Source organism: Onychomys torridus, unplaced genomic scaffold, assembly GCF_903995425.1.
Source record: "Onychomys torridus unplaced genomic scaffold, mOncTor1.1, whole genome shotgun sequence".
NCBI classification, from domain to species: Eukaryota; Metazoa; Chordata; class Mammalia; order Rodentia; family Cricetidae; genus Onychomys; species Onychomys torridus.
In genome coordinates, this window is record NW_023411189.1 from 45,930 (window position 1) to 118,018 (window position 72,089).

Below are 72,089 nucleotides of genomic sequence, written 5' to 3' on the forward strand. Positions count from 1 at the left end.
TAATATCCTGGTATTGAATAAAATGGGGACAATGTTGACACTTGAGAAAAATTGGTAAAATTACTGGCAATTATGGAGTTTACTCTGTAGATTCCTAGGACTATCAGCAATGGTTGTTTACATTAACATAACCATGTTTGAATGGAGTTAAAAAATAAGAAGCTAAATATCTGTGAATCTCTCCCACCTTGATATCATAAGGCACTAAAAGAACACCACAATATTTTTTAAAGTGGGTTTTATTTAGTGGAATGTTGTTTCAGAAGTACATAAATAACCTTATACCTGAGATGCTAATTAGATATGTTGAAAGTGAAGGCTAGTATAGCAGCTGACACTGTTATCCACCTGCCAAATCTAGCTCAGTGATTTTCCTGCTCAGGAACATAACTCACCCACTTAGAACTCCTTTTCTCTCTCTCTCTCTTTTTTATTCTGCATCAAAGTTTAAGAATTTGATTTTGTGTCCAAGTAGATACTTCACCCCTACTAGATTTCATGTTGCCAGAAAACACTCTACATGCAACTAAAGGATAGAAGTCTTCATTAGTAATAATCTTGATCATGTTCTGTAATTATTTAAATACTGAATTAATAACTTATTATGAAAGTTGATGGAGGATATTTATCCATGTCTTTTTTCCAAAACCATAGATTTTAAATTGCCTTCACTAATATGGATACATGTGGGGGCATTGGGTTTTGAAAGGATTGCAGAAGACATTCTTTGCTGCTCAGATGGATGAACAAAAGACTAATTAATTAAAAACTGTGAAACAAAGACCCCAGCAGACAGCAGGTTCCTATCTGTTCACACAATATTGATGAGTTGACATCTGACCATGGGGCTGGACCAGGGTCCTGGCCCACTGTTCCAGCAGCCGCAGGCCTGAGCTGGCTCTGCAGAGAGTGCTTCAGAGCTGAAAGCTGTATTGAGTGGAGTTTTTGTAGATGTATCCGGCTTGTTAAATAAGAAACACAGAACCAATTGCAGAGTTAAAAATCACGAGGTCAGAGCAAGAGCAGAAAACCTTACCCTTCACTGCTTCTGCTGTTCTTCCTCTCTGCAAGAGACCTACTTCTGTGTGTCCTGTCTATTTAAAAACTTTCTGTTCTCCTCTCTCATTGGTTGTAAACCCAGCCACATGATCTCCTCGTCACTGCCTGTTTGTACAGACCTCCAGGTCTTCTATGGTTGGTATTGAGATTAAAGGCGTGTGTCTGCCATGCTGGCTGTGTCCTTGAACACACAGAGATCCACCTAGCTTTGCCTCCCAAGTGCTGGGATTAAAGGCCTGCCCCACTACTGCTCAGCTTCTGCTCTGGCTTGCTCTGACCTCAAGGCAACTTTATTGACATACAAATAAAATCACATTTCAATACAAATAAAATATCACTATACCTCTCCTCTCTCTCAACAATTGGATTCCTGGAGCTCAGCCTGGTGCCTGGCCGTGGATCTCTGCATCTGCCTCTGCCTCCATCAGTTACTGGACAAAGGCTCTATGATGACAGCTAGGTTATTTGCTGGACTGGTCACCAGAGTAGACTGGTCCAGGCACCCTCTGGAACACTGCCAGCAGACCAAGGTGGGGTCATCCTTGTGGATTCTTGAGAGCCTCAACAGCACCCTGCGTCTTCCTGTTCCCATAATGTCCTCATCTGTCATGGTATCTTTCTTCCTCCCCTCCCACTCTGTCCCTGTTTCACCTTGACCCTCGCATTCACCTATGTTCTCATCCCCCACACTTTGCCCTCTGCCACCCCCTCACACACCCAGTTCACTCATGTAGATCTCATCCACTTCTCCTTCACAGGATCATCCATGTGTCCCTCCTGGAGCTGTGGGTTGCAGTCTGGCCATGCCTCCCCTCACATCCAGTATACGCTTATGAGTGAGTACAAACTATGTTTGCCCTTCTGAGTCTGGGTTACCTCACTCAAAGTGATATTTTCTAGTTCCATCCATTTTCATGCAAATTTCATGATGGCATTGTTTTTTTACTGCTGAGTAGTACTCCATTGTGTATATGTGCCACATTTTCTTTATCCATTCTTCAGTGGAGGGGCATCTAGGTTGTTTCTAGGTTCTGGCTGTTATGAATAATGCTGATATGAACATTGTTGAGCATGTGTCCTTGTGGTAAGATTGAGCATTCCTTGGGTATATGCCCAAGAGTGGTATAACTGGGTCTTCAGGAAGACTTATTCCAAATTTTTCTGAGAAACCACCATAGTGATTTCCAGAGTGGTTGTACAAGTTTGCATTCCCACTAACAGTGGAGGAGTGTTCTCCTTGCTCCACATCCTTTCCAACATAAGCTGTCTTCAGTGTTTTTGATCTTAGCCATTCTAACAGTTGTAAGATGGTGTCTTAGAGTTGTTTTGATTTGCATTTCCCTGATGACTAAGGATGTTGAGCAATTCCTTAAATATCTTTCAGATATTTGAGATTCTTCTGTTCAGAATTTTTTTGTTTTGTTTTGTTTTTTTGAGACAGGGTTTCTCTGTAGCTTTGGAGCCTGTCTTGGACTATCTCTCTATAGACCAGGCTGGCCTCAAACTCACAGAGATCCACCTGCCTCTGCCTTCTGAATGCTGCAATTACAGGTGTGCAGCACCACCGCCCAGCTCAGAATTCTTTGCTAAGCTCTGTAGCCCCCTTTTTAATTGGATTGTTCAGTATTCTTATATCTAGTTTTTTAAGGTCTTTATTTTGGAGATCAGCCCTTTGTCTGATGTGGGGATGGTGAAGATCTTTTCCCATTCTCTAGGCTGTCATTTGGTCTTATTGATCGTGTCCTTTGCTCTATAAAAGTTTCTCAGTTTCAGGAGGTCCCATTTATTAATTGTCACTCTAGTGTCTGTGCTACTGGTATTGCATTTAGGAAGTGTTCTGCTATGCCAACTCGTTCCAGACCACTTCCTACTTTCTCTTCTATCAACTTCATTGTAACTGGATTTATGTTGAGGTCCTAGATCCACTTGGACTTGAGTTTTATGCATAGTGACAGATATGGATCTATTTGTAATCTTCTGCATGTTGACATCGAGTTATGCAAGCACCATTTGTTGAAGATGTTTTCTTTTTTCCATGGTACAGTTTTGGTTTCTTTGTCAAAAATCATACGTTCATAGGTGTGTGGATTAATGTCAGGGTCTTCAATTCAATTCCATTGGTCCACATGTTGGTTTTTATGCCAGTACCAAGCTGTTTTTACTACTATAGCTCTATAGTAGAGCTTGAGGTCAGGGGTCATGATGCCTCCAGAGGTTGCTTTATTATTCAGGATTCTTTGAGCTATCCTAGGTTTTATTGTTTTTCCATATAAAGTTAAGTATTGTTCTTTCCAAATCTATGAAGAATTGTGTTAGGATTTTGATGGGGATTGCATTGAATCTGTAGATTACTTTTGGTAAAATTGCCATTTTTACTATGTTGAGTCTACCTATTTATGAGAATGGGAGGTCTTTCCAATTTCTGATATCTTCTTCAATTTCTTTCTTCAGAGACTTAAAGTTCTTATCATACAGGTCTTTCATTTGCTTAGTTAGAGTTACCCAAAGTACATTTCTTAATGTACTTGTATGAGTAGACCATTTTATTCCTCATTGTCTGTCCTTTTAAAGAGTAGTTCTCTTACAGGTGGGTCATTTTATCATTAGATTATCATGTGCTCCTTGTAGGGCTTCTGTTCTATTCACTATCCCACTGTTTCCATTTTCTAGGATTCATGGCAGGGAAGGAACAAGAGGTCAGGACTGTTTGATCAACTGAAAAAAAAGGTACTCCAAAATAAACAATACTGGAAGTATTTTTCTCTTAAAATCTTAGAGCAAGGAGAGAATCTCACTTAACTGGTAATGCACAATTAGGATGAAAGAGCATACCTAGACAATTATATTTACATGGTGGGATGCCAAAGCCTTACTAGTGTCCACAGCTTTCTTAGACATTTTTCCTTTCTGTGTGGTTTTGGTGGTAGCATAAAAGTATTCAGTTGGTCATACTGTAACTAAGAGTTATTTGATGGGTATTTATGCACAGACCCAAGGAGGTATGGACCAAGAGGCTCATTCTGCAACTCAAGGGTGGTATTTGATTTTCTTTAAAGGCTGGGCACTAAAGACTAGTTGCAAAGAATGGATAATTTCATGGACCATGATGAGGAAGATTGAAGAGGCAGAGGAATGACATCACTTGTGAGTATGCTACTATCATTTCACAATAAAGGGTGAGTTTTTATGCAAATATCTTTGGGAACAACACAAAATTGTGATGATTGGTGATAATGTAATTATAATTGTAACAATGCATTATTAACTGAATATATATCCAGAAAGTATTAGTTAATTTGTGTTATATTATTGATATTTCACTGGTTCATGTGTAATCAATGTAGAGTAGAATGTAATATCCCCAGTTCTATTCCTTTACCCATGAAATATGCACTCATGGACAGATGCATACATATGTTCATAAGATAAAAGGATTGACAGTTATGTCAATGACACATTTTGACAGTATAGTCATCTCCCCCAAATAACTGAGTTTTTGGTTTGTATACAACTAAATTAGGTTTGTAGGATCTGTACATGCTTATGTTATTGAGTCCTAAGAACATATCAGCACACCTTCACTGCCTTGTCTCTTGCTAAATCTGAGCTAAGATCCTGTAGGAAAGAGAAAAAAGCAAAAACTAGAAACCATTGATTCTCTTAAGTCTTTTGTAGCTTCTTACCTCTGAGCTTCTTCTAACCTATGAAGAATATTTCTTTTTATAGTCATCTCCTCTGGAATGAGACGTTCACATCTGTAAGAAGGAGGAAAGCTCTTAGCATTCAGATATCATTTTGAATGATATCCTTCAACAGGCACATAAAGTTAGGACTTATTTCTACTTTCTTCTAAGATCAATGAGTATATCCGTAGTTAAGTACTCTATTAGGTTGTCTGTATTTTTTCGTATGTAATATTTATATTTTTGTGTGCAATGTTAAATTTATAATATAAACACTACTTCCCTCTACTCTGATATGTTACTTCACACACTCCTACTTCATTCGCTCACTCTTTAATCTCCTCCTAATGACTGAACCTTCCTCAAAAGCAAGCCTTTCCTACGATCCACTTCACTGTGCTGTTATGTGTGTTAATGCAGTTATTTTGATTTGTCTGTGCTGTCCTTTGGAATAAAAAACTGTATTCTTTTATTTTCACCATCTTGTTGCTCTCATGCCTCTCTAGTTATTTTTTCCAACCAAATTTCTCTTCTTGTGTTGAATCTGAAAGGAAAGTAAAGGGTCAGAAGTGATGGTCAATTCACATAAAGAAGAGCCAATGCAACAGAGCATTTTACGCAAATAGAAACTTTTCTTTTTGGTATTTTGAGACAGGGTTTCTCTGCATAGCTTTGTGCCTTTCTTGGAACTCACTGGGTAGCCCAGGCTGGACTCAAACAAACAGAAATCCACCTGGTTCTGCTTCCTGAGTGCTGGGATTAAAGGCATGCACCACCACCAACCAGATCAAAATAGAAACTTTTGAGTGAGACACTCATTACAGGATTTTCTCTCACGTTTGCTCAGGAGCTCTAGCATAGCTAAGGTTTTCCTGTGGTCCAGCCTGTTTCCTGTGTCCACAGGGCAACTTGGACCCAAGTAAACACACAGAGGCTTATGGTAATTAAAACTGCTCGGCCATTAGCTAAGGCCTCCCACTAACTAATTCTTACACTTAAATTAACCCATAATTCTTATTTATGTTTATTCATGTGGTTTGTTACCTTTTCTCAGTTTTGCCTTCACATCTTGCTTCCTCTGTGTCTGGCTGGCAACTCCTGACTCAGCCTTCTTGTTCCCAGCATTCTCCTCTCTGCTTGTCCTATCTATACTGTACTTCCTGCCTGGCTACTGACCAGCATTTTATTTATCAACCAAATCAGAGCAACACGCATTTACAGCATACAGAAGGACATTCCCATTACTCTAGGCTGAAATTTTCATAGATTTCTTCAGCACTGCTTTTGATGTTTTGGTAATACAGGTATGTTTATTGATGGTTCTGTAAGTAATCCCACTAAACCCAGTGGTTCACCAGCCTAGGCATGATGGTTTCTTGTTAAATTCCTGTCCTGGCATGCATGTCCTACCTGGACCTACAGATTGTTCCTTATGTCTCTTCAGGAAAAGAGAAACAGCAGGAAAATATACCTAGATTTAACTTGTCTCATAACCATCTGTAATGAGATTTGGTGTCAACTTCTGGTGTGCTAGCATACATGCAGGCTGAAATATATATAACAAATAAATCAATCTTAAAAAAGAATATTTCCTTACAAATGACAAATGCATTTTAAATTGTTATCAAATAATCTTTACATTTAGATGCTACTTGTTCTCATTGGTGCTCTCTTTGCTACTCAATTAGGTTTACAACTCATATATACTTGTGATCCTTCTGATTCAGGCTCTAGTGAGCTTTGATTATAGGAACAATACCAAGCTCAGCAGATATTACTGTAATATATTTAATTTATTATACCGAGTTTCAGTGTGCTTCCCAGTATGACTTGAATCTCATCACTTAGGCCATGCTTGCTCCTCTGGATCTTAAGGAGCTTACAGTATAGATATAGGATACCAAATTCACTCATTATAGTATTAAACCAATTGCCTTTCACCATTTAGTTTTGAGTATTGATTGCTTGCATATAAAACCCAATTTAATTGTTTATTTTTGTTTGCATTACTACTTTACTGAAGTTATTTTTTACACTAAGAATATCAATATTTTTCTACATACAAGGTTACATTCATCACAAAGTTTTAGATTATTTTTGTTGCTTTAAGATTTAGATATTTAAGAATAAAATGCTCAGTGTTCATTTTTTCCAGTTTCTGCCATGAATATGTGGTATAGGACTATGTCTCATGCAAAGTGCCAAGAGTGGATATCATTGACAAGAAAAAGTAATAGAAGTACATAAACAAAGAAAGATATATGCACATATAGGAACCCATAAGTGCACAAATTTGGAAACTATAATATATAAGCCATATTCCAATAATGTTAAAAAAGTATTACTAGGGAAAAACAAAAACTCCATCAATACAATTGAGTTAACTTTTTGTTGACTGACTGCTCCTTGACAAGGGTATACTTTTTAATGCTGTTTGCATCCCAAGTGAGACTTCACTTGGAAAACATCCATTTTTTTTTTCTTTGTGAATATTGGTAAACTGGAGACAGCTCCTTGGTTAGGGATAGGAAATCATGACTTCCCTTTTCCAGTGCTGGGTCCCCAACTGTATTATTCTTGTGTAGGTTCTGTGATTACTGCCATTATTTCTGTGAGTTCATGTGTTTTTCAGTCCTGTTCCTTCTAGAAACCTTGCTTCATTTTGTCTTCCAACCCTACTGGCTCTTTAATTATTTTAGCTTCCTCTTCAGCAAATATTTTTAAAAACATACAATTTTTTAAAATTAAGAAATAGTAGTTTTATTTCTGCCAAACCCTTGCATATATATATATATATATATATATATATATATATATATATATTTGCTTAACACCTAAAAATATCAATTGTATAGGTATACACACACACACACACACACACACACAGAGACAGAGAGACAGAGAGAGAGAGAGAGAGAGAGAGAGAGAGAGAGAGAGGAGAGAATGGTCTAATCCAGTGTAATAATTCATGAATATAATCATATCACATGAAGCAACTGACAGGGAGGTTGCAAGGTGTCAACAGCCTGTTGTATTTGGATATCCAGAGTCACAGTCAGAAGGTCCCATACAGAAATGGCAACTTACTTGTAGATAACTATGGTAAAGCCCCAAGTAGCAGATAGAAGTTCAGCCCACAAGCACTACTGGCTGTTTTATCTGCTGTCAATTCCAGCCAGAGCTGTCTCATTTCCTGTTATGACTGCTGTTTACCCATTCTTTATTTCTATAAACACAGCAGACATTAGAGGCAACCAGCACTAATATGAATCCATGCACTATATCAGGATCAGGAGAAATGGTCAAGTGAAAAAGAATAGAGACAAGTCAGGAAAGCACATGTGAGAATGGGTGTATTTCACCACATAGAGATTTCAGAAGAAGAAGTTTCCATTCTTCAAATTTGATGGGATAATGTATTGATAATGAGATCTGGAAAAGAATAGGGAAGGATGAGATTAAGAAACATGTAGAGATAATAGATAAATACAGGCACATGGAGAAATAATACAAAGGAGGGAAAAGTCCATTCCATTTTTTGCTCACACAAGGAGCAATATAGAAGGGAAGCAATTAAAGTGTCTCAGAGGAGGGTCCATTAAAGATGTCACAGCAAAACTTAGGAGAAGCCAAATGTCTAGAACACAAGAGAGGTATTTGCTGATAGTAATTTCAAGCATGCTATGTGAAGGTGAAACTGTTAATACTATGAAAGGATTACCAAGTATATAATCAATAAAATAATTTGGGATATTATCTCCTCATTGGAGGAAGAGCTAAGGAGACTTTCTAAAGAATCTTTACATGTTTTGTTGTAAGTATTGAAAAGATTGTTGATTTATGTCATTGTTGTTAATCACATAATGCTAGGCCTTTAGAGTTTTGGCTTTTTTCACTGACCACCATAATTTCAGAATCATCTATTGTATCTCCACTATTACCTTATTGTATGGAATTTTAAGATTTTAACATAATAATTATTTTAAGTTTTGCCTAGTAAGATGAAATGCAATTGTACAGCTGGCTGGACCATGTGCCTGAATTCTGTAGAATTATAATGCAACTGTTAATAGATATTTGTTATCATTAGACTCCTGTATAAGGAAGAAATGCCCATAACTTTTGTAAGTCAGTTATATTTAGCATGTGAATGAAAATTCAGAAAAGTAAAAGGAATCCTATTGAGTCATTTTTGTAAGAGTGTTCCACAATATTTGACAGATATGGCTTGGATATTCTAAGTAATCACGCAAAGCTGTGAGTTTCAGAACAGAGTATCATCTAGCCTTCCTTAATGAGGGAACATTAGTGGTTACAGTATAAACCATGTAATAAGCTTTTTGCTAAGAGGAAATAGTGAAAGGTAGGGTGAAGGTCATGGCCAATTGAACTACTATGCAGGTCCCACACCAGTTGTGTGGTATGGGCTTTGGTAGGCTTCCTGGTTCACAGAATCCTGATACAATATTATGGGAAACATTGAAAGCCGAGTAATTGACATTTGCTTCTACTTAGGTAGACATTTAGAATGTGAGTGTAAACTCTAAAAGCTTCCATTGGGCAAGATATGTGAGGTATGTGAGGAATGTTGAGTAAATCATCTTCCATGTAGATAAGGTGGAGTTTTTCCTGATCTGGCCAACATAGCTGGAACTGGTCAGGCCTACACAGCTGTAGACAGGAGCAGTAGAATTCTGACATCATATGCAGAAGACTATATAATGGGTGGTATAAATTGGTCACTCCCTATTTCTGTAAACAATTACATTTGTTCTTAGCATGGCTACAATCATAGTTCTATGTACATCAAATAATTTGGTTATTTATGTGGTCACTGGCTATTTAATTTTTATGTCTTAATTATCTTAGGTGTAACTTGTTTCAATAATATTTAAATTCTCATGAGATTGATTTTATAATTTTATCCTTATTACAATTTTGAACTTCACAAAGTATTGTGTTTGCACTGAGCTCTTTTAGTAACAACATTAACTTTAAAATATAAATACGGTCTCTTGAGAGCCAGGTAACCTAATTTTACTGTTCTCTTGTTGCATACTTTTATAAAATAACAGTTCTCTATGTGACTAAGTTTCTTCAAACTTTTGTTTTGTTTTTTTGTTTTTGTTTTTCTTTCATTTTTATTTATTAAGAATTTTTATACTCACTGTACATTACCACCCACAGATCCCACCCCCAGCCCTTCCTCCCAAGCCAACTCACATCCCCACATCCCCCAAATTAAGGTCTCCCATGGGGAGTCAGCACAACCTGGCAAACTGAGCCTAGGCAGATCCAAGCCCCTTCCCACTGCACCAAGGCTGCACAAGGCATCATACCACAGGTACTGGATTCCCAAAGCCTATCCATGCTCGGGAGACAGGTCCCAATCCCCCTGCCTGGGTGCCCCCTAAACAGTTCAAGCCAAACAATGGTCTTCCATATCCAGAGGACCTAGACCAATCCCATGGGAGCTTCACAAGCCACTAGTCTACATTTCATGGGCTTCCACTAGTGTGGACTGTCATCTCTGCATATTTTGCCATCATGATCTTGATGTCCCCCACCTGCATAATCCTTCCTCTTGTTCATCAATTGGATTTCCTAGATCCATGGCCAGGCATCAGGCTCTGGGAATCTTCAAACTTTTGAAGCTTAATAAAGTTACCAAAGAGAAATATTAGTTAATCTATATAAATTAATTCAGTTTTTGGTACCATGGAAGTCTTTTATAACCTTAATCATTCATAAATATCAATAATCAAACATATCACCCTTAAATCCTATTTTCCATAAATATTGTGTAACTAAATCAGACCATCTGTAACTTGACTCTAATCTTCATGTCTTGGTTCTCATTGGTTATGTTATCATTCATAGGACAAAAATCATCAGATAAGAATCAATTCTTATACAAAATACTTGACACTTTATAAATTATAAATTTATCTTTTATTTTATATCTGTTTAAATACTTTCTAATAAATAATGCATAAACATTCATATCTACTTATTTTTTCTTCTTATTTCCCTAATCAAGAGTTGGACACAGCCCCAATGCAGTGGTGCACACCTTTAATCCCAACACTCAGGAAGCCAGGATTATCTCTGTGAGTTCAAGGCCAGCCTGGACTACAGAGTGAGATCCAGGACAGGCACCAAAACAATACAGAGAAACCCTATCTCCAAAAACCAAAAAGAGTTGGATCCAAGTTACAACCTAGTATGGTGTATTAAATTAAGATTACCTGTACATAGACTTTTGAGTATTAACCCTTCTTGTTATAAGTTTTAAGCAAATACTCTTTATTTGGAATTTTACAGTTGTTTCAATACAAGACCACAATGATCTTATGGATCCTACAAGAAAGAAAGCTAACAATTTAGAAATCATGCCAAAGATATCCATGGGGAAACATATTTTAAACAAAACCTAGATAAAGGCAAAGAATTTAGAGGGCTAAACACTTATAATTATATCTAGCCATTTTTTATCTATATAAATTTTCTTGATCAAAAAATTTAAATACCATGATACATAATGGTGACAATAAATTTACTATTTTTTTTGTAAGAAATTTTCCCTAAGTGAAGTGTTAGTCTGTATCTGGCCTAGTGGCAACAAGATTAGAGACACTATGCCTGGTTTAAGCATTTGAAACACAAAGCACAGCCCCAGTTTACTGCCTCCAACAGTTTCTCCAACAAGGCCACACCTCCTAATAAGTGGTACTAGTTAGAGCCCAAGTCTTCAAATCTATGAGTCTATGGGGGACAATCTTATTCAAACCAAGATAGTATCTTAGAACAGTATATTTCCACGTGCTTGTAATTGTTTCTTTGAAATACAAAGTCACAGGAACTATCTAATAATACTGAGAACAGTATAATTTTCATTGGAGGAGATTGAAAAGTCGCCTTAACACAGTGTATATTTAATTATCCTTGTGTACTCACACATGTGCATGCTTAAAAGACTCCTAGAAATACACCATATGGATCATAGTTTGCCAATATCCTATCAAAGCTTAGAATGGCAATTAATTTAAAGTTCACATTGGACATTTTTATTTTATTTATTCTTTGGATATATATACATATATATTTTTTATCATATGTACCCCTTAACCCATCCATGATGCCCATATGAAATCTCAATTCCAGCTTTGTGTCCTCTTTCTATAATAATTTGCTTATTTATCTTTCAAAACCAATGATCAATTTGTGCTTCACATATACATGATGAGTACCCAGAAAAAACAATCATCATTTTCAGCAAGGTGGGGGAAAGAGAAGGAAACAGAGGTAGTGTAGAGATAAAACACCAAAGTGAGGAACAAATTATTAATTGGAATCTAGAACAGTTCTCAAAGACAGCCTTATATGATGGATTTGGAGTAAGTAACATAGATCAAAGGTGGTCACTCTTATCCTGTAACTGAGTGGTAGTTCACATGCATTTCTACATAGACTGTGAGGCTGTGAAATGAGAGAGGCTCAGTCATGATACTTATTTTTTTTTTATCTCTCTTTCTCTGAGAATCTGGCCAGGAGGAAGATTTGCTCCATGTGCATATGTAGATGGATCACATTGATGTTGTGAGAATTGGCAGTCAACTAGAAACCTGAAGGGTGAGTGCTTTGAATTTTTAATGACAACTTGAATTTATAGTCACATGAGTATATAGCATAAAATTGTATGTAGTCAAATTTCTATGTGTCTTATTAAATAAAAAACACAAAGCCAAATATTGTGGTGAAAGTCTTAGAGATCAGGGAAATGGTAATAATTACCAGCTATCCTTACCTCACCATACCACAGCTTCAAAAAGTACCATAACTTCCTGTCTATCAAGGCTTTTATTGCCTTGCTGTTCTGCCCACTAATTGGCTCTTAGCCCATCAACCTCACTTCCTTGTCACTGCCTGTCTGTACAGACTTCCAGGTCTCTGTGGTTGTTACTGGGATTATAGGAATGTGTCACCACACTTGGCTCTGTTCCCTAGTATTGCCTTGAACACATAGAGACCCTGCCTACTAAGTGGTAGGATTAAGGGCATGTGCTATCATGTGTTTACATAAAATGGCTTGCTATTTCCTCTGACCTCCAGGCAAACTTTATTTATTAACATACAAATAAAATATCACGACATTTCACCACAAATAAAATATCACCATATATGTATAAATATATGTATATGTATGTATATATATATATATATATATATATATATATATATATATATATATATATAAAACTTGCTATGTACAAATTTGAAAAACTTTATACATTAACAAACCTTTATGTGATGATATTGAATAGCTCATTTTAACATTAGATCAAAGTGAAATATTGTCACCTGTTTCACACAATTTGTTTTGAAAACATTTTCAATATTATTACATATGCCATTGTTTGTTCAGCTGACACAAAGGTGATAGAACAGTGTTGCTTACTGGCTTGTTCCACCTGAGATGCATAGCCAAATTTCTTAATCTAGGAAGACAAGAAAGGGGGTGGCACCATACATATTAGGCTGGGCACTCCCTATTATTCAATAATGAAGAAAATGCCCCATGGGACTTCCTACAGCAAGATTATATGGTGACATTTTCAATTAAGGTTCCAATTTTCCTGACTCCAGCCTTTGTCAAGTTGAAAATAAACTAGGCAGCACATACATGGTAAGGTTGGGCCAGTGACAGGGACTCTAACTCTGCTACACAATGATAAATTCAAGTCACTCTCTATGACCCTCCCATGCCTTCAATATCAGAACTACTGAGTGACAAGTCTATTTCCAAATTTAGCTGCTAGCATGAGTTGCAGCCTTGGCAGGAAACAGCTTGTGTGTACTAATGGTCAGGATACACTTGCTGGAAGACATCACCTCTATGATGCTGGTCTCTTCTTAATCAAGTCTGATTCTGCAGCCCCATCTGACCAGCATCCATTGTACCAGCAACGCAAAGAATTTGTTCAAGGCAAGGTTTCTCCATGTAGCCCTTGGTTGCTGTGGATATTGCTCTGTGTAAATAAAGTTCTGATTGGCCAGTGGCCAGGCAGAAAGTATAGGCGGGACAAGAGAGAAGAGAATTCTGGGAAGTAGAAGGTTGGAGAGAGACACCGCCAGCCGCCGCCATGAGAAGCAACATGTAAAGACATTGGTAAGTCACGAGCCATGTGGCAAAGTATAGACTAACAGAAATGGGTTAATTTAAGATAGAAGAAGTAGATAACAAGCAGCCTGCCACGGCCATACAGTTTATAAGCAATATAAGTTTCTGTGTGCTTTCTTGGTTGGGTCTGAGAGACTGTGGGACTGGTGGGTGAGAGAGATTTGTCCTGACTGGGCCAGGCAGAAAAACTCTAACTACAAATGGCGCCCAACGTGTTTGCAAGAGTTTCCACCTAAAACCTGAGAAAAAAGATTCTAAAACAGAGCTAAAAACAGCTTCCTAATTGTTTCTCTCAAGTTAGCGGCAGCCTGCCGGTTTGAGCTACTATGGCGGGTTCCGGGCGTGTGAGTCTGACCTGCAGTGCGGCGGGAATGAGGAATCTACAAGGGTCACTTTACTCTGCTGCATGGTGGATTTAGCCTTTGCTAGTTAAAAAAAAAGTTTCTGGGCTATGCACTACTTTGATAGAACTGCTTCTAGACCCAGAGCTGGTGGTAAACTGTACCACCGCCATGTTGGGAAGCTGAGGTGGGCGGAGTCAGCAGCCACAGTGGCATTTCAGTCTTACAAAGATGGATATTACACAGAGAATCTGGTTTGTCTTGTCTTTGGGATTTTTAACAGAAAAAGATTTCATCGTAAAAACTGTTGAGTTAAACAAATATGTAAATTTTAAAGGTACCTTGACTTCAAAATTTGGATATAAGGATATGTTGCTTTGGAAAAGAGTCTCTGCTTTTGTTTCCACAGAAAGCCAGAGGCTATGGATTTGTTCCAGATTAAGATACATCAGGTTTGATCAGCCAAGACCACCTGAAAGGTCTCCGAAGACACCATGGCCCAGATGATCCAACATCCAGAAAGCTTTCAAGGCAACTGGCTCAGAGGTTCACCCTAACGGACTACTCCATAATCCTAAAATTTTCTTTGTGTCCCCATAAGATACAGCGCCCCCCTCCAGCAGAAAGTAGTAAGAGAAACTACGCCCACATTCCCAAAATTATCAAGCTGGCTTTGGAGATGGAATTGGCTCACTCCTTCTCTAAACCGAGACATATTGCTAAAAGAAAAGGTTAAGAGATTCTTGTGTCCCAAATCAGAAGAGCCCTCTGGTGTGGGACAGAGAAAAACCAATATTTTTATTTAAAGCAGTTTGATTATAAATGAGATCTCTTTCTAAAGAAGAAAAGGGGATATGATATAGATATAATAGGATGAAAGGGTAGATTAAGGAACTTACTTCTAAAGAGCAACAACTTGTTTAAAATGTTTTACATTGGTATAGACTTTAGTCTATTGATACAAACTTAAAGTTAATTTTGTTATACTGTGTGCATATTTCTACTCATGTTTAAGGTATTATGTTTGTATAGCTCATTTAAAATTGTAATGGATAATTAAAAATAGATTGATAATTAGTCATCTATGATAATCATACTCATAGCCATGTTAGTTAAGTCTTCTAGGTATACACAGAGATATTTCAGATAGATAGGTAATCTTCAAATACTTCAAAGACCTACAGAATATGGCATTTAAAATATTTTTAAAATTTAGACTTTCTGGACAGTGAGACATGTCTGCTCCTGGCAGCACCGATTTGCTTCAGAGAGGAAGATGGGCATTGAAAACACTTCATATCTTATCTTCACCTTGGCAAAAATAGCCATTTGGGCTAGAAACTGTTCTTGCCTGGACTGCTTGATCAACTGGACATGCAGGACCCATAGAAAGGTGACCACTAAACTTTGCTTGACAAAATGGTCCTTCAGGTTCCTGCTTCACAGAGGAAACGGCCAGACATTCTACAGGACACTGAGAGAAGTGACCAAGAGACTCTAGCCCTGTGGGCTGAAGACAGATGCCCCAACTTTACAAAGGAACATTAGGTGACTGTCCAGGCTGCCAGCTGTCTCTGTCTACTCTTGCAAGACTCCTGAAAAATGCTTACATCCTTCTCCCAGTTCTCAGGTAATATTATATCCTTCTGAGGTCTTTGATGTGGTTGAAGACTAGATAGTTACAATTTCCTCAGTTATGATACAAGATAAGTTAGATATAAAACAGACTCACAAATATAAGATAGATAGGATATCTTCTTTAATATTGTAACTGTAATTCTTGCTAGATAATTGTTTTGTTATATGTAATTGTACTATGTAAAAGTTAAAACCTTCCTTTAAAAAAAAGAAAAGGGGAAGTGCTGTGGATATTGCTCTGTGTAAATAAAGTTCTGATTGGCCAGTGGCCAGGCAGAAAGTATAGGCGGGACAAGAGAGAAGAGAATTCTGGGAAGTAGAAGGTTGGAGAGAGACACCGCCAGCCGCCGCCATGAGAAGCAACATGTAAAGACATTGGTAAGTCACGAGCCATGTGGCAAAGTATAGACTAACAGAAATGGGTTAATTTAAGATAGAAGAAGTAGATAACAAGCAGCCTGCCACGGCCATACAGTTTATAAGCAATATAAGTTTCTGTGTGCTTTCTTGGTTGGGTCTGAGAGACTGTGGGACTGGTGGGTGAGAGAGATTTGTCCTGACTGGGCCAGGCAGAAAAACTCTAACTACACTTGGTATACTGGAATTCAGTTTGTAGAACAAGCTAACCTCAAATCCAGAGACCCCTCTGCATCTGTTTCCCAAGTACCAGGATTTAAAGGATTCACCACCATTGCCAAGCTTGAATATGTATCCTAGGCTGGCCTTGAACACATGATCTGCCTTCCTCCACTTCCTTCAGCAAATCCAACAGGTGTTTGACCAACTCAACTGGTGCAATTCTAGGTTTTAACTTTATTTTTGGTTGGTTCTGGTCTGTAGTTAGCCATAGGTGATTTTTCAGCTCCAGTTGACCAGAGACCACTGATTCTTCAGACAAATGACCTTATAGAATTTTTGCTTCCATATGAATTTGCACAAGTCATAGCTCCAGTATCTCCACTCCTTTCAAGATACTTATCTTCCAAGCTAGATGACAGTTCACTGAGCTCTCAACACTCCATCACTTTTCTAGTCTAGAAGTGATTCATGGATTAATTTTAAGATATATGGTCTTGATTACTTTTCAAATTATCAACATATTTTGATATATAATCTGCTGTTTTATTTTATTTTTAGATTTTTGAGATTATAAAATAGGTGCATCATTTCTGCTTTTCATTTCTTCTCTCAAATTTTTATCATATAACCACTTTGTTCACTCCTTTTCTCAATTTATTCTCCTCTCATACAATGCATCCTGACTATGGCCTTCCCTCCCTCTTCTCCCAATTCCCCATATCTCCCCTCTCCCCCAGATCCACTGATCCTCTATTTTTTTTTCCAGAAAAAGATGCCTCTCTATGATATTAACCCTACTCAACATATTATGATACGTTATGCTTAGATGTATACCCTCATATCGAGGCTTGACAAGGCAACCCAATAGGAGAAAATAGGTCCCATGAGCAGGCAAAAGAGTCAGAAACACCCCCACTCCCACTGTTTGGAGTCCAACAAAATACCTAAGCTAAAGAACTACAACATGTATGCAGAAGCCCTGGTGCAGACCCAGACAGGCTCCATTGTTGCTGCTTTATTGTCTGAGAGCCCCTATGACCCCTAATTATGATTCTGTGGTTCATATTCTCCTGGTGTGCTCGAAATTTCTGGTTCCCACAATCTTTCTTTCTCTTCTGCAGAATTCTTTGATCTCTACCTAATGTTTGACTCTGAATTTCTGTATTAGCTCCCATCAGCTGCAGGAGGAAGCCTCTCTGTTGATGATTTGTCTGGGCACTGATTCTTAGGTTATACAAGTCATTAGTCAGCCACTCCTAGAAGGTCTGAGCCTCCTTTCCCCTAACACATTTGTCATATGTTTTGTGGCTGGGTTGGTGTACTATCCGACCAGTAGAAGCCTAGCCTGGTTAAAGAAGGTGATTGTCTCAGGCTCCATATCTTCCATTACTAGGAGTCTTTGCTAGGGTCAATGTGGATGGGAAAGGAGTGATCAATTGGGGGAGAGAGGGATGGAGGAAGAGAGTACAAGGGGAGACAACTAAATTAGGTGAGCATTTAGGGGGAAGTATAGAAACCTAGTACAGTGGAAACTTCCTGGAACCTATAAAGTTGTTCATATTCAAATTCATGCCTTCTTTTTTACTAGTTGTTCTAACACACACACACACACACACACACACACACACACACACACACACTCCTAAATACATAAATACAAAAATCAATTATGTTTGTCATTTGAGTTAAGAATCAAAATTTCCTGTGATATTGTTGTCTTAGAACTTTTGAGAAACATTTTATCAATTTCGACAATTTGTAAGATGAGTTAAGTTACAATTCATATATATTTTTGAGGCCTAAACTTATCTCAAAAATTTTGTATTTTTTATGTGTGTCTGTGTGTTTGGTGTCACACTGTCATGTGTTTTGAAACAAGTTTAGTGCCTTATCCATTGGCATCAGAGAGTCTGTGTCAGCAGATGGGCGTGGGTGAAAAGACCCACATCCAGATATTATACAGAGAAAGAGTATAAATTGGGACTTCTATTGGCTCCTTCCCCTCAGAGCTTTAGGAACCCCACAAAAGAGGAAGAGGAGCCCACTGAATCAGTAAGAAGATCTGATATGGGCTTCCAGAGATTGAAGTGGCAAACACAGGGTCTTCAAGGGTCTGTACTTGGACGTCTGAGTGTGTTATAGCTATTAGCTGGTATTTTTATGGACTTCTAACAGTGAGAGTGGGTGTGTCTCTGACCCTCTTGCTTGCTCTTCCAACTCTTTTCCTCCTATTAGGTTGCCTTGTTCAACTTCAATATGAGGGGATTTTACTTTGTCTGGTCATATATGTTTGTCCTGTGTGGTTGTTGTCTCTTGGATCCCTGCTCTTTTCTGAAGGAAAACACAGGGTGATTGGATCTAGGGGACATGGGAGATTGAGGGGTGTTCTGGAAAGAGCGGGAACTCTGGTAGGGATGTATGGTATGAGAGAAGAATCTATTTTCAATATAAAAAGTAGATATGAATGTAGTTTTCTGATTTTATTTCTACTTTCAGAATAATTTCATTGATACTGTATTACTTATCTTTCTGTATAAATTTTATAATTATTTTGATCATTAGCATAAAATAATAACATGTATGGGAACCTGGATAGACACTGCACCCAATCTCTACCTTTCTTGTGAGTACTACATTGATAATAATGTTAAAATTTCTTGACTAGGAATTTGGGACATTCTAAACCTTATGATGTTCCTACTAATCATATGAAAAGGATTTACTGTAAGTAAGTATACATATTTTAATGTTACTCACCTTTTATTTCTAAATATTTGTTTTACTTTTATACTTTTAATGCAGGATCTAAGTTGCTTCTCACTTGTCTCCTATGGAGCTTTCACTGAAGACACAGACCCCATACCTAACTGGTGGTATTGTAAATCGAGGGGTTTTCAGCCTTTCTTTTTCTATTATTAGTTTTTGTGTGTAAACTGAGTTGAAATTTATATTTTCTTGTAATTTCAAATTTGCTGGTTATATTTTAAAATTTGGATATTTTTGTGCATTTCATCTGATTTCTTTCCAACTAGAAGTAGTTTTTCTTTCTTGTCATAATTATAAGATAACATATAGATCTACTGTTCTTTTTCTCCAATAATTTGACCAAGATCAATATCAAATAAATATTCAGTGAAGTGGCATCCACCTGTATCTTTTGCTTTCTAATGTTGTGACACTGAGCCTTTTTAGAATTCTAGGTATTTCCTTCCATTTGAATCCATGAAATATCAGTTCTATACATGACCTGATTTGGATGTTTTTCCTTTTATTTAGCATTCCTAATAAATATATTTTCATGCATTTACATAATGATTTTCAGTCATTTTCATCTCAATTCTTTCTCATTCTACTCTTTTTTTTCTGTTGAATAACTACATTGTATGTATCCTCACTATTTTTGTCATTAAAAAAAAGAGAATTTCATACAAGAGTAATTACCTAATTTTGGCATCTCTGTCTGTCCAATTCATTCTGTGTACTTACCTCTTCATTCTCAAAATCATGACATTATTATCAGCAATTCTCAAGTTGTGGGTCACGGCGCCTTTGATGATCAAATGACTCTCACTGGGGTCTCCTAAGACCATTGGACAATGCAGAATTCTTTTTTTCTTTATTATTATGTGTTTTAAATTTTATACATCAGCCATGGGTTCCTCTGTCTTCCCCCTCCCGCCCCCACCCCCACCTTCCCCAAGCCCCTCCTCTCCATTCCCATGTCCTCCAGAATCAAGGCACTCCTGGGGATTCATTTAAACCTGATGGATTCAGTACAGGCAGGTCCTGTCCCCTCCTTCCAGACTGAGCAAAGTGTGTAAGCCCAAGGTTTCAAACAGCCAGCTCATGTACTAGCACAGATCCTGGTCCCACATACTGGGTGTCTCCCAAGCAGATCAAGCTATTCAATTGTCTCACTTATCCACAGGGCCTGATCCAGCTGGGGGGCTCCACAGCCTTTGGTTCATAATTCATGTGCTTCCATTCATTTGGTTATTTGTCCCTGTGCTTTTTGCAATCTTGGTTTCAACAATTCATGTTCTTGCAGACCCTCCTCTTTCTCAACAGTTGGACATCTGGAGCTCCACCTGGGGCCTGGCTGAGGATCTCTGCAACCACTTCCATCAGTTATTGGACGAGAGTTCCAGCAGGACACTTAAGGTGTTTAGCCATCTGATCACCAGACTAGGTCAGATCAGGGTTTCTCTCGACCATTGCCAGCAGTCTATGGAGGACGTATCATTGTGGATTTTTGGGGACCTCTCGAGCACTCTGCCTATTCCTGTTCTCATGTGGTCTTCATTTATCATGGTCCGTTATTCCTCATTCTTCCTTTCTGTTCTTGATCCAGCTGGGATCTCCTGCTCCCCTAAGCTTTCTTTCCCTCAAATCTTGCCCTTCATTACTACCACTGTCATCCAGTTTGTTCATGTACTTCTCATCCATTACTCTGTCATTGGGTGATCCTTGGGTCTTTCCTAGGGTCCCGTTTTCTAGGTAGTCTCCCTGGAGTTGTGTAGCAGTCTAGTCATCTTTGTTTTACATCTAGTATCCCCCTATGAGTGAGTACATACCATGGTTGTCCTTCTGAGATGGGGTTACCTCACTCAGGATGATTTTTTTCTAGATCCATCCATTTGCCTGCAAACCTCATGATGTCATTGTTTTTCTCTGTTGAGTAGTACTCCATTGTGTATATGTATCATATTTTCTTTATCCATTCTTCAGTTGAAGGGCATCTAGGTTGTTTCCAGGTTCTGGCTATTACAAACCTTGCTGATACGACCATAGTTGAACAAATGCCCTTGTGGTATGATTGAGCATTCCTTGGGTATATGCCCAAAAGTGCTATAGCTGAGTCTTGGGGGAGATGGATTCCCAGTTTTCTAAGGAAGTGCCATATTGATTTCCAAAGTGGCTGTACAAGCTTGCATTCCCACCAGTAGTGGAGGAGAGTTCCCCTTGCTCCACATCCTCTCCAGCATAAGCTGTCTTCTCTGCTTTTGATCTTAGCCATTCTGACAGGTGTAAGGTGGTATCACAGAGTTGTTTTGATTTGCATTTCCCAGATAATTAGGGATCCTGAGCAATTCCTTAAATGTCTTTCAGCCATTTGAACTTCCTCTGTGGAGAATTCTCTGTTTAGTTCTATAGCCCATTTCTTAATTGGACTGTTGGGCATTTTGATGTCTAATTTATTGAGTTCTTTACACATTCTGGATATCAGCCCTCTGTCAGATGTGGGGTTGGTGAAGACCTCTTCCCATTCTGTAGGCTGTGGCTTTGTCTTGTTGACTGTGTCCTTTGCGCTACAAAAGCTTCTTAGTTTCAACAGGTCCCATTGATTGATTGTTTCTCTCAGTGTCTGTGCTACTGGTGTTATATTTACAAAGTGATCTCCGGTGCCAATGCATTCAAAAGTACTTCCTACTTTCTCTATTATCAGGTTCAGAGTAGCTGGATTTATGTTGAGGTATTTGATCCACTTGGATTTAAGTTTTGTGCACTGTGACAGATATGGATCTATTTGCAGCCTTTTACACATTGACATCCAGTTATGCCAGCACCATTTGTTGAAAATGCTTTCTTTTTTCATTGTACATTTTTGGCTGCTTTGTCAAAAATTTTATGTTCATAGGTGTGTGGGTTAATATCAGGGTCTTCAATTCGATTCCATTGGTCCACAAGTCGGTTTTTATGCTAGTACCAAGCTGTTTTTATTACAGTAGGTCTATAGTAGAGCTTGAGGTTGGGGATTGTGATGCCTCCAGAGGTTGTTTTATTGTACAGGATTCTTTTGGCTATCCTGGGTTTTTTGTTTTTCCGTATGAAGTTGAGTATTATTCTTTCTAGATCTGTGAAGAATTGTGTTGGTAATTTGATGGGGATTGCGTTGAATCTGTAGATTGCTTTTGGTAAGATCACCATTTTTACTATGTTAATCCTGCCTATCCATGAGCATGGGAGATCTTTCCATTTTCTGACATCTTCTTCAATTTCTTTTTTCAGGGACTTAAAGTTCTTGTCATATAGGTCCTTCACATGCTTAGTTAGTGTAACCCCAAGGCATTTTATATCATTTGTGGCTATTATAAAGAGTGATGTATCTCTGATTTCCTTCTCACCCTGTTTATCTGTTGTATATAGAAGGGCTACTGATTTTTTTTTTGAGTTGATCTTGTATCCTGCAATGTTGCTGAAGGTTTTTATTAGCTGTATCAGTTCTTTGGTTGAATTTTTGTGGTCACTCATGTGTACTGACATGTCATCTGCAAATAGGGAGAGCCTGACTTCTTCCTTTCCAATTTGTATCCCCTTAATCTCTTTATGTTGTCTTATAGCAATGGCTAGAACTTCAAGTACTATGTTGAATAAGTAGGGGGAGAGGGGACAGCCTTGCCTTGTTCCTGATTTTAGTGGCATTGCTTTGAGTTTCTCTCCATTTAATTTGATGTTGGCTGTTGGCTTGCTGTAGATTGCCTTTATTATGTTTAGGTATGTTCCCTGTATTCCTGATTGCTCCAAGACCTTTATCATGAAGGAGTGTTGGATTTTATCTGGATTTCCTCATTGTCTGTTGTTATGTCTCTCTTTTCATTTCTGATTTTGTTAATTTGGTGCTCTCTCTCTGTCTTTTGGTTAGCTTGGATAAGGGCTTGTCTATCTTGTTGATCTTCTCAAAAAACCAACTCTTTGTTTCATTAATCCTTTTATTGTTCTCTTTATTTCTATTTTATTGATTTCAGCTCTCTATTTGATAATTTCCTGGCATCTGTTCCTCCTGGGAGACTTTGCTTCTTCCTGTTCAAGGGCTTTTAGGTGTGCTGTCAAGTCACTAGCGTGAGATTTCTCCAGCTTCTTTATGTGGGCATTCAGTGCTATGAATTTCCCTCTTGGCACTGTTTTTATAGTATCCCATAAGTTTGGGTATGTGGTGTATTCATTTTTATTGATCTCTAGGAAGTCTTTACTTTCTTTCTTTTTTTCTTCCTTGACCTATTGGTGATTCAGTTGAGCATTATTCAGTTTCCATGAGATTGTAGGATTTCTGTAGTTTTTTCTGTTGTTGAAATCTAACTTTAAACCATGGTGGTCCAATAAAACACAAAAGGTTATTCCAATTGTTTTTTATCTGTTGAGATTTGCTTTGTGGACAAGTATGTGGTCAATTTTACAGAATGTTCCATGGGGTGCTGAGAAGAAGGTATATTCTTTTTGTTTGGGTGGAATGTGCTGTAGATATCGATTAAGTCCATTTGTGCCATAACATCAGTTAAGTCCATTATGTCTCTGTTAAGTTTCAATTTGGCCAATCTGTCCAGAGGTGAAAGTGGGGTGTTGAAGTCTCCCACTATTAATGTGTGGAGTTTTATATGTGATTTAAGCTTTAGTAATGTTTCTTTTACATATGTGGGTGTCCTTGTTTTGAGGGCATAAATATTCAGAATTGAGACTTCATCTTGGTGGATGTTTCCTGCAATGAGTATGTAATGTCCTTCATCATCTCTTTTGATTGATTTTAGTTTGAAGTCTATTTTGCTGGATATTAGGATGGCTACACCAGCTTGCTTCTTAAGACCATTTGATTTGAAAGTCTTTCCCCAGCCTTTTATTCTTAGGAGGTGTCTGTCTTTGAATTTGAATTGTGTTTCTTGTATGCAGCAGAAAGATGGGTCCTGTTTTCATATACATTCTGTTAGTCTGTGTCTTTTTATAGGTGAATTAAGTCCATTGTTATTAAGGGATATTAATGACCAGTGATTGTTCGTTCCTGTTGTTATTTTTAATTTTTGGTGGTAGTGTGTGTGTAATTCTCTTCTTTGGGGTTTACTGCTGTGGTGTTATCTATTGCCTGTGATTTCATGGGTGTATCGGCCTTCCTTAGGTTAGAATTTTCCTTCTAGTGCTGTCTGTAGGGCTGGGTTTGTGGATAAGTATTGTTTAAATCTGATTTTGTCTTGGAAGGTCTTGTTCACTCAAGCTATGATGATTGAAAGTTTTGCTGGGTATATTAGTCTAGGCTGGCATCCATGGTCTCTTAGGGTCTGCATTATATCTGTCCAGGTCCTTCTGGCTTTCAAAGTCTCCATTGAGAAATCGGGTGTTATTCTGATGGGTTTGCCTTTATAAATCATTTGGCCTTTTTCCTTTGCTGCCCTTAATATTCTTTCTTTATTTTGTACATTTAGTTGTTTAATTATTATGTGGTGAGGGGACTTTTTTTGGGGGTCTAGTCTGTTTGGTGTTCTATAGGCTTCTTGTATCTTCATAGGCATTTCCTTCTTTAAGTTGGGAAAGTTTTCTTCTAAGATCTTATTAAATATATTTTCTGTGCTTTTGAGTTGGTATTCTTCTCCTTCTTCTATCCCTATTTTTCATAGGTTTGGTATTTTCATGGTGTCCCAAATTTCTTGGACATTTTGGGTCATGACTTTGTTGGCTTTAGTGTTTTCTTTGACTGATGAATCTATTTCTTCTACCGTATCTTCAACACCAGAGATCCTCTCTTCCATCTCTTGCATTCTGTTGGTTATACTTGCATCTGAAGTTCCTGTTTGTTTACTCAGATTTTCTATTTCCAACATTCCTTCTGCTAGTGTCTTCTTCATTTTTTCTATTTCCCTCTTCAGGTCTTGGATTTTCTCCCTTGCTTTTTCATGATTTTTATTCAAGGATTTATTGCTTTCTTCTGCTTTAATTGTCCTTTCCTCTAGTTTTTTATAGCATTCTTCCCATTTTTTGTTTGTCAGTTCCTCTACTTTATTTTTGATTTATTCTATATACGGCTCTAGCCTCTTCATGATGTTACTTATAAGGTTGTTTTCTTCTTCTTCTTCCATTCTGTGATGTTCAGGTCTAGCTGTTGGAGAAGGGCTAGGTTCTGGTGATGCTGTATTGCTCTTTATTTTGTTGTATGTACTTCTGCCTTGACGACTGCCGATCTCATCTTGTGTTTGTTCTTGGTCTTATCAGTGCACTTGGTCCAGAGAGAGTTGACAGATTTAGGGAGCCTCTCTCTGGTCCAGATGGAAGCTCTGTGCCAGATGGGAGCGCTTGTCCAGATGAGAGTGCTGACCAGATAGGAGCTGGCGGCTGGACTCTGAGTCTCAGGAAGTACCTGGGGTCTCCTTACTTTGTCCAGATGGGAGCTCCTCTTGTCCAGATGGGAGTTCCTCTGGTCTCTGGTCCAGATCGGAGTTCCAGGGCAGGATGGAAGCTTGGGGCTGGTCTCTGATTCTCAGGAAGTGGCTGGGGTCTCCAGCAGAAGGGTGTGGTGGCAGGGTGTGGAGACTGCAGGGTCTGCCTGCAGTCTTGGAAAAGGGGAGACTTCCTGGAGGGCCCGCCGATTGGCAGGAAACTTGCAGAATTCTTAATATGAAATATAAGTATTTTAAACTAGGGAGATTGCCCACTTGTAAAATGTTTCCCATGAAGATACAAGTTTCAACACTTAGTAGTTATAGAAACAAACACACAGATACCCAGGGTGTGATGGTGTGCCACTGTCTTTCCAGTTCATTTGCCAATCTAATAAGATTCTGAACTCTAGGATCAGTGACAGATACTGTCTAAAAAAAGTGAAAGTGGATTGATGAAAAGATCTGATGTTGTCCTTGCATCCATAAACATGTGCACATATTGCAATGTCCACACATACCTATGATCATATATACAAATCCTATTTATTGTTTTTTTTTTGACATCTGGTTTCATTTTGCTTACCTGCGTTTAACTATATACCATATTCAAATGTTGTGCCCAGATTGTTTTCTGTGTCCCCTCCTGGTGGCCCTATAGTCCCATAGATATTTAGACCCAATTAAACACACAGAGGTTTATATGAATTAAAACTGCTTGGCCATTAGCTCAGGCCTACCACTGACTAGCTGTTACACTTAAACTCAGCACATTTCTATTAATCTATATGTTGCCACATGTTCTCTGTTTTACCTGTATGCCATTACATGCTGCTCCCTGGATGGTGCCATGGCATCTCCTCACTCAGCCTTCCCTTTTCTAGAATTCTCCTTGTCTGTTTATCCTGCCAGTACTTCCTACCTGGCTATTGGCCATTCAGTGTCTTATTTATCAGCCAATCAGAGTGAGACATTCATAGCATACAGAGTAATATCCAAAGCACTTCCCACTTTCTTTGTTTTTCAAAAAAGAATGTTTCAACTCCACCATAGAGAAATCACATATAACAAAACAGTTACCAAGCAAGAATTACAGTTACAATATCCAGTCTATTTATATTTGGCAAATTCAAGAAAATATTCTATTTATCTTATATTTGCAAGTCTAAGGTCTTATATCCAATTTATCTTTTATCACAAACAAGGGAAATTATAACTATCTAGTCTTCAACTACATCAAATTCCCCAGAAGGATATAATATTACCTAAGTAAACAGGAAGAGCATTGTAAGCAACTTCCAAAAATCTAGAATGACAGAGACAACTGACTGCCTGGACAGTCATCCAACTTCCTCTGCAATGTTGGGGCATACATCTTCAGCCCATAGGCCTAGAGTCTCTCAGTCACCTCTCTCTGTGTCCTGTAGAATGTCTGGCAGTTTTCTCTGTGAAGCAGGAACCTGGAGGAGCATCTCATCTTGCAAAATTCTGTGGTAACCTTCCTATGGGCCCTGCATGTCCAGTTTATTCAACTTATAATCAAGCAGTTGACACAAGGGCACTTTTTTGCCCAGTGGCTATCTTTTCTCACAAGGGAGGCAAACTCCATGAGTTTCTTCAAAGCCCATTATCTTCTCTGGATTAGATTGTTGTTGCCAGGAGCAGACATGTCTCAATGTCTAGAATGTCAAAGTTTTTAAAACATTTTAAATGCCTTATTATGTAGGTCTTTGAAGTGTTTGAAGATTATCTACCTAACTGAATTATATCTATGTATACCTAGAAAACTTAACATGAGTATAAGTTTGACTACCACAGACTAATTATTAATCTGTACTTAATTATCCATTGCAAACTTAATGAGCTGCACAAACATAATACCTTAAACATGAGTAGAAATATACACACAGTATAACAAAATTAACTCTAAATTTGTATCAATAAACTAAAATCCATAGCAATGTAAAACATTTTTAAACAAATTGTTGCACTTTAAAAGTAAGTTCAATAATCTACCCTTTCATCCTATCACATCTATAACCCCCTTTTTTTCCTTAGAAAGGGATTGCATTTATAATCAATCCTCTTTAAATAGAAATAAATATTTATGAATAATATTTTGGGAATTTGGGTGTAGCTTCTCATACTACTTCCTGCTGGATGGGGCACTGACAGTCTTGTAGGGATCCTGAGAAAATTAAGAATTATGTTCAAGTCCTGACTGGAATAGTCTGTGAAGCTGCATTGTCTGAGCCATGTGCCTTGAAGTTGATTTTTGGATGTTGGATGATTTGGGTCACTGTGTCATTGGAGACTTTTCATGGGGTCTTGGCTGGTCAAACCTCACGTATCTTAATCCAGAACAAATCCATAGCCTCTTGTTTCCTGTGGATACAAAAACAGATCCTCCTTTTCAAAACATCAAATCCTTAGATCCAAATTTTGAAGTCAAGATACCTTTAAAATATACATATTGGTTTAACTAAGCTACCTTTATAATTAAATGTATTTCTGTAGTTAAAAATCCCAAAGACAACACAATCCAGATTTTCTATGTAATATATATCTTTACATGACTTATTTTTATAATACATTTACTGTCTCTTTAAAGGCTTTATTTTTTAAAAACTATTTCTTTATATAACTGTCTATATTCATTTTCTTCTCTCTTGCAAGCCATTGTAAACCATTTACACATTGTAACCATTTTAAGTCTTGTTACATCTGAATCTGTCTCATTGTGCAACTATTGCTTTAAACTGCAGTGGCTAGTACTGAAGCAGAAGCCATGGCTGCTGACTCCCGCCATTACAGCTTCCCAACATGGCCTAGGTAATTCACCTCCAGATCAGGGAGCCATGATCTCCACTAACTCTGGGAGGCAATGGGTTCATGCCTCCATCCAGCATTGTGTATCCCAGAAACTTTATTTTCTGTGTGGCTTAGAGATGCCACTGTGTACCCTGGTGGGAATACACAACTATGTTGCAGGTCATGCCAGCATGCCACAGACCCTCCATAGAGTAGCTCCAGTCTGCAGGCTGTGCTGTGTCTGGCCTGAGAGACAACTAGGAAGCTGGTTTTAACTCCATTTTAGAATTTATTTTAAAGCTTTCTCAGGTTTTGAGTGGAAAAACTTGCCAAAAGTTTTGGCACCATTTGTAGCCAGAATTTTCTCTGTTCCCAGATGGTGGCCCCACAGTCCCATAGCCATTCAGACGCAAGTAAACACACAGAGGTTTATATTAATTGAAACTGCTCAGCTATTATCTCAGACCTACCACTGACTAGCTCTTACAGTTAAACACAGCCTGTTTCTGTGGCTTTACCTGTGTGCCATTACAGACTGCTCCCTGGATGGCAGACTGGCACCTCCTGACTCAGTCTTTCTCTTCCCAGAATTCTCCTTGGCTGTTTATCCCATGTATACTACCTGTCTGGCTGCTGGCCAACCAGCATTTTATTTATCAACGAATCAGAGCAAGTCATTCCCAGCATACAGAGCGATAGTCACAGCAAAATGCCTTTATTGAAAACTAATTTGCCATAAGTTTTGAATCGGATCAAAAATTCAGGTCTTATTTTCTTACTTTTCACTATCCAAATATTGTGTTAATGTTGGCTATATTATGGCAGTTCCTTGTGAAGTTTAGATGAGTTTGGACCTAAAACAAAAAGTAAGATGCCTTGTCTTTGGATGAGAGTACCCTTAGTCTCTAATAGCTTTGATAATCCCTGGGTTCTTAAAGTCTATGAATTGTAACATTAACAATATATTGGTGTTATCAATAATCTCAAATGCATGTTTGTAGCTTTAAGTATTCTTACACTCATGTATCCCTGTGTTTATCATTTAAGGAATGTGAGGTATTTCTGATACAGAGTCTGACTACTGCTCAGTGAGGTTGCAATACAAGCCCTGAAGCCATGCTTCCTCTCAGCATGCTGAGAAGCTCACACTAGAGACCACTGCTCTCAGCTTATGGTATTATAAAATCAATTGCTTTTCAAATTTTGTCTTTGATTATTGATTACTTATATAAATAATTAGATTTAATTTTATATTTTGTTATGCTTTACAGTTTGCAGACATTATTAGACATAAGTACATTTTTGGTTTACTTAATACTTTTTAATGCATAAAATTAGATGAAAATTGTAGATTATGTTATTTACCTTAAGCCCCAGACGTCTAAGAAACAGAAATGTATAGTTCTTATTTTCTCCAGTAACTCTTTTGAAGAACTCCATGATAATGAAAAAGGGAGAAAGTAAGGGTGCTTATTATTGGTTACTGTTCAAACCTGCAGAAGTTCTGTCCTTTAAGGATCTGTACATGTGCTGTTTCTGTACACAATATATCATATTTATATATGCTGGAGATTTTTATTTTAATTATTAACTTGTATTCTGTCCTATTTATATCTTTTAGGCATGTGGATCTGCCCTTTCAGGTTTTTGATAATTTTGGTACCAAATAGACCCCATGGAACGATTTTGAAACTGTCATTTTATATGTGCAGTGTTTCTGTTATTTGTTAAGTGGTAGCCTCAGTTCTTTAAATAATTGCCATTATGCACAAGTAATATTTTCATGAGTGGTCAGGAAATGAAACATAGCAACAATCATATGAGCTTGGAAGGGGATCCAGATTAGCAAAGCCTAAATTATTTTCCTCAGCCTAGATCATGGGACAATTACTTACTGGTGACCATTGGGGTGATGTATAATATAGATATGGTTCAAGCATTGAAAACACATGCTTGTTATGGGAAAGTTACATATCTAAACTTACGTCTATTGTGATACCTTTGTAATGTGTAAAATGGAGAAAAACAGTGGACACCATGAAGTATACTATGTGAATTCCTAGAACTGTCAACAATGGTGTTTACACTAACACATTATGTTTGTGTGGCATTCACAATACAAAAATAAATTAGCTGGGAAACATAGGCACTGTCTCTCATACGTTGATATTATAAGAAACTTACAAAATGACATCAGACTATTATTGTTGTAAGTCCATTTTATTTAGTGGTATCTACTTTCAGAAGTACATAGAATAACTTTATTCAGGAGATGCTAATTGGATGTGTTGAAAGTGAAAATGAGTGTAGCTTCCATGATTATCCATCATGTCAGATCCAGGTGCCCCTGCTCAGGAGGTCACTCACCCACTCAGAACTCTTTGTTCCTTTTTTTCTTCCACATCATACCTTCAGTTTACCATTGCTTATAGGTAAAGGGCATAAACATGAATATAAAAGTATTTTTTTTGTTTATTCGAGACAGGGTTTCTCTGTGTAGTTTTGCCCCTTTCTTGGAGCTCACTCTGTAGCCCAGGCTGGCCTCAAACTCATAGAGATCCACCTGCCTCTGCCTCCTGAGTGCTGGGATTAAAGGCATTTGCCACCATCACTCAGATAAAAATATTTTTTTTAATTAAGAGATTTTCTATTCATTTTACATATCAACCACAGATACCCCTGTCCTCCCTCCTCATGCCCCCCAGCCTTCCCCACCAATCCACTCCCCATTTCTACCTCCTCCAAGTCAAGGTCTCCCAGGATTCAGCAGAGCCTGTTACATTCAGTTGAGGCAGTTCCAAGCCCCTCCTCTCTGCACTAAGGCTAAGCAATGTGTCTCGTCCTAGGCACTAGTTTCCAAAAAGCTGGCTCATGCATCAGGGACTGGTCTTGATACCACTGCCTGGGGGCCCCCTAAACATTTCATGCTAAAAAACTATCTCATTTATCCATAGGGCCTAATACAGTAACATGGGGCTCCTCAGCTATTGGTGTATAGTTTATGTGTTTCCACTAGTTTGGCTAATTGTCTCTGTATTTTTGCCAGTCATGGTCTCGAGATCCCTAGCTCGTAGGATCCCTCCTCTCTCTCATTGATTGGAGTAGTGGAGCTTGGCCTGGGACCTGGCCGTGGATCTGCATCTGCTTCCATCAGTCACTGGATGAGGGCTCTATGATGACAGTTAGGGTATTCAGCTATCTGATCACCAGAGTAGCTCTTCTCAGGAACTCTCTCGGCCATTGCCAGTAGTCTATGGTGGAGACATTCTTGTGGATACCTGGGAACCTTCCTGCTCTTCCTATTCCCATGGTGTCTTTATTTATCCTGGCATCTCTTTCCTTGCTATTCCTCTCTGCTCCTGTTACAACTCAAAATTCCCACTCCCCTAAGCTCTCATCCCCATTCCTTCTCCTATATTATCCCTGCCTAGTTTTTTTATTAACAGATTTAAACCATTAATAATTTAGAGTTTCTTCCACACAAATAGGTTAATCAAACTACATAAGAAAAGACATAAGCCCCACCCTGGTATTAACCTAAGATTGACAAAGGAGAATAAGGATTCTACACTTGAGCTGGAAAACACAGAATCACTTAGTAGCAAGGACTGCCATATCACCCCACATGTCTCCCTCTTCACACTCATTGTTCTGCAGAGCAGCATTTGAAACTGTATTTCTTGTAAAACCTTTGACATATACCCCATCCTCCAAAGTTAGCCTTGAAACTACCACATTTGGCCAAATGATATATTTCTCCAGACCACATCCATATTTTGAATGAGAAAACTTGGTTCTATGTTCTGGGGTGGAATGTAAAAGAAGCCATATCAACTTTCTCACTTCTGCTTTGTTTAATTAATATTAAGTGCTTTTATTTAGTGCATTTAGAATCCACAGGTGCTATTTTTCTTCTAAGGTCATCCATACAGCATCCACAATAACAGAAATGAATGTGTTTACTTTGTTGTCATAGGACTTTACTTAAGTCCTGTAACAATCCTATAATTTCATCATCATATTTCCTCATTTTTTTGTGGCTACCATATCTAATTATAGTATTGACTTTTTGCCTCTGCAGATGCTACACAGAAACACATGTGCTGTCACCTACATCACAGAGTCAAATGACATAAATGGGACCAGTAAATAACGTTAGATACCTTAAATCTTATACAAACCAACTGTACTGTGACATCATGGGCATAGAGAACACAGTGATAAGCTCCCAGTTAGATCACAGTTACATCTAATTGATTAACATCATAACTGGATTATGAACTGCTAAAACTCTATAGAAACCTACAAAGGAGAAACATTTACAGAGGGTTTTCAGATACCAAATTGTTACAAATATGCCATTACAGTAATCCTGCCTGAGAACAAGTAATGAACAAACACCTTGCAGAGCGTGGTTGAACTAGATTGCATGGATCCAATAATCTAGCAAATCATAGATCAAAACTATAAACCTAGTTTTGTATTCTCATCATCTTTTGGGGGAAAATTAATGCATTCCATTTTAATCAGCATTCTAAATATTGTATTAAGATTTTTTTGTTTTACATCTAGTATCCACCTATGAGTGAGTATATTCGAGGTTTGTCTATAAAACAAAGGATGACTAGACTGCTACTCACAACTCCAGGGAGGCTACCTAGAAAAGAGGACCCTAAGAAAGACACAGGGATCGCCCCACAAGAGAGAAATAGATGAGATCTACATGAGCAAACTGGTAGGTAATTGAAGAGCAAGGTTTGAGGGAAAGAGAGCTTAGGGGAGCATGAGCCCAAGCTGGATCAAGAACATAGAGGGAGAACAAGTAAAAAGAGACCATGATAAATGAAGACCCCATGGGAATAGGAAGAAGCAAAATGTTAGAGAGGACCCCAGAAGCCTACAAAGATACCTCCTCTGTAGACCACTGGCAATGGTCGAGAGAAAGCCCGAACTGACCTAGTCTGGTGATAGGATGGCCAAACACCTTAAACTTTTGTGGTAGAGCTCTCATCCAACGACTGATGGAAGCAGATGCAGAGATCCACATCCAGGCCCTAGGTGGAGTTCCGAGAGTCCAATTGGCAAGAAAGAGGAGGGAGCAAGAATTGTTGAGACCATGACTGGAAAAAGCACAGGGACATATAGCTAAACTAGTGGAAACACATGAATTATTAACCAATAGCTGAGGAGCCCCCAACTGGATAAGGCCCTCTGGATAAGTGAGACAGTTGATTAGATTGAACTGTTTGGGGGCCGCGAGGTAGTGGGACCAGGACCTGTCCTTAGTGCATGAGCAGGCTGTTTGGAACCTGGGGCCTCTGCAGGGATACTTTGCTCAGCCTGGGTGAAGGGAGGAGGGGACTGTACCTGCCTGGACTGAATCTAGATTGAATCTACCAGGCTGAGCTGAATCCCCAGGGGAGTCCTTGCCCTGGAAGAGATGGGAATAGGGGGTGGACTGGGGAAAGGGGGCAGTGGGAGGATGGAGGACAGGGGAATTCGTGGCTGATATGTAATATTAAATTAAATTATAAAATAAAAACTTATTTATTTTACATACAAACCACAGATTCCCTTCTCTTTCCTCCTCCTGCTCCATTTGAGTCCCTCCCCAAGCTACCCTCATTCCCTCCTTCCAAAAGGTAAGGCCTCCCATGGGGAGTAAGCAATGTAAATTTTGAGCAAAATATTTTTACACACCGTCTTTACTGAGAAACAACAGAGTTCTTTCATGTTTCCAAGACAGGATGCATTGCCTTCTGTTGTTACTGAAGACAATGTGATCTGAATGATTGACCACTACTCCTGAGCCTGAACAAAGCAGAATGAACAAGGCAGCATTACTGCACAATTAAATTTACAGTGGTGTTTCATAATTCCAGTGTAGTAAAGAACTTTGTTGACACTGATTTTCCTCTGTTCCTTCTTGGTAAATATTCCATGCAATCATAGTATTTCATGTATATTATAAATTTTACCCATATTTAATATTTTCATATATTATATTTTAATTAAAAATTTCCCTCTCCCTACTCCATCCTGGTCCTTCCTACCGCATTATACACCCAATTTCGTGTTCTTGCCCCCCTCTCTCTCTCTTTAGTTCTCTTTTTCTATGAAAAAAAGAAAACAAACAGAAAACCTAACAAAATAATAAATACTATCACAAAACACAAATAAAAACAAGCCAGAAATGAACAAAAAAGGATTCCATTTTACGTTGCCCTATAGTCCCTGGGCATGGAGTCAGCCCTGGACAGTAGTTGATATTCTCAGTGAATACATTTGAGAAATCTGATTTTCTCCTTCCCAACAGATGTAAATTGCAAATACATGCATAAAGTAGGACTCTGTGTCCATACCCTTTATCATTGTTGGGGTTGTACATGGTTTGAGCTTTTGGAAGTTTTGTTCGTACCTATTACTGTAGAAACTTCCTAAAATATGGTCATATATGATAGTAATTTTAATTCATCGTCATCTGTAAAGGTGACAGTTTCCCAGCTAGGCGTGCCACAAAGTAAACCTCCAGTTGCAGGAATGGGTTAAATGACCCAGTTTGGTAGATTATTGGCCAAAGCATTCCCATATACCCCCATCTCAAATGTGAGTTACATTTAGTTAGTAGGGGTAGTACTAATAGGGGTAGTACTAGTAGGGGTAGTAGTAATGATATTCATATTACTAAAGCAACTATTTACACCACACAATGTGAGGGAAAGGTTCCCTTGCTAAAGATACTTCCTTATATCATTAAACTTTGAGAATTTTGTGTTCAAGTAGATACTTCACCCCTACTAACTAGATTTCATGTTGCCTGGAAGTACTGTGCATGCAATTAAAGGACAGAAGTATTAATCAATAGTAAACTTAATAATGTTTTTAATTGTTTCAATCCTCAACCAATAACTCATTATGAAATGTGATAGAGGATATTTATCCATTTCTTAGTGCACTTAGTTGTGCAAATGGACCATTTTACTCCTGCCTGCCTGCCTATTCTTTGAAAGAGTAGTTCTCTTAGAGGAGGGTCAATTTATCATCAGATTACCATGTGTTCCTGTTAGGTTTTCTGTTCTATTCATTATCCCATGGTTTGCATTTACTAGGATCCATGGCAAGGAAGGTCAGGACTATTTGGTCAACTGGAAAAAAATGGTACTCAAAAAATAAACAATATTGCAAGTACTTTTACTCTTAAAATCTTAGATCAAGTAGAGAATCTCACTTAACTCGTAATGCACAATTAAGATGTTAGAGCATCCCTAGACAAGCTCATTTACATGCTGGGATCCCAAAGCCTTACTAGTGTCCTTAGCATTCTTAGACACTTCCCTTTCTTTCAATGCAGTTTTGGTGGAAGCATAAAAGTTTTCATGTGGTCATTCTCTAACTAAGAGTTATTTAATGAGATTTGATGCACATACCCAAGAGGGTGTGGACAAAGAGGCTCAATTTTGCAACTCAAGGATGGTATTTGACTTTCTTTAGGAGCTGGTCACTCAAGAGTAGTTGCAAAGAATGGATGATGTGATGGACCCTGTGGAGGAAGACAGACGAGGCAGAGAAATGACATCACTTGTGAGTATGCTGTATTCATTTCCCAACAAAGGGTGAGTTTTTATCCAAATATATGTGGAAACAACACACAATTGTCATCATTGGTGATAACATAATTTATAATTATATCTATCCATTACTAATTGAAGTATCTAACCAGAAAGTATTAGTTAATTGTGTTAGATTATTGATATTTCACTGGTGCATGTTTAATCAATATAGAGTAGAATGTAATATCTGGGACTCCATTTCTTTACTCATGAAATGTGAACTCATGGATGGAAATGCATACATATATTAACATAATAAGAGGGTTGACAATTATGTCAACAACATATTTTGGCAATAAAGACATATTTTCCTAATAACTGAGTTTTTGGTATGTATCAAACTAAATTAAGTCTGTAGCACCTACACATTATTATATTATTCAGACCTAACAACATATCAGCATATCTGCACTGCATTGTCTCTTTTTAAATCTGAGCTAAGTGCTGGAAGAAAAAGAAAAAGAGAAAACTAGAACACCATTGATTCTTTTAAGTCTTCTGTAACTTAATCTCTTATATCATCTATGAAGAATTTTTTTCATAGTCATTTTTTCTGAAATGAAACATAAATACCTGTAATGAGGAGGAATGCTCTTAGCATTTAGAAATCATTTTGAATGATATCCCTCAATAGGGACATAATGATGTGCATTTTTTGTACCTTTTCTTGTGTCAATAAGCATGTCATAAGTTAATTTCTATATTAGTTTATCTGTATATATTCATTCATAGGTAATATTTATATTTTTGTTGTTATGTTAAATTCATGTCAGAACATTTTAGCTACCCATTCATGAGTTTCATTTCCATAACTTGTTCTGAGTTTTTTATTTTTTCATTGGTATTTTACAGATAATCTTGGGTGGTCTTCACATGTTATTCATGTTGGTCACACTGAAAGTATTGTCTGTTATTGCAGTTGTGATAACTTTTCAATCTAAAGGCTCTGGAATCATCTTAGTGGTTAAGCATTTGCTTCATATATAAAAATGGATTATCAGTAATTCTTCAAATGCTACTGGAATATTTGGATTGGTCTATTTAAATCTTTTTCTTTTATTTTGTGGTCATAATATAGTTACACAATTTAACTATCTTATTTCCTCTTTCCAAACACTCTTCATATATTCACCCTTACTGTGTTTGAAAGTCACGGACTACTATTTGTTCATTCATTGTTTTTATCTCTGTGTGTAAAATCTTCCCAAAATAACCTCCTATGATTTTCAATCTGATAGCAATCTTCATGTTTCCTGTATTCTTACAATCTTTCTGAGATTTCTACTATAATTGCAGTTTATATAATGTGGATATGTTCCACAACTTTCCGTTTTGATTGGTCTCCCCCTGTTTCCCAGAGAAGTTTACTTCCTGGTGATTGAAATTGCAAATATATGTAGGTATGAGGAAAACTGTAGATTCATTTTATTAGTATTAAATAGTCCCAGTACTGGACATCTATTTTTTTCAAGCTGAACATGCCTCAAGCCCAATTAAAGAGTTCCAGGTTACTGCTAAAATATTGTGTGGTTAGTGTTAAAGTCATTGCTGGACTCTTAGGTTTATTGTGCCATGCTGGTGGTTGTTGTGGATTTAGGTGTCACAGCTTTAAAAGTTTGCATGACATTTTCTAGTATCATGAAAGCTCAGAGAGATGTTCAGGTCAGTTTCAACTCAGGGACATAGGGCCTGTGTCTGAAGTATATGTTGTCTTTAGAAATAGTGACTTAATTTCTAACTTTAGGGGCCAATTATAGGCATTAGAAATAGGCTGTATGTTTTGGGAGTCTCTTGAACAGACCCAAATAGCAACTCAAATGATGCTTTTATACATTGTTTGAGGGAGGTTGTTTGGTAGAAGCAGCATTTCCAGTTCAGATGAGAAAAGTTAATCTCTCTCTCTCTCTCTCTCTCTCTCTCTCTCTCTCTCTCTCTCTCATTCTCTCTCTCTCTCTCTCCATATATATATATATAGTTGATAATGTGATTCCTTATGACTTTTCAGACATTGCTATTGTTATTTTGCCCCCTTCTTTATTTATATAACTTCTCCCTAAACAAGAGCCTGCCTTTTTATGATGTCCTTGATCAAATCCCTTATATTTTTGGTTTTATATGAAATATTTTGATTTTTGAAAGAAAACGCTATTTTCTGAAGTCCTTGGAATTTTCATTGCAATGTTTGTAAAATACAATGCAATGAAGTTAAGGAGCAGAGAAGGTGGAAATAAATAAAAAGGCAAGCAGAAAGATAGAATGATAAGATGTAAAGAAGGAACGGAATGACATGGCAGTAGAGGTGAGGGGACACTGGAAAGTATTACAGTTCCCATGGGAAGAATTAAAATGGGAAAGGTGAATGAAGTAATCCCTAATGTATACTTATTTCATTCTAGTAGTTATAATTGTGCTCTGCTTTAGAATTTTAAAGACCTACTTACATTACTTCAGACTGCATTAATTTTTCCAACTAATCACATTGACAATCTCTATGCAATGCAGAATGGCATTCCTGTTGAATAGTAGAACCCAGTTCTTACAAATCACTGATTTACACATGAAACAAAGATGGAGATTATTGGAAAGTTGAATGAATGTAGACGAGGAATTTGACAGGGCTTGGATAATGTGTGAGAAGGAATATACAGGTGAGCCACCCATGTTGCTCTTGTTCCAGACATGTGTGTAGATCATAGGGGAGCAGCACAGACACTTTCCCCTTTCCTGAGATTTGAGAAGTATCTCAGAAGGCAATGTCAGAGACATGGTGGAAGAATATTAGTTACCTGTAGGGAGTTGCAAGGAGGCTTTATAAATCCAGTTGGTTATTTGTGTTTGGGATTTAGGTCAGTGGTAGAGCACTTGTCTAGAAAGCACAAGGCCCTGGGTTCGATCCTCAGCTCAAAAAATAAAAAAGATGCAGGGATGGTGGGGGTGATGGGTTATCCATGGGCTTGACTTACAGTTATGATCACCCATGGTTTATTTCCAGATTCCTATTAAAAAGATGCGTAATGTAGCTGGGTAGTGTTTGTGCATATCTTTAATCCCAGCACTCGGGAGGCAGAGCCAGGCAGATCTCTGTGAGTTCGAGCCAGCCTGGTCTACAGAGTGAGATCCAAGAATGGCACAAAGCTACACAGAAAAACCCTGTCTCAAAAAACCAAAAAAAAAAAAAAAAAAAAAAAAAAAGAGGCGTGGTGGTGTTTGCAAGCCATCCTGGAACTTTAGGTTTAGTGACAGAAGGAACTTGGAATCTTGCTAGCCAGCCAGCCTAGATAACATGGTGAAATTCAGTCCAGTGTTAAATGTTATCTCAAAAGAGCAAGTGATAGTAGACTTTTGTACTGAAACAGTGTTTGCTAGTCTTTTCAGCACATTTGAACACATAAAATCCCTGTAGCTGGGCCTATGTGCACAATTTCTCATGCTAGAACAAGCCATCCAAACCTCAGCAAAATTGGGTTCATATTGTTAAAGCCAAACACATCCTATAAGCAAGTGGCATTTGATTGACTGCAGGAGGATAAGTTTATTCAGAGATACTTTCCATGACAGGATATTTATGCTCTAGTAGATGGTCACCCAGTTATGTAGACAAAGATAGCACTGAATGGACAGTGTCTATTGAAGAAGTTAAATTATGAAGTTGGAATGGATCGTTAGTGGATATTAGAGAAGAATTCAGGTCTATGAAATTGAGGGTGGATTTTCCTAAAGATATTATATGCATATATTAATATAAAATAGTTTTGAAAGGATTAAGTTACTTAGGAAACAATTTCAGGAGTCCTCCTCTTATTCCCATGGACAAGGAGGCTATGTGTTCCCAACAATGAAAATAATTAACCATTATTTCCCACAAGCAAATGATGAAAGTATGAGTAGATTTTGACAATTTTTCTTTTAATATGTAACTTTAAAATTTTTTTTACAACTATGAAAATATAATATACTCCATGATATTTGGGTTTATTGCTTGACCAGGGCTAGGGCCAACTATTTCTGTAGATAATCAAAGCAGTTTCTCTTTAGTGAGCTATAATAGACATGAACATAATATATTGTGTTGGATCATCATATAATTACAACATTCAATGAAACGGACAAGGGATGATTGGAAAGAGTCAACAGCAGGCTATATATGACAACCTATAGTCAAAATCAGAAGGCTCCAGACAGAAATGGAGGTTTTCTTGTATATTGCCAGGATGAATGCCTGGACAACCAGATAAAGGCTGAAGCTTTCTTACTCTAGTACTTATTGTCATATTCAATATTAATAGTTCAATTATCAGATGACTTTTAACTGAAGCAGTTTTAAGCTTAATTTTAAATTTAAATATAAACTTATACTAATATTTTGTTATCTTAGAGCAGTATATTGCCAAGCTCTCATAATTGTTTCTGTAAAATAGGAAGCCAAAGGAAATAACTGGTTACAATAATAAGAATATAATTTTTGTTTACAGAAATTTCAAAGTATCAATAGAGCTATCTGAATATAATTATGCCTAGGTATTAAATATGTGCTTCCTTAAAAGCCCATCAGCTTCTACAGATACACTGTGGGTATCATAGTTTTCTGACATCCTATTATAGACGAAAAGTGCAGTCTATCAATAGATCATCTGGGACATATTATTATTTTAATTATATTAGACTTATTCTCTGAAATTTTCATATATGTATCTAATAGGACATTATCATATCCACCATTATTCCTCCAGATCTGAATTTCAACTTCACATCTTCCTTCTATCATTATTTATTTATCCTTCAAAAACAATGATTTCAGTTTGTGCTTCCCATGTGTATACATGAGGTGTGTGCCAACACAACAGCATTCAACATTTTCAACAAGGAGTGATAAAGACAACATGACAGTAGGGTTGAGGAAACACATAAGCACTGAGGGGCTAATTATTTATTGAAATCTAGAAAGTCACAAAGCACACCTTATTTGATGGATTTGGAGTAAGGAATATGGATTCCAGGAGGTTACTGTTACTCTGTAGCTGAATGATGAGTCATTTGCATTTCTTCATGGACCATGAGGTGAGAGACTCAGGGGTGGTACTTAACTGTTGTATCTCTCTTTTCCATAGAATCTGGTCAGGAGGGAATTTTGATTCCTGATAATATCTGGGTGGATCATATTGATGTCCTTGAAATGACAGTGAACTAGAAACCTGAAGGGTGAGTTTTCAATAATATCTCCTGTCACTAAATGAAGATGAATTAATTTGGTAAAATTATTAAAATTTTATGTAATAATTTGTCTTCAAGAAAGACACCCCCCCAAAAAAAATAGAAAGGCAAAGGATGCTCTATCTGACTTCATGGTGTTTCATAAGAAATGCTATCTTACAGACAAAAATAGTTAATTCCACTAAAAATAGGGTCCAGATTTACATCTCTCTGGACTAAATGATATGTTTTCTGACAGTATTTATCCTTAGAGTAACATCCTGTTTTCACTTATGTACCAAATTTAAAAAAATATAATGTATAACTACCTCAATTCAACTCTTCCATAGACTTCTTCAGCAACGAAACATGTTTGAAGCTGCAGCATATGTAATACAAATTTTATGGAATATTGTGAGACTTTCTTAGGAAACATTGCATCATCCATGTATCAGATCTTCACAGCAGATCACACTGTGGGAAAACCATGGGCATGAGGGAAGGAGTCTCTCACATGGTCTGATTTCTTTTTCTTTTTCCTTTTATTGAAAATAGATTATTTTCTTATATAATATATCCTGATTATAGTTTCCCCTTCCTCTAATTGTCCTATATACACTAGAATATATACCATATACCATAATTACACCACACTGTGTACTGCCAATGCAAAACAGATGGAGTTGATTTTCCATTTGTAGATGGCAGAAAGACCAAGGATTGTAACAGGGAAATTATTGTAGATTATGCTGAGGATGGTCCTGCTAATCAGAAGAAAACAAGGGAAGAAGATATTAGATGATATGCTCCTAGAGAAATGTTTGCTTACCAATCAAGAATATCCCACATACTGTGCATACACATTGAAGCCCATGTACATCCAAAGTGTCAGGATTACTATTTCTAATACCAATAACTATGGAGCACCTACAACATACTCATATATTCAGTTATGTCCTAGGAATTTGAAAAAGATTAACAACTGTCCTGGACCACATTCCTCACTTCTGAGATAAGGAACTACATATCTTGGGGAAAGGAAACCATGTTCTAATTCATCTCCTTGATCCTCTGGAATGTAGGCAAACTCCTTAATAGTCTTGAAATTTTCAGATGTACTGAAAAGAATGTGATACCAAGCTTTCTCTGAGTTCCAATTTGCCAAATCCAAAACTTCCAGTAGAGACCATCTGAGTTGTTTAGGAGGGAAAGTGTGGTTTCCATGTAGGAAACCTTCTATTAATCCTGGATCCCTTGAGTAGGTTTACTTCTTTATCCAGAATCACAGGGTTCTTCATAGTTTGTCCTTCTTTTCCATAGAGATCTCAAGAGGAGCCATGTTAATTCCTCAAAGCTTTATTGTCACAGTCCTGATATACAGTTAGGAGCATGTACCTTTACCAGACTGTGGGCTCTAAAACTGTTGGGATCTATGATCTCACAAAAGAAAAAAACGATGTAGCAGAGTCAGGGTCTGTTAACCTGTATCTGGTAGATGGCAGCATTAATGTAGCAGTTATTCTTTCACAAGTGTCCCTTTGTCACTCTAACTACCTTCTCAACAGATGCTCTCCTAGACGGTGTCCTCACCCATAGGGGTACTTTTAATCCATAGACTTTTGATATAGGAACAACACAGGTACCTGGCTTAAGTTACAATGTAACCTGTACTGTTATAAAGGAAGCATTCAGAATAGCCCCCAAAACCATCATAGGAGCTAAAGAGATTGAGGTTCTAGAAAGCTCATGCAAGGTCTGTAGAACCAGAAGTTGTCAAGCACTAGTACTCTTAAGTCAGATTGCTGTATTCTTTGAGTCAATGATTAACAATTTTTTTTCACCTTAGCAACCACCCTCTCAGCATTCATCTGGCTTGATCTAAAGATTTCACATGTGGCCAGACATGAAAAATTATTAGAATTTTAGTTACAGACTCTGCTTATAAATTTCTGCATGTTGTGCCATAGGTCGTTCTCTCCTGATGGTCTTTGGAACTATGTATAATTTTCTCTAATTTCGATAACCCACTCCCCTGAGGGCTGAATCTTCTCCTTGATGCAAATCCACCTGTTTATATAAAAAAGTACTGCTTGTTAAAACTTGAAACCTTAATTTCATGGTTGTGTAGTGAAATGTAATAGGGAATGTGGGTAGCAGTAGGAAATTCATGTTGTAAATGTGTGGAGTAGTAGGCAAAAAGCTGTGGACTGAATGAAGGCTTGAGCACAACTCTGAAACTTTGCTGGCACAGCTATAAAGAACCAGTTTTCTTAGCTGCCCTAAAATCAGAGAAAAGACACAGGTGTGAAGTTCACATGGTCAGCAGTTTTCTCTGGGAAGGACCTAGAAGCTGCTCATAAATGTAATATTCACCTAATATAAACCTTTGCCAGAGTGACAATCCAGGACTATTGAGTCTGTTGTGTAATGAGCAGATAATTCTAAATATTTCCTTTGGAATTTTCAAGTTACTATGTTGTACAGGAGGATCATTTACATTATTCAACTTACAGCATGGGGACTTAGCTGTGATAGTTTTGAAGGACCGGATATCCTATCATGGCTTGTTTACTGTTTTCCTGCCATATAGAAGAGCAGACATGGTCAGAACACTGTAATCTGATCACACAGCTTGGCCCTCCCACCTATTGTACACAGCTCTGCCCTAAGTCTACAGGGACTCAGAGGGACTAGACTATAAAGGGCCGGGTAAACTAGTGACTGAGACTCCATCAACACTATTATAGGAAAGCAATCATTCCTGCTAGGAAAAGACATTCTGCTGCAGCATCTGGTTGAGATTCAACACACTGCAGTAATTATCATGTAATCTATGTGGTTGGGAGTACACACACTGTAATAATTATCATGTAATCTATTATAGTTGAGACTCCATACACTATAGTAATTATCACATAATCTATGTGGTTGAGAGTCCACACACTGCATTAATTATCATGTAATCTATGTGTTTGAGGGTCTACACACTGCAGTGATTATCTTATAATCTATGTTGTTGGGATTACACACACTGCAGTAATTATTATGATATCTATGTGATTGACAGTACACATACTGCAGTAATTATCATGTAATCTATGTGGTTGAGAGTCCACACACTGTAGTAACTATAATGTAATCTATGTGGTTGAGAGTCCACACACTGTAACAATTATCATGTTATCTATGTGGTATAGGTAAGCCCAATAACATTATTGCTTTCCCAGAGCTTATCCTTGTGGAATTGTAAATAGGTTTGCTCTTTTGAACATATTAAGCTGGAGTTGTAGGAATAGTTTACATTTCTCTCCAAATGAAGGTGAGGTATGTTTTTCTCTTGTGGTTCTTGGGATCACAAACCAAAACGGCAGATGAATTTTTGAAATTAATGATGTTGTTCTTGATACGTAGATTAAGACAGACTGTAGGTGAACCTTTCTTTCCTGCCACACATAACCACACAGACTCTTAATATTAATTATGAATGTTCACCTGATAGGTCAGGTTTGTTATTAGCTAACTCTTATAACTTAAATTAATGCATTTATATTAATGTATGTGCTACCTTGGGGCTCATGTCCCTCACATATGTACTTCTCATTCTGCTCACCTGCATGTCATGACTTCTCTCTGATTCTCCCCTTCTTCTTTCTCTCCAGCATTCTCACTTCTCCAAACATCCTGCTTAGCCATCAGCCAATCAGCTTGTATTAACAATGAGAGTTACATGTCTTTCTGGTGTATGGAAAGCTAATTCCACAGCAACAAATAAGTGAACCAAAGTTGCATCATTGAGCACACATTGCATAGGAATTATTGAATATTCAGTGCTTTGTGGAGTAGTTGCCAAGTCATGGATAATACAAGGATGTAATGAAACATCTCTAAGGTGAAGCTACATTGGCAGGAGGTATCTGTATGAGAAATTATAGTATAGTGGTCTTCTTATCTTTCATATTCTGAGTCAGGAATTGTGGTTGGTTGGATGCATTGAGTCAGTTCTGGGGCTGGCCCATCTGAGGCATAACTCTTAGTGGACAACTCTGAGGCAACATGGATACCGGTACTGATAATGAGAGATAGATCACATTGTGAATTGGAAGAGGTGAAACTTCAGGTGTAAGTTGTGTATTGTAGCAAGAAAGGGATATGAGTCTGGGATTTTGTATTTACATCTGACATAGAGAGTAAACTGGGTAAAAAGGGAGAAATGGTGGTATTGGATTCTTTGTTGTGTGAAAGTATGTAAAGAGGGCACAGGTTATAGCAATAACATACAGCAGTGCTAGTGTCCCAGAACTGGAACCCATGGGAAGAATCATGTATTAAATAGGAAGCACATGACCCATAAAAACAAATAGTTACCACATGAGTAATGCCTTTGATACAATGGAAAATCTATGAGACAGCATTTAGGCATAGGTATTATTTTGGATGATATGCATGGTATGATAATAACCAAAGATAATTCAACAAAGAAAATCCTGGTGTTAGGGATTGCCCAACAACAGAGAAATGGATGAGAACTACATGAGCAAACTGGATGTAAGGGGCAGGGGCGGCGGTAATAAAGGGCAAGGTTCAAGCAAAAGAGAGCTTAGGGAAGTGGGAAATCCCAGCTGGATCAAGAACAGGGAGAGAGAACAAGGAAAAAGAGACCATGATAAATGAAGAACCCATGGGAATAGGAAGAAGCAAAGTAATAGAGAGATCCCCAAAAATCCGCAAAGATACCTCCACAATAGAATACTGGCAATGGTCAAGAGAAAGCCTGAACTGACCTACTCTGGTGATAGGATGGCCAAACACTCCAAGTGTCATGCTAGAACTTTCATCCAATGACTGATGGAAGCGGATGCAGAGATCTACAGCCAGGCCCCAGGTAGAGCTCTGGGAGTCCAATGAGCAAGAAAGAGGAGAGATTGTATGAGCGAGAATTGTTGAGACCATGATTTGAAAAAGCCCAGGTACAAATAGCCAAACTAATGGAAACAAATGAATACTGAACCAATATCTGAAGAGCCCCCAACTGGATAAGGCCCTCTGGATAAGTGAGACTGTTGATTAACTTGAATGGTTTGGGAAGCACCCAGTAGTGGGATCTGGACTTGTCCTTAGTGCATGAGCTGCGTGTTTGGAACCTGGGGCCTCTGCAGGGACACTTTGCTCAGCCTGGGTGAAGGGAGGAGGGGAATGGACCTGCCTGGACTGAATCTAGACTGAATCTACCAGGCTGAGCTGAATCCCCAGGGGAGTCCTTACCCTAGAGGAGATGGGAATGGAGGGATGTTCTTGGGGGAATTGGAGGTGGGGTGAGAGCAGGAAGATGGAGGACAGGGGAAACTGTGGCTGATATGTAAAATCAAATTAAATTATAAAATAAATAAAAAAGATATAAAAGGGAAAATCCTGATGTTATGAATACGCTTTAAAGAAGAAAACAAGACTCTCTCACTGGATGACCTGTGTAGAGGGCCTATCAGGGCACATGCAAGATCAATGTTAGTGCTTTGGAATCTTAGAAACGGAGAAATAGAACTATTTATTCTCATTGAGATAAAGAATGCATAAACTGTGTAGAACACAGCATATCATTCTCTGATGGACTAATTCTTGTGAGCCATTATGGATACTTGTTCTTCAACACTGAAGTCCCTAGGGAAATCAGATGTTAAAGGACAGAAGATGTGGATCAAGCTTATGAGGGAACTAAGTATGAGGAAAGATATGAATGGTGCCCAGTTGATTGGGTTCATAGTGCTATGTTCACAGCAAGGGTTTTGGGACTATCATGAACATTTAGTGGCTTTATGTTCAGCAAGATATTTGAAAGATTGAAAGCCCTTTACATTGTTAAGTGACATAGAACAGTATGTAAAGAGTGTCTATAGAGTAGTATTGCATCTTTCAGGATATAGGAGAATGTATAGGGAGAGGTCTATTTTATGAACTAGCATGAGAGTTGTCAAGAATTGTGTTGAGGCAGAGTTCCTAAGGAAAAGTACTGAAACAAAGCATAATTCTGTTTTTGAAGAACTGGGAGGCTTTAAATACTCACTAGAACTTCACAGAGGGCATCTATGATAAAGCCATATAGGTTAAAATATTCAAGTCTATACTTGTTGTGACATTGATGATTCCAGATTACTATGTGTTTTCCTCTCTTCTGTGCAAAGGTATGCTGCTAAGAGGACCATTTGTTCAGCCCAGGCATTCCATAGCAGCCAGGTATGCTGGATGGAGAGTCAACAGCTTCTGCAGCAGCCACAGTGGCAACCCTTAGGCTCCCTGATGACTCAGGTCAAGCTGCAAAAGTTTAGTCCACTGGTTATAGTGTATTTTTGTAAGTAGAGATAATGTGTTACTAAGAATGCAGTCTTAATTTGATTATTCTCATGGATTCATATATTTGCTTGTTTACAAATTTCAAGTCCTTCAGAGACAACATTTTTATAACAACCTGCAGTGTGACTTTTATAGCTTAGAAAGGTATTGCTTCTGGATCATGTGGAAGTTCTAAAGAAATGCTACACTACCAAATCATGAGATCAATATAATGCATGGTTGTGTGGAGAGATAGGGGATATAGTAATGGGAAAACTCATCATGGAGTGGGTCTGAATTATAAAATATATGTTTTATTAATATTTTCCTTATTTAATCATGGTATTATACTTACAGATAAAGTATATAATTATATAAGAATGAAAGTGCTAAAATTTATTATGGAGGTGCAGTGGTGGCTCACCTCTTTAATCACAGCACTTTTGAGGCAGATGAAGACAGATCTCTGAGTTTGAGGCCAGCCTGGTCTATAGAATGAGTTCAAGAACAGCCAAGGCTACACAGAGAAATCCTGTCTCAAAATCTGCCTCCCCAATATCAACATGACAAAAATAATTTATTATGTCATATTTTATTCATGGCTGTTATTCAGTGCTATACAAATATGAGGAGTTCATGATTGAATCTTATATGTGTGGCAGAAGAATTAACATTAGAAAATACTACCAGTAATTTGTCCACACCTGTGACCAGATTATTGATGGTTCATTTCATCCAGATCTCAGATTACACCAGGAATCAGGCACCCCTATCCTTTCCTTGCCTAACTGTCAACCTGAAAGGAGTTAAATAATAACCTTGGATATCTTCATTCTGTTTCAATGGTCTTTCCTTAATAGTCCAGCTTAGTGCCTTTTCTCTGATCTACTATCTGTGAATTAAAGTGTTTAGTTTGGGGAGGATATTTCCTGGACTAGGGGCACTGCATTCACTTACATTATTCAAGAAACACATGAACTTACCAGTTTGAAAAGGTTTCTGAAAATTGTCTCATTTGTATACATAGTAAATAATTATTGTAGTAGTGGGTCCTATTCAGTGGAGCTTCTGTCCGTCATGGCAGAACAGATCTGGCTCTGCATCTGTCCCAAGTCATTGCTATTGCTGAGATGAGCTTTTGGTGATGCATGTGCCTGAATTCCATCTGCAACTCCAATAGTTCACTGGTTCTCCATATAGAAGCACAGAGCAAATTTCTTTTTATTTTATGGATGCCCTGTCCAGAATGGATGGGCCTTTCTTTATTCTTCTCTAGGGAATGATAAATAATAGGAAAGCATGTCAAGGTGCAGTTTATTTTTTTATATTTTAAAAAAATATTTCTTTAATTTTTACGATTTTTAAAGTTTTTTTCCTTATTTTCCTTTTTTATTTATTATATTTGTGTTTTAATTTTACACATCAGCCATGGGTTCCCCTGTCCTCCCCCCTCCATCCCCTGTCCTCACCTTCCCCCCCAGGCCCTTCCCTCCATTCCCATCTCCTCCAGGGCCAAGACTACCCTGGGGATTCATCTAAACCTGGTGGATTCAATACAGGCAGGTCCAGTCCCCTCCTTTCAGGCTGAGCAAAGTGTCCCTGTGTAAGCCCAAGGTTCCAAACAGCCAGTTCATGCAATAAGGACAGGTCTGGGTCCCTGTTTCTCCTTTTTTAAAAAAGTTTTTCTATTCATTTTGCATATCAACCACAGATTGCCCTGTCCTCTCTCCTCCCAATTCCCAGCCTTCCCTCCTCAACCCACCTCCTCCAAGGCAGGGTCTCCCATGGGGCATCAGCAAAGCCTGGTATATTCAGTTGAGGCAGGTCCAAGCCCCTCTTCCCTGCACCAGGGCTGTGGAAAATATTTCACCATAGGCACTAGGTTCAAATAAGTCTGCTCATGGACTAAGGACAGGTCCTGGTCTCAGGGAATGGGGGTCCCTAAACAGTTCAAGCTAAACAACTGTCTTGCAATTATAGTATAATTACATAATTCACTCCATGCTTTCTTCCTCCAAATCATCCTATATTTCCCTATGCTTTCCTGCAAATTCTTGGTCTTTTAATACATTATTTGATATTACATGCAAAAAACTAAATGTATGTACATATATATCATCAAATAAATAAATACACCCTACTTGTTCTGTCTAATGTTACATTTTTTTTAAGTTTTCAGGACTGACCATTAAGAATTTCATAACCATCTTTGTGTGTGCTTCTCTTGTTAAAATAAAAAAAATTTAAATCTTCCCAATGAGTCAAATATTCTCCATCATTGTTTGTTTTAACTTATTTGAAAGAGATGACTTTAGTATTTGAACCATGGCTATCAACACATATTTCTCTCATGTTTATGAGAAACTGAAGCTGGAACCAGTGTTCCTCAAATTTTCAGAAGTATATTCTTCAGTTTCTTAGTTGATACAAGGCTTCCTCTTACTCTTTCTCTACTGCCTGGGTCCTTAGGAAGTATTTAATTCTCCAGCATCATGTTCCATGGCCAGAGCCTGTGGAGACACACCAATCTATCCCAAAGCACCACAGAGGGCATGGAGGCCATTGGTCTCAGTTTTAATAAAATGTATGGCTAACACCGTAGAATCTACTGTTTTTGTTAACGCATGGGATCAATTTTAAGGCCCAGTTCTAAATTTTGAAATTAGATGTACATTTTGGCATATAATCTTCTTATTTGCATCATTTTCACCTTTTCTTTATTTTTTCTAAATTCTCCTATATAACCCCCGTTTTTCACTTTTAAATTTGTGGCCTCTTTTTCATTCTTTTCCTCACACACACGCACACACACACACACACATGCACACACACGCACACACACACACACACATGCACACACACACGCACACACATATGCACACACACACGCACACACACACATGCACGCACACACGCACACACACACACACACACACACGCACACACGCGCACACACACACAGATACACATATACACTCTCTCAATTACATAAATAATAAAATCAACTACATGTTTTATGTGAGTAAAAAATCCATTTTTACTGTATATTCAATTATGACTGAACAATTGAGAAACTTTTTACCTACTATATCTCTTGACAGTTTATAAGATGACTTCCATGGTTATTAATAAATTATATTTTTGAGCCCTTAATTTATCTCTTTTTTTTATTCATAAGTTTATGTGTACACATGTGTGTGTGTGTCCTGTCATATTTCAGTAAGTTTTGAAAACAGGAAGTGTGAGTGGAATGATGTTACCTCATTCTTATTTTCAGGACAGTTTCATCACTACTGGAAATCTTGTGGTTCTGTACTAATTTAGAATAATTTTGATCATTTCATGAAAAGAATGACACATATGGAGATATATATGCCCACTGTACCTAATCTCTACACTGTTTGTGAAATACTGCATTCTTTTTTTTTCCTTTTTTTAAATTATATTTGTGTTTTAATTTTACATATCAGCCATGGATTCCCCTGTTCTCTCCCTTCCCACCCCACTCCCACCTTCCCCCCAGCCCCTCCCCTCCATTACCATCTCCTCCAGGGCCAAGACTCCCTTGGGGTTTCATTTAAACTTGGTTGATTCAGTACAGAAAGGTCCAGTCCCCTCCTTCCAGGCTGAGCGAAGTGTCCCTGTGTAAGCCCCAGGTTCCAAACAGCCAGCTCACGCACTAAGGACAGGTCCAGGTCCCAGAGCCTGGATGCCCCCCAAACAGTCCAAGCCACTCAACTGTCTCACTTATCCAGAGGGCCTGATCCAGCTGGGGGCTCCACAGCCTTTGGTTCATAATTCATGTGCTTCTGTTCGTCTGGCCTTTCGTCCCTGTGCTTTTCCAATCCTGGGCTCAACAATTCACCCTCCCACAGTCCCTCCTCTTTCTCAACAACTGGACACACGGAGCTCCACCTGGGGCCTGGCTGAGGATCTCTGCATCCACTTCCATCAGTCACTGGATGAGAGTTCCAGCCCGACCATCAGGGTGTTTGGCCATCTGATTACCAGACTAGGTCAGATCAGGCTTTCTCTTGACCATTGCCAGAAGTCTACAGAGGATGCATCACTGTGTACCTCAGGGGACCTCTCCAGCACTCTGCCCACTCCTGTTCTCATGTGGTCCTCATCCATCATGGTCTACCATTCCTTGTTCTCCCTTTCTGTTCCTGATCCAGCTGGGATCTCCTGCTCCCCCAAGCCTACATTCCCTCAAACCTTACACTTCCCACTCTTGTCCAGGTTGTTCATGTAGTTCTCATCCATTTCTCTGTCACTGGGTGATCCCTGTGTCTTTCCTAGGGTCCTGTTTTCTAATTAGCCTCCCTGGAGTTGTGTAGCAGTCTAGTCATCTTTGTTTTACATCTAGTATCCTCCTATGAGTGAGTACATACCATGGTTGTCCTTCTGAGTCTGGGTTACCTCACTCAGGATGATTTTTTTAGATCCATCCATTTGCCTGCAAACCTCATGATGTCATTGTTTTTCTCTGTTGAGTAGTACTCCATTGTGTATATGTACCATATTTTCTTTATCCATTCTTCAGTTGAAGGGCATCTAGGTTGTTTCCAGGTTCTGGCTATTACAAACAATGCTGATATGAACATAGCTGAGCAAATGCCCTTGTGGTATGATTGAGCATTCCTTGGGTATATGCCCAAGAGTGGTACAGCTGGGTCTAGGGGGAGATGGATTCCAAATTTTCTAAGGAAGTTCCATATTGATTTCCGAAGTGGCTGTACAAGCTTGCATTCCCACCAGTAGTGGAGGAGAGTTCCCTTTGCTCCACATCCTCTCTAGCATAAGCTGTCTTTTGTGTTTTTTGATCTTAGCCACTCTGACAGGTGTAAGGTGGTATCTCAGAGTTGTTTTGATTTGCATTTCCCGGATAATTAGGGATGTTGAGCAATTCCTTAAATATCTTTCAGCCATTTGAACTTCCTCGGTTGAGAATTCTCTGTTTAGTTTTATAGCCCATTAAGAATACTGCAATCTTAATAATTATAAAACTATTTCACTAGGAATGTGGGGCTTTCTAAACTTTATGTGGATCTTACTAATCATATGACAACAATTTTCTGTTTAAGTGTACATGTTTTATAGTTTCTTCCTTCTTAATCCTAAACATTTCCCTTTTTATTTTATGATCCTGATGTAGTGTCTCACAAGCTTTCTCATGACAATCTCAGACTCTGGCTTAGAAGAAGTACTTCTCCACAACTTCTGAGGAGGTTTCACTGAAGACATGGTCATCACATATAGCTGGTGGTATTGTAAATCTTGGAGTTTTTTCCCTTTCTTTTACAATTACTAATTTCTTGCATGTAAAATTTAATCGCATTTATTTATTTTCTTATACTACTTTATTTACTGGCCTTATTTTGATATCCATATCTGTTGTGTATGTCTTACTATTTTCATAGAAATCACATGAAGTTCATTCCAACTAGATGGTATTTATGGTTCTTGCCATAGAAACCCCTACTGCTCATTTTATCCAGTAATTGCCCTTAGGACAATGTCCAGTAAATATTCTTTGAACTGGCATCCTCTTGTATCTTTCCTTTTTAACATTGGGGAAAATATTTACCTTTTAGGACTCTTGGTATTACACCCCTTTTATTCATGAAATTACTGTTGTATATATGACTTGACTTTTTGAGTCTTTTTTTTTGGTAGATATTGTTAATTGATAAGATATATGTGCCAGTGGTGCACCTTTAGTGAAATCTAGTCATGTTGGTCATTGTCATTCAAAGATATCTTAACTAAATTGGACATTTAATACTTTTTTTCCCTAACACTTTCTTAACACCTTCCCGGTCCCTGAAAACTAGTCCTCCATTACCAGGGTTTTATGGAGTGTCTGTTCAAAGTTTTATAGTTGCATATAAAAAAAAGTGTTTCAGCAATAGGGACTTAACTTCTACTTAAGTCCCCAGGAAAACAACCAAGGGCAGTAGTCTTCTGGATTTCCTTACTAATAATTTGAAGTGAGTTTTCTCCTTAACTAGCTCTGATGTTCTCCTTAGATAACCATGGATCCTAGTGGGCAGATTTTCTTCCAAAGTGTGTGTAATTTCCTGTAATCCACACACATAATTCACATGTATTAGATAATTTGGAGTGAATATAAAATAATGATTCCTTGTCATTTTTGAACATCCTTAGTGTTTGTAATTCTTTATTTTTAAATTTGCTTCTGGAATCCTCACAGAGCTGCTTTGCAGAAACAGCTATTTAGAGTATTACTTTGTAGTTCTCATATTCACCTTTTAAAATTTAGACTGATCAAAGGACCAGGTGGTGGTGGCCCATGCCTTTAATGCCAGCACTCTGCAGGCAGAGTCAGGAGGATATCTGTGAGTTCAAGTCCAGCCTGGTCTACAAAGCAAGATCTAGGACAGGTACCAAAAGCTACACAGCAAAACCCTGTCTCAAAAACAAACAAACAAAAAATTAGTCTGGTTGAATATTTTATACTTACTTATACATGAACTTATCCTTTGTAATGTTTAAAAATACTTGATTCTCTTGATTGAGTTATGTCTTTTACTTAGTTATGTTAGATTATGTTGTGCATTTTGATTTTTAATCATTTTTTAATATATTATTGTGTTTTGGTTGCTATTTTGCATGTTATTACTTTTTTGGATTTTTGATACATAAAAGAGATTATACTGGAAAACTGAGGTAACACAGTAAATTGTTGGCCTTTTAAAAATATATAATGAATTATTGTCTTTAAAAGTCAATGAATTGCGATATTTAAAAATATAAATGCATGTTATTAACATTATTAAATACATGTTTTTACTTTAAGAATAGTCACATTTCCTTTATTTCTATGTTGTCCTTTAATTTATACCATTTATTCTTGATACAGTGTATGACTGTGCTGCTTAGTATGATTTCAACTCAAACATGGAAGCCATGTTTCTTCCCTGCATCCTGAGAAGCTGACACTGGAGGAGCCCACTTCCCAAGCTTATGGTATTATAAAACCACTTGTCACATGATTTCATTTCGGATTATTGATTGCTCATTTAAGCAATTAGATTGAAATATATATTTTTATATTCTGAAATTTGCTGAAGTTATTAGACCTAAGTACATTTTTTTTATTACTGGGTGCACTATTTTATACTGGCTTATAACCTTTCACAAAAATGTATAAGCCTAGTTTGCCTTAAGCACCAGATATCTGAGAACCAGAAATGTGTAGTATTTATTTCCTCTACTAACTGCTTGAGGAAACCTTTCAGTCAGCACACTGTGAAATGGAGATGGCAAGGTTGAATATTCTTGATTAATATTCAACACTCAGAAGTACTATCCTTTGAGGATCTACACATGTGCTACTTCTTACACAATATATCAGATTTTATACATGAAGTAGGTTTTTGTTTTTATTGTTAACAAATATTCTTTCCAGTTTTTTGTCATTAGACATGTGGATTTATAATTTTTTTCTCTTTTATAGTTTTAACTATTTTATGATCCATTAGACAGTCCCCAAGGAATGATTTTGAATGTTACATAGTTGCAGAAATTTTTAAAATAAATGCCTGTGTTCACAAGAGAAATTTTCCTTTGTAGTCTGGAAATGAAACAGAACAACAACAATATGAGCTTGGAAGGGGATACAGACTAGCTGAACCTCAATTACTCTCCTGAGCCTTGAGCTTGAAACACGTTTTCATTTGTGGGATGATGCCTAATAAAGGTGTAGGTTTGAGCTGTCAAGGCCCTTGCTTTTTGTGGGAAAAAGTTACATATCTGGCATTCAGCATAATCTAATATCCTGCTAGTGAATAAAATGGGGAAAATGTTGACACTTGAGGAAAATTGGTAAAATTACTGGCAATTTTGGAGTTTACTCTGTAGATTCCAAGGACTGTCAGCAATGGTTGTTTACATTAACATAACCAGGTTTGAATGGAGTTCAAAAATAAGAAGCTAAATATCTGTGAATCTCTCTCCCACCTCAATATTGTAAGAAAATAAAAGACGACAGCAATATTGTTTAAAGTGGATTTTATTTAGTGGAATGTTCTTTCAGATGTACATAAATAACCTTATACCTGAAATGCTAATTAGATATGTTGAAAGTGAAGGCTCGTGTAGCAGCTGACATGGTTATCCACCTACCAAATCCAGGTCAGTGATTTTCCTGATCAGGAACATAACACACTCTCTTAGAACTCCTTTTCTCATTTTTTTCTTTTGCATCAAAGATTAAGAATTTGATTTTATGTCCAAGTAGATACTTCACCTCTCCTAACTAAATTTCATGTTGCCAGAAAGTACTCCACATGCAACTAAAGTATAGAAGTATTCATCAATTAAAAGCTTGATCATGTTTTTTTTTTATTATTTAAATGCTGATCCAATAACTTACTATGAATGTTGATGGAGGATATTTACCCATTTTTTAGGCCATATCCTTTTTATTACCTGTCTTTAAGATCTCATGTTAACTTCACAAAATAAAACATAGTACAGTTTTTAAATTTCCACTGTCTTTAGCATTTTTTTAATGCTTAAAAGTCCAAGATTAGTGGACCATTTACTCCTGACTGCCTGTCCTTTGAAAGAATAGTTCTCTTACAGTAGGGTCATTTTATCATCAGATTATCATGTGCTCCTTGTAGGGCTTCTGTTCCATTTATTATCCTACTGTTTCCATTTCCTAGGATCCATGGCAATGAAGGAACATGAGGTCAGGACTGTCTGATCAACTGAAAAAAAGGTACTCCAAAATAAACAATACTGGAAGTATTTTTATCTTAATATCTTAGAGCAAGGAGAGAATCTCACTTAATTGGTAATGCACAATTAGGATAAAAGAGCATACCTAGAAAGTTACATATGCAAGATGGGATACCAAAGCCTTACTATTATCCACAGCTTTCTTAGACACTTTCCTTTCTGTGTGGTTTTGGTGGAAGCATAAAAATTTTCATGTGATCATACTGTAACTAAGAATTTCATGATGGGTATCTATGCACAGAACCAAGAAGATGTGGAATGAGAGGCTCAGTTCTGCAACTCAAGGGTGGTATTGGACTTTCTTTAAGGACCTGTACACTCAAGAGTGAAGGTGAAGTAATATTTTGCAGATTTATACAATGTGACTAGGTTCCACAAATTTCCATTTTGATTGGTCTCTCTCTGTTTCCTTCATAATGATAGAATGTACATGTATATGTAGGCATAGGGAAAACTGTTTAGGTTAATGTTAGGGATTATACATTTATGAAAGTTGTAAATTTAAGTTGGTTGTCTTTAAGAACAATTACTTTTTTAGTATTCAGTAGTTCCAGTACTGATCATCAATTTATTCAAGTCAAAAACGTATTAAAAAAACAATGAAGATAAGGAGCACAGAAGATGGGAATAAAGAAAATGGCAAACAATAGAAAAGATAGAGAGAGAGAATGTAAAGAAGGAAGGGAATGACATCTTGGAGATATGCAGGGGCATTGGACAGCATTATAGTCATCAATAATAAAATAGGATGAATTACAGTCTGGAAAGCAAGTGAAATAATCCTTAGTATATGCTTATTTCATTAAGTATTTATAATCATGTTCTGTTTTATAATTTGGAAAACCTTATTATATTACTTCAAGCTATATTAATTTCCCCAACTAACCATTTTGACAAACTCTATGCAATTCAGAATGGCATTCCTGTAGAACAGTAGAACCCTTTTCTTACAAATCACTGATTTGCATAAGAAAGAATGTAAGAGATTGTAGCTGAAAGTTTTCCTGTGTCCCACTTGGTCTGCAGCCATTCAGACCCAGGTAAACACACAGAGGTTTAAATTAATTAAAGCAACTCAGCCATTAGCTCAGGCTTACAACTGACTAGCTCTTACATTAAAACTCAGCCCATTTCTGTTAATCTATATGTCTCCATGTGTTCCATGGCTTTACCTGTGTGCCATTACATGCTGCTCCCTGGACAGCAGGCTGGCTTCTCCTGACTCTGCCTTCTTCTTCCCAGATTTCTCCTTATCCACTTACCCTGCCTATACATCTTGTCTGGATACTGGACAATCAGTGTTTTATTTATCAATCAATCAGAGCATCATGTATTCACAGCATATAGAATGACATTTCACAGCAAGAGATTATTAGTAAATTGAATGAACATATATGGCTAACATGAGAGAAGGAATATACAGGTGAGCCATCAGTGCTTCTCTTATTCCACACATGTGTGTAGTTCACCGGGGCACAGAACAGACAATTTCCCCTTTCCTGGGATTTCAGGTCTGTACCCAAAAACTAAAATTAGTGTTAGAAGAGTATCTCAGAGGCAAATCAGAGATAGGGTGGAAGAAAAGTTGATAGTTCCATGTAGAGAGGAGCAGGGAAGTTTTTGAATTCATATTCAATTGGTTATTTTAGTTTAAAAAGTACATGACTGGGTAGAGTGCTCAGTAACCCATGTGCTTGTCTTCCAATTTTGATCACCCATGGTTTATTTCTATTTTCCATATTGAAAAGAGGCATAGTGGTGTTTGCATGTCTTCCTGGAACTCCAGGTTTGGAGACAGAGAGACCTGTGGTTCTTGCTGGCCACGTATCCTAGATAACACTGTGAAATTCAGTCCAGTATTAAATGTTATCTCTAAAGAGCAAGCAATAGTAGACTTCTGCATTGAAGAGTGTTTGCTGGACATTACCGCACATTTTACACATAAACTCTCAACAGCTGGTCTACCTTCACAATTCTAGAACAAGCCATCTTGATCCCAGCAAGTTAGGGGCTTATGTGTGGAAGCCAAACACAAATCTGAGAAGCTAGTGTCATTTGATTGGCTTCAGGAGGAGTGAGAGTCAGTTTATTCAGAGATACTTGCCCTGAGAGGCTATTCATGCTCTAGTTGGTCACCCATCTATGTACACAAAGACTGTACTGAATGGTGTTAGCACCCTTTGGGAGAGTCTGTTCTAATACTGCCTCGAGGGTATGCAAAAAATACAGGAACTCAGCAAGAGCTAGTCTTTTCTATCTGAGGGATAAATAAAGACACACATGTTATCTGATGGTAACTCCCTCTTTTACTTCATCTTGAAAAACCTCTTTTTGAAATTTATGTCTCCAGAACTACACTCTTTACATACAGCTACATACTTCTCTTTACATACATATAACTCTCTCCTTCAGCCACACATCTCTACACACAGATACATCACCTTTTTACATAGTTCCACATCTTTTTATACACATTTCTTCTCTCTACTTTGCTACATTCCTTCACATACTACTACATCATTCACTCACTCTTTAATCTCCTCCTAATGACTAAGCTTTCCTCAAAAGCAACTTTTCCCTACCATTCACTTCATTGTGTTCTTATGTATGTTAATCCAGTTATATTGCTGGGTTGTTCTTTGGAATGAAAAGCTGTTTTCTCATTTTATTTTCACCATCTTGTGGCTCTCATGCTTTCCTAGTTAATTTTTTCCAACTAAATTTCTCTTCCTGTGTTGAATCTGAAACGAAAATAAGGGTCAGAAGTGATGGTCAATTCACATAAAGAAGAGCCACAGCATCAGAGCATTTATGCAAATAGAAACTTTTGAGTGAGACACTCATTACAGGATTTTCTCTCACATTGGCTCAGGTGGTCTAGTGTAGCTAAGGTTTTCCTGTGGTCCTATCTGACTCCCGAGGCCACAGGGCTGCTTGGACCCAAGTAAAAGCCCAGAGGCTTATATTAATTAAAACTGCATGGCCATTAGTTCAGGCCTACCACTGACTAACTCTTACTCTTAAATTAACACATACTCTTATTTATGTTTAGCCACATGGCTTGGTACCTTTTCTCAGTTCTGCCTTCACATCTTGCTTCCTATGTGTCTGGCTGGCAATTCCTGACTCAGCCTTCCTGTTCCCAGCATTCTCTTCTCTGCTCATCCCACCTATACTGTACTTCCTGCCTGGGTACTGGCTGATTAGCATTTTATTTATCAACCAAATCAGAGCAACACACATTTACAGCATACAGAAGGACATTCCCATCACTCTAGGCTGAAATTTTGGTTGATTTCTACAGCACTACTTTGGATATATATATATATATATATATATTTTGTATTACAGCTGCCTTTGTGTGACACTTCACTTATGTTTTTTGGTGGTTCTCTAAATAAGCCCACTAATGGTTCTCCAGTGTAGACACGATGGGTCCCTTTTAAATTCCTGTCCTGGCATGCATGCCCTACCTGGACCAACAGATTGTTCCCTATGTCTCTTCAGGAAAAAGAGAAACAGCAGGAAAATATGTCTAGATTTAACTTGACTCACAACCATCTTTAATGAGATCTGTTGCCCTCTTCTGGTGTGCAGGCATACATGAAGGCAGAATACTGTATAAATAACAAATAAATCAATATTAAAAAAGAATATTTCCTTACCAATGGCAAATGCATTTTAAATTCTTATAAATTAATCTTTACATTTAGATGCCACTAGTTCTCATTGGTGCTCTCTTTGTTACTCAGACAGGTCTGCAACTCATATACACTTGTGATTCTTCTGATTCAGGCTCCAGTGAGCTGTGATCATTGGAACACTACCAAGCTCAGCAAATATTACTGTAATATGTTTGATTTATGATACCGAGTCTCAGTATGCTTTCCAGGATGACTTGAATCTCATCACTTAAGTCTGCTTGCTTCTCAGGCTCCTAAGGATCTCCCAGTGTAGATATAGGCCACCTCCCTCCCTCACTGTAGTATTAAATCAATTGCTTTTCAGAATTTATTTTTGAGTGTTGATTGCTTGCATGTAAAACACAATTTATTTTTTAAAAATTTTTGTATGTATGACTACTTTACTGAAATTAATTTTTTAAACTAAGAATATCAGTATTTTTCTACATACAAGGTTACATTCATCACACAATTTTAGATTATGGCTTTAAAGTTTAAATATTTAATAATAAAATGCTCAGTGTTCATTTTCCCCAGTTACTGCAATGAATATGTGCTTTAGGACTATGTCAAATGCAAAGTGCTAACAGTGGATATCATTGATAAGAAAAAGTAAGAAAATACATATACACAGAAAGACTCATGCACATATAGGACACCCATAAAAGCACAAATTTGGAAACTATAATAGATAAGCCAAATACCAATAATGTTAAAAAAGTATTAGGGAAAAACAAAAACTCCATCAATACAATTGAGTTAATTTTGTGTTGACTGACTGCTCCTTGACAATGGGTATGCCTTTTAATGCTGTTTGCATCCCAAGTGAGACTCCACTTTGAAAACATCCATTTTTTTTTTCTGAGTTGTTGTCATTTGGAGACAGCTCCTAGGTTAGGGATAGGAGATCATGACTTCCCCTTTCCAGTGCTGGGAATCCAACTGTATTGTTCTTGTGTAGGTTCTGTGATTACTGCCACTGTCTCTGTGTGTGTCAGTCCTGTTGCATCTAGAAATCTGCTTCATTTTGTCTTCCAACCCTACTGGTATTGGTTGTAGTAGTAGGGCAACTCCAGGTAGTTAAAAGGGAGGCTTATTTTGTGGGGTAACTTACAAGTAAAGGGATAAGTTAAAGGTTCTGGGAAAGGTATAGCACAGTCCAGCAGTTTTCTCTGGAAAACTCTGCTTGGTCTACCTCCAGCATCCAGGATCCAGGAACTAAGAGAGCCAGCACATCCTCATCTTGGGTCTTAAGGGATCTGTCTCAGCCCCACCTTGTAGACATGACCAAAACCTCAATGGGGGTAGTACTTCCAGGTCAAAGCCGGAACAGCTACCCACTACATTCTGGCTCTTTAATATTTAGCCTCCTCTTCAGCAAATATTTTTAAATCATACAATTTTTTAATCAAGAAATAGTAGTTTGACTTCCAGAAAACACTTGCATTCACATATGTATTTGCCTTATACCTAAAAAAATCAATTGCATGCATACACATGCACATGCATGCTCATGTGCGTGTGCGTGCACACACACACACACACACACACACACACACACACACACACACTAGTCTGATCCAGTGTCATAATTCATGAATATAATCATAGCACATGAGGGAATCTGAGAGGGAGATTGCAAGGTGTCAACAGCATGGAGCATTTGGAAATCCAGTCACAATCATAAAATCCCAGACAGAAATGGAGGCTTTCTTGTAGATAACTGTAATAAAGTAAGCCCCAAGTAGCCGATACAAGTTCAGTCCTAAGAACAACTGACTGTTTTATATGTTGTCAGTTGCAGCCAGAGCCCCTGGAAAATTCCTTTTTTCTTGCCTTTCCTCTTTTTTCTTCACAGTTTCTGCTGAAGAGTGATACCTTTTTGAAACAGTACCTGTAATGGAGATTCCCCAAGTTACAATTTTTATTTCCTATCCTTGGTTTGAGCTCTGAGCTCTGTCTCATTTCCTCTTCTGATTGGTATTTAATCCATTCTTTATTTATATAAACACAGCAGAAAATAGAGGCAACCCGCACTAATATTAATCCATGTACTATATCGGGATCAGGAGAAATGGTTAAGTGAATAAAATAGAGACAAGTCAGGAAAGCACAGATGAGAATGGATGTATTTCACCACTTAGAGATTTCAGAGAAGAAGTTTTCATGCCTCAAATTTGATGGGATAATGTACTGATAATAAGATCTGCAAAAGCATAGGGAAGGATGAGATTAAGACACATGTAGAGATGAGAGTAGGATAAGTACAGGCACATGGAGAAATAATACATAGGAGGAAAGGCACATACCATCTTTATTGATCACAAAAGGAACAATGTAGAAGGGGAAGCAATTAGAGTGTTTCAGAGGAGAGTCCATTAAAGAGGCCACAGCAAAATTTAGGAAAATCCAAATGTCTAGAACAAAAGAGCTATTTGATGATAGTTTGTATTTTCAAGCATGGTATGTGAAAGAGATAGAATTTGTAACATATGAAGGTGAGTTAGTAGCATGATAAATTTTACCAAGTATATAATTAATAAAATAATTAGGGATATTTTCTCATTTGTAAGTGTTGAAAAGTTTTTGATTTGTCATTGGTGTTAATCACATGATGCTAGGCCATTAGATTGTTGGCATTTGTCACTGGCTAGCATACATTCAGAATCATCTATTGTGTCTCCACTATTACCTTATTGTATGGAATTTTAAGATTTAAACATAATGATTATTTGAAGTTTTGCCTAGTAAAATGAAATGTAATTGTACAACTTGCTGGACTGTGTACCTGAATTGTGTAGAATTATAATGTAACTGTTAATAGCTATTAGTTAACATTAGGAACATTGGTTCCTTAACTGTATAAGGAAAAAATGCCTGTAACTTTTATAAAAAGAAGTCAGTTATATTCAGCATGTGATTGAAAATTCAGAAAAAAGGAATCTTATTGAATCATTTTTATAAGATTTTTCCACAATATTTTACAGACGCTGTTGGATATATTGGATAATCACCCAAAGCTGTGAGTTTCAAAACAGAGTATCAGGTAGCCTTCCTTAATCAGGGAACATAGGTGGTTACAGTATAAACCATGTAATAAGCTTTTTGCTAAGAGGAAATAGTGAAAGGTAGGGTGAAGGTCATGGCCAATTGAACTACTATGCAGGTCCCACACCAGTTGTGTTGTATGGGATTAGGTGGGTTTCCTAGTTCACAGAATCCTGATACAACATTATGGGAAACATTGAAAGCCAAGTAATTGACATTGTTTCTATTTGTTTAGACATTTAGAATGTTAGTATAAACTCTAAAAGCTTCCATTGGACAAGATTATTCACCCCCTGGTGTGTGAGGAATGTTGAGTAAATCATCTTCCATGTAGATAAGGTGGGTTTTTTCCTGATCTGGCCAATATAGCTGGAGCTGGTCAGGCCTACACAGCTGTAGAAGGAGCAGTAGAATTCTGACAGGACTTAATTTCCAATGCATTCTTGTCCTGTAATGAGGCTAGCATACAATTTACTCTGGTAGGGCTGTGTCCTATCCAAGATAAAGGGTACACTTTATATTTGGGATGTCCTGCTATGCAAATGTATTTGTAAGTGTAACTCATTTTATTCAAATATTGAATTTTTTTTCTTGGTATTTTGAGACAGAGTTTCTCTGTGTAGTTTTGATGCCTGTCCTGGATCTTGCTCTGTAGACCAGGTGGGCCTCAGACTCACAGAGATCCTCCTGCCACTGCATCCTGAGTGCTGGGATTAAAGGTAAGTACTGCTGCTGCCCGTCAAGCTATAAAGTGTTTTCATACAGATCTGGAACATGATTTTATGTTAAATAAAATTCAAGTTTATTTTAAACTAGTTTTGAATTACTTGCTTTAGTTTAACTTTTACAACATCCACAGAAGACTATATAATCTGTGGTATTAATTAGTCATTCCCTCTTTCTGTAAACAAATTACATTTTTTATCAGCATGGATACAAACATAGTTTGAACGAAGCAATCAAATAATTTGATCATTTAGGTGGTGAATGGCCATTTAATTTTATGTCTTTATGTCTTAATTATCTTAGGTGTAACTTATTGCAATGAAATTTAATGTCTCATGTGATTGATTTTATAATCTTATCCTTATTACAGTTTTGGATTTCACAAAGTATAGCATTTGAACTGAACTTTTTTATTAACAACATAAACTTTAATATATAAATAGTCTCCTGAGAGCCTGGTAACCTTATTTTACTGTTGTCTTTTAATATTCTTTTATAAAATAACAATTCTGTACATGACTAGGTTTCTTCAAACATTTAAGCCTATTAAAGTTAACAAAGACATATATGTTATTTGTTCTACATAAGTTAATTCAGTTTTTGTTACCATGGACAGTCCTTTATAACCATAATAATTCACACATATTAATAATCACACATATCACCCTTAAATTCCATTGTCCATAAACATTGTGTAACCACCTCAGACCATCTGCAACTTGACTCTAATCTTCATGGCTTTGTCCTCATTGGTTATGTTTTCATTCATAGGACAAAAATCATCAGACAATAATCAATTCTTATACAAAATATTTGACACTTTAAAAATTATAAACATATCATTTATTTTTTATCTGCTTAAATACTTTTGATGCTTAGACATTCATATCTACTTATAGTTTCTTCTTATTTCCCTAATCAAGAGTTGGATACAGCTGCAGGGCAGTGGTGCATGCCTTTAATCACAACAATAAGGAAGCAGAGGCAGGTGGATCTCTGTGAGTTCAAGGCCAGCCTGGCCTACAGAGTGAGATCCAGGACAGAAACCAAAACTACACAGAGAAACCCTGTCTCCAAAAACCAAAATGAGTTAGTTCCAAGTTACAACCTAGTATGGCGCATTAAATTAATGTTACTTGTACATACACTTTTGAGTATTAACCCTTCTTGTTATAAATTTTAAGAGAATAATTTCTCTACTTGGAATTTTACAGTTTTTTTACATCCATACCCACAATGATCTTACAGATCCCACAAGAAAGAAAGCTAACTTTCTAGAAGTAGTGCCAAAGATATCCATGGGGAAGCATATTTTAAACAAAACCTAGGTAAAGGAGAAAAATTTAGAGAGGTAAACACCTATAATAATATTTAGCCATTCTTTCCATATATAAGTTTTCCTGGTCAAAAATTTTAAATACCATGACACAAAATAGTGACAATAAACTTACCATTTTTATTGTAAGAAATTTTCACTAAGTGAAGTGTTAGGCAGTATCTGGCAGAGTGGCAACAAGAATAGAGACACTAGTCCTGGATTGAGCCTTAGAAATCTCAAAGCATAGCCCCTGTTTACTGCCTCCAACAGTTCCTCTAACGAGGCCACACCTTCACCAAGAAGACCACACCTCCTAATAAGTGGTACTAGTTTGAGACTAAGCCTTCAAATCTATGAGTCTATGGAGGACATTCTTATTCAAACCATGATAGTATCTTAGAACAATATATTTCTAAGTGTTTGTAACTGTTTCTTTGAATTACAAAGTCATTGGAACTATCTAATTATACTGAGAACAGCATAATTTTAATTGAAGGAGATTGAAAAGTAGCCATAGCACAGTCTGCATTTCATTATCATTGGGTACTCCTGGAAATACACCATAAGGATCATAGTTTGCCAATATCCTTTCAAAGCTTAGAATGGTGATCAATTTTAATTTCACATTGGACATTTTATTTAATTTTAGTTATTCTTTGGTATTAATACGTACTTATATAAAAGATCTTTATCATATCTACCTATTCTCGACCCTTCAACCCATCCATGATGCCCATATCAAATCTCAATTCCAGCTTTGTGTCCTCCTTCTACAATAGTTTATTTATTTATCTTTTAAAACCATTGATCAATTAGTGCTTCACATATGTGTGTATAGGATGAGTACAGAGAAAAAAATATTCAGCATTTTCAACATAGTAGGGGAAAGAGGTAATGTAGAGAGAAATCACAAGGCCTGAGGGACAAATTATTAATTGGAATCTATACAAGTTCTCAAAGTCTATATTAGGAGTAAGCAACACGGATGGTAGGAGGTCACTCTTACCTTGTAACTGAGTGGTAGTTCACATGTATTTCTGCTTGGACTGTGAGGTGATAGATGCTCATTCATGATACTTAATTGTGTTATCTCTCTTTCTCTGAGAATCTGGTCAGGAGGAAGATTTACTCCATGTGGATGTCTAGATGGGTCACAATGATGTTGTAGGGATTGACAGTAAACTAGAAACCTGAAGGGTGAGTGCACTGAATTTTTAATGATAAGTTGAATTTATAGTCATATGAATATATAGCATAAAATTGTAAGCATCTGTTTTTATAGATAGTGGTATTTATAGTGTCTTCAATAATAAGTTTCCTCATGAACAGTTGATGAATCAATTTTGTATAATTATTGAAATTTCATTTAATAATTTTCTTCAAGAAATGAACAAGATATTCTAGCTGATATTTTATGTTGTTTCCTAAGAAGTGGCATCTTACACACATACATAGTTAATTCCACAAATAATGTCATCCTGATATGCATCAGTCTAATTTGAACAGTATGTTATCCTGACAGTACTTTTCCTGTAAGGGTCTATTTTTATTGCCATGTGTTAAAAAAAATCAAATAAAACACCCCCCAATTTCCATTGGTGCTTTTCTGGATATCCTGAAATAAAACATGTTTGAAATCTGCAATGCTGGGGACCAGCCTCGGCCCTTTTGGGGCTCCAAAGGATGGGATACCTGGAATGCACAGTAATGACTGAGAGACAGTGTTTGTGCAAGCTGACAGGTCACTTTGGGCTTCTGCAGTTGCTAAGTAGCTTCTTTGCTACAGTTTCTTTTTCTTCCCTAGCTTCTCTTAGCTTCTGCTTTTGCCCTGGTAACCTAAGTCTTTTATTATCATATGTAAGGGGGAACAGAAAGAAAAGGGGAAATAACCCAATATGGAATGTTCTCATGATCCCAAAGATTATTCTTAGAACATTACCAATATATTCTTCATCTTTTACTAGACACAGGAACTATTCTGGACTTAACACCAAAGCAAGCATATGTATTTTTATTATTAATGATTATAGAATCTTCTGGGCATTTGACCCTGAGGCTAGCAACATGCAATTGTGCAAAAAAGGTAAAAATAACAACAGTGATCAATGTACTAGACAGTCATTTTCTTCTCACACAGCCTGCTCTGACCTCAAGACCCCTGCAGCCACCTAAATTCTTTCTCATCCCTCTGCAAACACCAAGTCCCATGATTGGTGGGCCACAATGGCCTCAGAAAAGAAATCTCTCCCTGCAAGTCATCAACTTCTGTCCTTCCATATCCAACAATTCCAATGAAGACCTGATCCAATTTTTATAGTTTCCATGAAAGGAAGCTCCCCTTTCCTAGCAGCTCCTTTTAATCTTGGAACCATGTAAAAATTGTAGCAATTACTCCATCAATTGTCACATTATTTCCAAATTCCTTCAGGAGGAATCAAAATATCTAGATTAAAGTTGCCATGTCCCTATCTTAGTGGAGGTCACTATTTTTCTCCTATTCCAGGTTCCCACAGTTCTAGTTTGTCATCCAATCTATATGTTACTCCATCCATAGTCTTCATCCAATACCCCATAGGGTCTCAAGTTTTACACAATGTCCCTGGAATATCCTCAGAAACAGAATTATTCATCATGGCCAATTTGAGACCAGTGGGTCAATACACATCATACCATGTGCTATAGTTGACCACACATTCAGTACAGGATATCCAAGCCTGAAAAGTTTCCCCAGGCTGCAGGTTCTTCCCCATGAACTGCATAACTGCCTAACACCCAGCCTGGGTGATCATGTCTGTATAATTTCCTGTGACATTTACTTTACTCCTTTCCTGTATCACAGAAATCACCATTGATCTAGGAACACAGAACATGAAGATCAGATAGAACAAAAAGACAAATATTACAAGAAGTATTTATATGGAAGAGGAAATGACATGTGCATGCCATAAAGCATGACATTGGGACACATAGGCATTTCTGCCTTGGCCTTCTAGAGGCATGCTAAGCAGAGGATTAGGAGGGGAACACACAGAGGGTTGATGGTACACAATCTCGGCTCCCCTTTTGTCCAGTCAGTGCTGGCAGCATGCCAGCAATCTTATATTCTGTCCTCAGCATTGCAACATGTGTATAAAAAGCAATTTTTATAGAAGAAAATGAGACTTGCTCAAGAAGTGCAGCATCACCCATACATCATTTCCACGCAGAAAATGACATTATGGTGAAACTATGGGCATGAGGGATGGAATTCTCTCGATAATCTGGTCAGAATTTAGCAATGATATTTATTTACTATATCTGCTGCATATTAACTCCATAGTTACATTAGTGGATTTTCCAAATTTATATATATATTTACATATAATGTGATATGAACAAGTTTGAAAACCATTATATATGAAGAAACCTTTGTGCGATGATATTGAGAAGTTCATTTTTGTCATTAGATTAATGTGAAATATGATCAATTTATTCACATAATTTGTTTTGAAAACATTTTCAATATGATTATATATGCCATTGTTTGCTCAGCTGATGCAGAGGCCATAGAAGTGTACTGCTAACTGGTTTATTCCCGGTAAGTTGCATAGTCAAATTCTTAAAGAACCTAGAACCACCAGAAATGGCACCACACACAATAGCCTGGGCACTCCCCCACCAATCAGTAATTAAGAAAATTCCCCATGAGAATACCTACAGCAAGATATTTTTCTTATCTATCTGTCTGTCTATCTATCTATCTATCTATTTATTTATTGGTTTTTCAAGACAGAGTTTCTCCATGTAGTTTTGGTGCCTTTCCTGGAACTCATTCTGTAGACCAGGCTGGCTTCAAATTCACAGAGATCCACCTGTCTCTGCCTCCCAAGTGCTGGGATTAAAGATCTGCACCATCACCACCTGGCCTACAGCAAGATCTTATGGTGACATTTTCAATTAAGGTTCCCATTTTCCTGACTATAACCTTTGTCAAGATGAAAATAAACTAGGCAATATGTGCATGGTAATGTTTGGCCAGTGACGGGGACTCTAACTCTGCTTTGCAGTGATAAATCCCAGTCACTCTCTACAACCCTCTCATGCCTTCAATACCAGAACTACCTGAGTGACAAGTATATTTCCAAGTTTAGCTCCTAGCATGAGTTCCAACCTTGCTGCCTATGCAACACAGCTTCTGTGTACTAATGCTCAGGATACACTTGCTGGAAGATATCACCTCAATGATGCTGGTCTCTTCTTAATCACAGCTGATTCTTCAGCCACATCTGACCAGCATCCATTGTACCAGAAATGTGAAAATTTTGTTCAAGGCAAGGTTTCTCCATGTGCCCTTGATATCCTGGAACTCACTTTGTAGACCAGGCTAACCTCAAACTCAGATAAAACTCTGCATCAGCTTCCCAAGTACCAGGATTAAAGGCATTCACCACCACTACCAAGCTTGGATATGCATGCAGCCTAGACTGACCTTGAACTCATGATCTAGTTACCCCATTTCGTTAAGTAAATCCAGCAGGTTTGTGCCCAACACAACTCCAGCAATGCAAAGTTTTAAATTTATTTTTGGTTGGTTCTGGTCTGTCATTAGTCATAGGTAATTCTTCAGTTCCAACTGACCAGACACCACAGATTCTTCACACAAATGACCTTATAGAATTTTTGCTTCCATATGAATTTGCACAAGTAATACCTCCAGTATCTGAACTACTTTCAAGATTCTTATCTTCCAAGCTAGAGAATAGCTCACTGAGCTTTCAATACTCAGTGACTTTTCTAGTCTATAAGTGCTTCAGGGATTAATTTTAAGATATATGGTCTTTGATTACTCTTTAAATTATTGACAGATTTTGCTACATGATCTGCTTTTTCATTTTATTTTTAAATTTTTGAGATTATAATATAACTGCATCATTTCTCCTTTTCATTTGTTCTCTCAAATTTCTCTCATATAACCTCCTTGTTCACTTGTTTTTTCAATTTATTCTCCTCTCATATGATACTTCCTGACTGTAGCCTCCCCTCCCTCTTCACCTCCCAATTCCCCCACCTTCCTCTCTCACAGATCCACTGTTCCTCGATTTTCTTTCAGAAAAGTGTGTGCCTTTCTGTGATATTAACCATACTTGACATATTAAGATGTAATATACTTAGGCATATATCCTCATATCAAGGCTGAACAAGGCAACCCAGTAAGAAGAAATAGGCCTCATGAGCAGGCAAAAAAGTCAGAAACAGCCCCCACTCCCACTGTTAGGAGTCCAACAAAATCCTTAAGCTAAAGAACCATAGCATGTATGCAGAATGGCCTGGTGCAGACCCAGGCAGGCTCCATGGTTGCTGCTTCAGTCTATGGGAGTCCATATGACCTTTGCTTATTTGATTCTGTGGGCCATGTTCTCCTGGTATGCTTGACCTCTCCAATTCCCACAATCTTTCATTCCCTTTTGTAGAGGTCTCTGAGCTCCATCTAATGTTTGACTCTGAGTGTCTGTATTAGCTGCCATCAGCTGCTGGAGGAAATCTCTCTGTTAATGATTTGCATAGGCACTGATTCTCAGGTTAGCCTAGTCATTAGTTGCAACCCCCCCAGGTCTGAGCCTCCTTTCCCCTAACACATCTTGCAGGCAGGTCAGTTTGTTGTTCATAAGTTTTGTGGCTGGGTTGGTGTACTAGTCCCATCACTAGGAGCCTAGCCTGGTTACAGAAGTTGATTGTTTCAGGCTCCATATGTTCTGTTACTAGGAGTAATTGCTAGTCAATGTAGATGGGAAAAGGAGTGATCTGTTGGGTGAGAGAGGAAGGGAGGAAGAGAGTACATGGAGAGACAACTGAATTAGGAGAGTATTTAGGGGTGTTATGGAGACCTAGTGCAATGGAAGCTTCGTGGAACCTATAAAGTTGATCCTTGTTCACATTCAAATTGATGCCTGTAGTTGGAGATTTCCTGTGTCCACCCAGCTCCTGCATCCTTGAGTTTCTGCAGCCACTCAGATCCAAATAAACATACACAAGCTAATATTATTGAAAACTGCTTGGCCATTAGCTCAGGCCTACCAATAACTAGCTCTTACACTTAAGCTCAGCCCATTTCTTTTAATCTATATATTGCCATGTATCCTATGGCTTTACCTGTGTGCCTGTTGCATTCTGCTCCCTGGATTGCGGGCTGGTATCTCTCTGACTCAGCCTTCCACTTCCCAGAATTCTCCTCTCCTCTTGTCTTGCCTATACTTCCTGCCTCACTACTGGCCTTTCAACATGTTATTTGTAAATCAATCAATCATCCACAGCACTTCACCTTTTCTTTTTTTTCAATAAAGAAGGTTTTAACTTTAACATACTGTGATGACATATAACAAAACAATTATCAAGCAAGAATTACAGTTACAATATCTAGTCTATTTATAATATCTAGTCTATTTGTATTTGGCAAAATTAAAGAAGTTATCCTATCTATCCTATATTTGTGAGTCTAAGGTTTCAAATCTAACTTATCTTTTTTATCTAAGGAAATTTTTACTATCTAGTCTTCAACTACATCAAAGACCTCAGAAGGATATAATATTATCTGAGAAAATGGAGAAGGATGCAAACAACTTTTGGGGGTCTTCAGAGAGTAGACAGAGACAGCTGGCAGCCTGACAGTCATCCAGTATTCCTTTGTTAAGTTGGGGCATCTGTCTTCAGCCTACAGACCTAAGGTCTCTCAGTCACTTCTCTGTGTCCTGTAGAATTTCTGGCAGTTTCTTCTGCAAAGCAGGAACCTGAAGGACCATTTTGCCAAGCAAAGTTCAGTGGTCACCTTCCTATGAGTCCTGCATGTCCAGTCGATCAAGCAGTCCAGGAAAGAACAGTTTCTTGCCCAAATGGCTATTTTTGCCAAGAAGATAAAGTCCATATAGAGTGTCTTCAATGCCCATCCTCCTCTCTGAAGTAAATTGGTGCTGCCAGAAGCAGACATGTTTCACTGTCCAGAAAGTCTAAATTTT

At 37.6% G+C, this 72,089-nt stretch overlaps 2 long non-coding RNA genes across 2 annotated transcripts in view; both read left to right on the top strand.

The window, feature by feature from the left end:
* The first annotated feature begins 1,833 nt into the window (after positions 1–1,833).
* On the top strand, positions 1,834–47,540 carry LOC118575001. The gene is made up of 8 exons (XR_004943829.1): positions 1,834–1,895; positions 3,730–3,786; positions 4,116–4,203; positions 12,283–12,374; positions 29,477–29,603; positions 35,921–36,010; positions 41,148–41,238; positions 47,406–47,540. It is a non-coding gene; the product is annotated as an uncharacterized LOC118575001 (long non-coding RNA).
* Positions 47,541–64,826: 17,286 nt separating this feature from the next.
* The window catches only part of LOC118575006, a 19,514-nt gene continuing 12,251 nt past the window's right edge, over positions 64,827–72,089 (top strand). The window contains exon 1 of the long non-coding RNA XR_004943831.1: positions 64,827–66,297. This is a non-coding gene — a long non-coding RNA (uncharacterized LOC118575006). The remainder of the gene's footprint in view (positions 66,298–72,089) is intronic.